This window comes from Nicotiana tabacum, chromosome 13 (assembly GCF_000715075.1).
Source record: "Nicotiana tabacum cultivar K326 chromosome 13, ASM71507v2, whole genome shotgun sequence".
Lineage (NCBI taxonomy): Eukaryota > Viridiplantae > Streptophyta > Magnoliopsida > Solanales > Solanaceae > Nicotiana > Nicotiana tabacum.
This window is the reverse complement of record NC_134092.1, coordinates 124,154,734-124,226,822: the sequence shown is the minus strand read 5'-3', so window position 1 is coordinate 124,226,822 and position 72,089 is coordinate 124,154,734. Positions and strand designations below refer to the sequence as shown.

Genomic DNA, 72,089 nt, shown 5'->3' with positions numbered 1-72,089 from the left:
TCAAAATTCTATTCTGGTGTCATTTTTTCAAAATGTTGACCGAAGGTAAACTTAGCATTTTAAGGCCAACTTAAGGAACCAAGTGTTCCGATTTCAACCCGAACACTTTCAAATCCCGAACCAACCATCCCCGCAAGTCATAAATTTATAAAAGCACATATGAGGAGTTTTATTTAGGAGAACGGGATTCTAAAAGTCAAAATGATCGGTTGGGTCATTACAACGCCTGTGGTGGGATTTTGGGTCGTGACACCAGTGAGCGGGCTTAATGATTTTTCATTAAAAGGACATTATGTTGTTCAGCCACCAAAAGGCATAAAATTAACTCAGAATATTTCTTAAAGCCCTTTTCACGGTATTGTTGCTGTAACACCATATTTAAAGCATGAAAAGTGGAAAGAGTCTTTTCCAACATGTCCTCATCATTCATAGGTTCCCCACATAATTTTAGTTGGGCAATTATTCTATATACAGCAGAATTATATTCACATATGATCTTATATTCTTGTAGCCGTAAGTGCATCCACTCACGACGAGCTCTTGGCAATACCGTGGCCTTTAGGTAGTCATATCCCTCTTTCAAACCAGTCCATAGTTGAAATGGATCTTTCAAGGTTAAATATTCACTTTTTAACCCTTCATCGAGATGATGGTGAAGGAAAATCATGAATTTCGCCTTATCCTGACTTGATGCTTCATTTCCTTCTTTAATAGTGTCACCAAGACCTTTAGCATCAAGTACCCATGGCAAATAGTTACTCCCAGAGATGTCAAGTGCCACAAATTCAAACTTTGATAAATTCGACATAATAAAAACTATCATAGAAAATAAGTGAATTAGAATGCTAAGAATTATTATCAATGCATATCATTTATTTATTTATTTATTTTTGGTAATCAATGCATACCATTTATAGTTATAGGTCAGTATACTAAATCATAAAATTAAGAGAACATGTGTTGTTACTTCATTATGTATCATAGTAAATTAATGCATAATCTTTAATTATATTATGTATACTAATTGCAATTGTATAATTACTAACCTCAATAATCTTAATTAATAAAGCATCATTTATGTCGATTACTTAGTTTATTAAAATATAAAATATTGTAAGGTAAACTAATACGATAAATATCCTCACCCATGTGCAAGTTTTACAAAATAAAATAAAATTTTTGAAATAGAAAATGAAGAAACATGTATTAATTCAATAGTATATATAGTCATGGTTACACGGAGAGAGAAAACATCATCTCTATTCTAATTGATATGCTAATTCTTTACATTAAATATTTAACAGATGATTCTATACTTTATCTTTACCAAAGACTAAACTAGGATCAGATAGAAATTAGTGGAACATACATTCAAAATTGAAACTGGCACAAAATCAAAGTTAATAGCCTTCTACCGTATAGCTTATATATATTAAAATGTTGCTAAAAATAAAAGTGTAAATACATACCGGATGAAAAAGACTCAACTTCAAAAGATGAGAATGAAATTAGAGCCCTGTGGAGCAGGCAAAGAAACAATGATTTGAGCAATTCGTACTGATAACGTATTAAAAAATGAGAAAAAAATAGAACAATATAGTAATAGAGACAAGATATATAGGAAAAGAATGTAAAAGTTATCTTATATATATATATATATATGTCAAATAATTTAATTAAGTAAAGACAATAATTTACACAAGTAATTCATGCTTTTGAGTCCTAAACTACCCGAACTTTAGTATTTAATAGTAGCTACGCACGGACTCTCGTCACCTCGTGCGTACATAGCCCCCACAATTAGCAATAATTATTTAATTTAATCACCTATGGGGTAATTTCCCCCTCACAAGATTAGACAAGAGACCTACCTCAATTTGCTCCAATTTAATCCACTAGAAGGCCCTTTCCTCGATTATCCAACTTTGATTGGCTCGAATCTAAACAAAAATAATTCGATACAATCATTAAAATTTATAGGAATCAATTCTATAAGAAAATACTATATTTTCAATAAAAATCCCGAAATTAATTAAACATTCGTCTATGGGGCCCATGTCTCGGAATCCAAAAAAAGTTACGAAATCCGACAACTCATTCAATTACGAGTCCAACCATACCAATTTCACTCAAATCCGACTCTGAATCAATACCAAAATCTCAAAAATTCATTTCTATGATGAGAACAGTGATATATATGTATTTATAGACCAAATGCAAGTTAGAATCACTTACCCCATTGTCTTTTCCTCGAAAATCTATCAAAAATTACCTCTGCTTATGTCACGACCCAATTTTCTCTATGTTGGGTATCGTGATGGCACATAGTCTTAGGGGCTAGGTAAGCCTAACAATAATTAAAACAACAACATTATTTAAATAGAATCTCTTAAAATTCCCAAAACCGGTAGTACAAGTCATAAGCTCTACAGAGTATTTTCTAGAAAACTTCTAAATACAACTATCCAGAAATAAGAATAAACAGTGCAAAACGAAAACTGGAAGGTGACTCTGAAGCCTGCGAAAGTTGCAGCAGGTTTACCTTGAGTCTCCACAGCAACAATCCACACAGCTACCTAACGAACAAGTACCTGGATCTGCACAAAAATGTGCAGAAGAGTAGCATGAACATCACAGCGGTGCTCAGTAAGTATCAAGACTAACCTCGGTGGAGTAGTAACGAGAAACAGTCAAGACACTCACTGGTCTAATAAACCGAACAGATATAAGTACATGAATAACATAAGTATGATGTCTACATAAAGACTATGCAATATGGCTCACAATACAATAATGGCATTAAAGCAAGAAACAACAAGTATCAGCAGAATATCATGGAAATGACACAGACAAAGTGAATGGAACACAACCTAAATCCGGAATCACGAATACAGCAAGGACAAGTAATAACTCAGTAATTACAACCGCTTTTACATCAGGTTTTAGTCAACAATTCCACGAGGTACCGAACCTCGGACAATTCACAACTCATGGGTCTCAATACCTGAACCCTAACACTTGGCATCATGTGCCTTCATAACACCTCATAACCACACTGACGACTCACGTGCCAATAAAGACATTCTCACATAGAAGACAAGTAAACAAGGGTGAGAATCTACGCTCAACAATATCAAGAACACCTCTTATCCGATAAGAGTGCTTAACTACGTGTATGATTGTGCAAGTATCCTAACATAGTCCATACCAGCAAATAAGCATAAGGAAGAAGAAGAACGGACAACACGTAGAATATTTTCTCACAGCTTTCACACGATAAAGCTCACACAGGTACGTATACCACCACACAAATATCAACAATAAGAATGCCCCCAGGCCATAAATCATCACAAATCAATCCCTGACACAGCACACCTTGTCTCGCCACATGTGCAATAGTAACATAATTGCCCGCCTTATCTCGCCACACGTGCATAACAATGTTCCCACCTTGTCTCGCCACATGCACACACACACACACACATATATATATATATATATATATATATATATATATATATATATATATATATATATATATATATATATATATATATCCCACCTTGTCACGCCGCATGTGCAAATATCAATAGTAATAATAGCACGGCAGAAACCTCGTGCAACCCCATAACAACAACCGCACGGCAGAAACCTCGTGCATCACAAAAATAACAACCGCACGGCAGAAACCTCGTGCATTACCACAACAAATACAACAACAGCAATGGCAATAATATAAAGTACGACAAGTAAATCAACTCAAGAACTTTTAAATCACAGAAAAAATATGGGACCAAATCACAAGGAACAACCACAGTAAACAATGATAGGCGTAAAGAGAACAACTCAACAAAGGGGAAACTAATGTGTATCAACGATCCCACAATATACATTTCAACAACAGGGAAACTAACACGAGTCAAATAATTCCAAATAAAACAAGTCGACTAAGACATATGATATCTAAAACTTCTTTTAAGGTTGAGAAATTACTAAGGATTTTCAATAATTAAATTAAGGATAAGCAGCGGAAAGATAATCATAACCTTAATTAAAACTGAACAAATTATAATATGATACAATAATAATTTCAAATAAAAATAAGCAGTTATGAAAAGATAGCATGACAATAGAGGAGGTAAAATCTTCATTTAAGTCAAATAAGAGTCAAATAGGCAATAAGAGTGAATCCTGAAAGCAATTAATTTTAATTAAAGTATGTAGAGGCGAAACTAGTAATAGGAACTTAATCATATCAAGAACAACTTCATACTCAGTGAATATAAGGACCTAAGAATCCTAAAAGGCCAACTTTCCACAATTAAGTCCGTGCACGCACTCGTCACCTCGTGCACACGGGCTACAATCAACATAGAAGACTCAAATCCTAAGGGGAAAATCCCTCCCCCCCCCCCCCAAGGTTAGGCAAGATACTCACCTCGAACCAAGCTCAAACAGTCCGTAAGAATGCCCTTTCCTCAATTATCCAACTCCGAATGGCCCAAATCTAGCCAAACATAATTGCATAACATGAATACAACAATAATAGACTTATCTAACCAATATTTAATAAAAATTCCGAAAATCGCCCTAAAAAGTCGACCCGGGCCCACTTCTCGGAATCGGGTTAAAATCACAAAACATGAACACCCATTCACTCACGAGTCCATCCATATAAGAATTACTCAAATCCGACTATAAATTCCTATTCAAAACTTGAAATCTTTATTGAAGAAGTTCTTCCAATTTTTCCCAATTTCAACCCCAAAAATCCGAAACTAAATGGAGAAAACAACTATAGATTAATGCAATACAAAAAAAAAAATGAGTTAGGAATCATTACCCCAAAGCTTCCTCTGAAAATCCCATGAAAAATTGCCAAATTCCGAGCTCTCAAGTCCAAAAACGAAGAATGAAACCAAACCCTCGAATTTCTCTTTTCTGCCCAGGCGTGACCGCGCCTGTGCATAATTAGCCGCATCGGCGCGACCGCAGGTGCGCATGTCCAACTGCACCTGCGCTTCCTCTCGCTTCTGTGCGCCAAAATCCGCTTCTGCGGAGCCGCTGATGCGCACAATTTCTCCCCACCTGCGGAGACTGTCAAGTCCAGCTCTTCTCGCACATGCGCCTCAATCTTCGCATATGCGGGCATCGCAGATGCGGAATTTTCCTCGCACCTGCGACCCCTGGCACTCCTCCATTTTTCCGCTTCTACGCTTGCCTCTCCGTACGTGCGCTCTCGCACCTACGGTCTCTTCACCGCAGGTGCGAAAATACCATAAGCCTGAAGACTTAGCAGTAACACAAATCAAACTTTTAATCCGTTAAGCACCCGAAACTAACCCGAGGCCCTCGGGACCTCAACCAAACATACCAACCAATCCTAAAACACCATACGAACTTAGTCGAGCCCTCAAATCACATAAACTAACGATGAAACTACGCATCACACCATGAATCGAACTTATAAATTTCAAATCTTTCAACTTCTAAAACCCGTGCCGAAACCTATCAAATTAACCCGGAATGACGTCAAATTTTGCAGGCAAGTCCCAAATAACATAACGGAGTTGTTCCAACTCTTGGAATCGTATTCCGACCCTGATATCAAAAAGTCCACTTCCGGTCGAAATCTCCAAAAATTCGACTTTCGCCATTTCAAGCCAAAATCAACTACAGACCTCGGATTTACAGTCCGGACACGCTCCTAAGTCCAAAATCACCCAATAGATCTAATGGAACTGATGGGACTCCATTCGGGAGTCGTCTTCACATAGTTCCGACTACGGTCAAAATCCTAAGATTTAAGCTTCCGTTTTAGGGACTAAGTGTCCCAAATCATTCTGAGACATCCGGTAACCGAATTCAACCATGCACGCAAGTCAATACACATAATATGAAGCTACTCAGGGCCTTATGCCACTAGACGGGACTTAAATTCTCAAAACGACCGGCTGGGTCGTTAAAGCTTAAGCTCAAATTTGTTAAAAACGGCGAATGGGACGAATGCCCTCTTTTATAATTCTGCCTAGGCAGCCCTCGATCATGGCCTCGATCCTCGGCCTCGATCGTGGCTTCGATCTTGGGTCTCGATCTTGGGCCTCGATCTTGGGCTCGATCTTGAGCCAGAATTTCCAGCATAAAGGAAAAATTGCAGCAGCTGTTTTAAGTCCAATTTTTTATCCGTTAACCATCCGAAACTCACCTGAGGACCTCGGGACCTCAACCAAATATACCAACAAGTCCTAAAACATCATACGAACTTATTTGAAATCTTAAATCACATAAAACGTCGCTAAAACCACAAATTATGCTCCAATTCAAGCTTAATGAAACTTAAAATTTCGAACTTCTACATTCGATGTCGAAACCTATTAAATCAACTCTGAATGACCTCAAATTTTGCACACAAGACATAAATGACATAACGGAGCTATGAAAACTTTCAAAACTGTATTCCGACTCCGGTATCAAAAAGTCAACTCTCCGGTTAAACTTCAAAACTTAAATTCTTATTTTTAGCCATTTCAAGTCTAATTTAACTACGGACTTTCAAATAAAATTCCGAACATGCTCCTAAGTCCAAAATCACCATACGGAGCTGTTGGAATCATCAAAATTATATTCCGGTGTCGTTTGCATATAATTCGATATCCGATCACTATTTGAACTTAAACTTTAAATTTTTCATCAAAATTCCATATCTCGGGCTAGGGACCTCGAAATTTGATTTCGGGCATACGCCCAAGTCCCAAATCAGGATACAAACCTATCGGAACTATCAAAATACTGATCCGAGTCCGTTGGCTCAAAATATTGACCAAAGTCAACTTAGTTGAGTTTTAAAGCTCTAATTCACATTTTAATCCATTTTTCACATAAAAACTTTCCAAAAAATTTTACGGGCTGTGCACGCAAGTCGAGGAATGATAAATAGTGTTTTTCGAGGTCTTAAAATACAGAATTAATTATTAAATTTAAAGATGACATATTGGGTCATCACATCCCATAAACTCAACGTTTAATGCTCATGTAAGTTATGATGATGAGCACCTTACAAATGCGGATTGGGCTAATGTTAAAATGCTTGTAGATTTTTTAGAAAAGTTTCATATTGCTACAAATGAATTTTCTGGACAATATTATCCTACTATTTCTCACTGTTTAGTTTATATTACAGAACTTGCAAATTTATTTGCTCAATTTTCAGAGGGTGGAAAAATTTATAAACTTGTTATTGATTCTATGAGACAAAAGTTTAAAAAATACTTTTTTCCCTATTACCCCTATTTATGGTGTTGCTGCTTTGTTAAATCCTTGTATGAAATTAAGAGGTCCTCAATTTTGGTATGAAACTATTTATAAAGTTTTAGCACTTGAAGATGAGGAGTTGTCTAAACTTACGGAAGCAATAGCCTCAATTAGAATAAATGCTCAAACTATTTATAATGCTTATCAAGTTGCATTAGATCATGCTAGACCAAACATTCCAACTCCTTCTTCTTTTGATTCTCAATCATCTAAAAAAACTGCGGGAGTAAGAGCACTTAGTGCTTGGACGGGGTTTAGGAGTTCTCAAGGTTCTAGTAGTAGGATTCCGCACCTGCGTAAAACCCTCGCAGGTGCGAGTTTTCCCTCGCTGCCAAGCTTCGCATCTGAGACCATTTTCTCGCACCTGCGCGTTCGCAGGTGCGCCCAAAGTTCTGCACCTGCGGTGGTAGACCTGCTCCTCAGCTTCGCACATGCGGCTGCCCATGCGCAGGTGCGATCATACCAGAAGCTGGAAGCTTCAGCTCTTCTTCAAAATTCCAAAATTGATCCGAGCCTCGTCCGGTTAATACTCGGGGCCCCCGGGGCCCCGCCCGAACATATTAACAGATTTGAAATCATAAAACGGACTCTCTCAAACTTTCGGAACGTGTAAAACAACATCAAATCTAAGAATCATACCCCAAATCAAATTGATTCAACTTAGAAATTTTAAATTCTTCAAACTTACTCCGAACGCGCCGAAATACACTTATACTACTCAGAATGACACTAAATTTTGCGTGCAAGTCTTAAATCACTATACGGAGCTATTCCCAAACTCGGAATTCCAAACGGACTTCAATTTCTCCAAAACCTACCCCAAATCAAATTTCAGGAACCTTAAGCCTTAATTAGTTAGTTCACAATTAAGCGCCAAAATGCCCCGGGTTATCCAAAACCCGAATTGAACATATGCCCAAGTCCGAAATAATCATACAAACATATTGGAACCGTCAAATCCTGATTCTGGGGTCGTTTTCTAAAAATGTTGACCGAAGTTAAACTTGGCCTTTTAAAGCCAAACTAAGGAACCAATTGTTCCGATTTCAACCCCATCACTTCCAAATTCTTAACCAACCATCCCCGCAAGTCATAAATTATTAAAAGCACATTCGGGAAGTTTTATGTAGGGGAACGGGGTTCTAAAAGTCAAAATTACCGGTTGGGTCATTACATTCTCCACCTCTTAAACAAACGTTCGTCCTCAAACGGGTTTAGAATTGTACCTGGAGTGCTGAATAAGTGTGGATATATGGTCTGTATGTTTTCCTCAGCCTCCCAAGTCGCTTCCTCGACTGGTTGGCCCCTCCACTGGACTTTTACTGCAAAAATTCACTTGGACCTCAACTGGCAAACTTGTTTATCAACAATGGAAACTGGCTCCTCTTCATAACCCAAGCTTTTATCTAGTTGAATTGTGCTGAAGTCTAACACATGTGATAGGTCGGCATAATACTTCTGGAGCATAGATACATGGAAAACCGGATGAACTCCCGATAGACTGGGAGGCAATGCAAGCTCATAAGCAACCTCCTCAACTCGTCTCAACACCTCAAATGGGCCTATAAACCTTGGGCTCAACTTGCTCTTCTTCCCGAATCTCATGATTCCCTTCATCGGCGAAACCTTCAAGAGAACTTTATCATCCATCATAAATGATAAATCACGCGCTTTCTGATCTACATAAATCTTTTGTCTGGACTGTGCTGTACCAAGTCGCTCCTGAATCAACTTTACCTTTTCCAAGGCATCCTTCACCAAATCAGTACCATCCAACTTAGCCTCACCGGGCTCAAACTATACGATGGGCGAACGACATCGCCGACCATATAAAACCTCAAATGGAGCCATCTCGATGCTGGATTGGTAACTGTTATTATAAGCAAACTCGGCCAAAGGCAAGAAACGATCCCACTGACCTCCAAAGTCAATCACACATGCCCTGAGCATATCCTCCAAAATCTGAATTGTCCGCTCTGACTGCCCGTCAGTCTGCGGATGAAAGGCTATGCTGAGCTCTACATGGGTCCCCAATTCACTAAGTATTGCTCTCCAGAAATATGAAGTAAACTAAGGGCCTCTATCTGATATGATAGAAATTGGCACACCGTGTAATCGAACTATCTCCTGAATATAAATCTGGGCCAACCTCTTTGAAGTATACGTAGTCACAACAGGAATAAAGTGTGCCGACTTGGTCAACCTGGCGACAATGACCCAAACTGCATCAAACTTCTGCAAGGTCCACGGCAACCCAACTACAAAGTCCATAGTGATGCGTTCCTATTTCCACTCTGGCATAGTAATATGTTGAAGAAGGCCACCTGGCCTCTGGTGCTCATATTTAACTTGCTGGCAATTTAAACAACAAGCTACATACTCAACTATGTCTTTTTTCATTCGTCGCCACCAATCAGGTCACGATACATCTTCGTAGAACCTGGATGAATAGAATACTGAGAACTGTGTGCCTCCTCTTGGATCATTTTCCTCAGTCCATCCACATTAGGAACACATAGACTGTCCTGAAGTCGCAGAACACCATTCGCTCCAATAATAACTTCCTTGGCACCACCCCATAGTACCGTTTCTCAAATAACCATTAAGTGTGGATCATTATACTGGCGAGCCTTGATCTGTTCAAATAGTGAAGACTCGGCTACAACACATGCAAGAACTCGACTGGGCTCTAAAATGTCCAATCTCACAAGTCGGTTAGCCAAGGATTGAATATCCAAAGCTAATGGCCTATCCTCTGCTGAAATGAAAGCTAAACTACACATACTCTCCGCCTTTCTACTCAAGGTGCCTGCAACCACGTTTGCTTTGCCCGGATGATACAAGATAGTAATATCATAATCGTTTAGTAACTCAAACCATATGCGCTGCCTCAAATTTAGATCCCTCTACTTGAACAAATGCTGCAAACTGCGATGATCAGTGTAAACCTCACAAAACACCCCATAAATATAATGCCTCCAAATCTTAAGAGCGTGAACAATCGCAGCTAACTCCAAATCATGTACCAGATAATTTTTCTCGTGAGGCTATAGCTGACGTGAAGCATATGCAATAACTCGCTCTTCCTGCATCAATACACAACCCAAGCCAATGCGTGAAGCATCACAATACATTGTATACATCCCCGAACCGGAAGGCAACACTAACACTGGTGTTGTAGTCAATGCTGTCTTGAGCTTCTGAAAGCTCGCCTCACAATCATCGGACCATCGAAACGGAGCACCCTTCTGGTTAATTTGGTCAAAGGTACTGCAATAGATGAAAATCCTTCCATGAACCGATGATAATAACCTGCTAAACCCAGAAAACTCATGATCTCAGTCGCCGAAGTGGGACGATACCAATTCTGAACCACCTCAATCTTTTTGGGATCACCCTTAATACCCTCGCCCGATACAATATACCCCAGAAATGCTACAGACTCTTGCCAGAACTCACATTTGGAGAACTTAGCATATAGATTCTGTTCCCACAATGACTGAAGCACCATTCTCATATGCTGCTCGTGCTCCTCCTTACTGCGCGAGTAGATCAAGATGTCATCAATGAAGCCAATGACAAACGAATCAAAATATGGCCTGAACACCTTGTTCATCAAATCCATAAATGTTGTCGGGGCGTTAGTTAAATCAAAAGACATCACCAGAACTCATAATGACCATATCTAGTCCTGAAAGCAGTCTTCGGAACATCCGAATCCCGAATCTTCAACTGATGATACCCCGACCTCAAGTTGATCTTAAAGAGCACCTTAGCACCCTGCAACTGGTCAAATAGATCACCAATACGCGGCAACGCGTACTTGTTCTTAATAGTGACTTTGTTTAATTGACGATAATCAATACACATTCGCATCGTTCCATCCTTCTTCTTCACAAATAACACTGGTGCACCCCAAGGCGATACACTCGGTCTGACGAACCCTTTGGCTAGCAACTCCTCAAGTTGTTCTTTCAATTCTTTCAATTCATTCGGAGCCATGCGATACAGTGGGATAGATATAAGTTGGGTATCTGGAGCCAAATCAATACATAAATCAATATCATGATCAGGTGGCATGCCTGGAAGATCTAAAGGAAATACATTAGAGAACTCTCGAACTACAAGCACTGAATTAATAGTCGGAGTTTCTACAGTAGTATCTCGAACATAGGCTAGATAAGCCAAACAACCCTTCTCAACCATGTGTTAAGCCTTCATAAAAGAAATAACCTGATTACATGCACTAATAGATGAACCCTTTCACCCTAGCCTAGGCAATGCTGGAATAGCCAAGGTAACAGTCTTGGCATGGCAATCTAGGATGGCATGATATGGAGATAACTAGCCCAAGATAATTTCAAAATTGGTCATCTCAAGCAATAGGAGATCTGCTCTTGTTTCATAACCACAGAATATAATAATACAGGACCGGTAGATCCGATTCACAACAACAGAATCGCCCACAGGAATGGACACATAAACGGGAGTACTCAAGGACTCACGGGAAACACCTAGGAAATGAGCAAATAGAGATGACACATAGCAATATGTAGATTCTGGATCAAATAATACGGAGTCATCTTTGCCGCAAACAGAAATAATACATATAATCACGGCATTTGATGCCTCTGCATCTGGTCTGGTCGAAAAAGCATAGAACCGAGCTGGAGCGCCAATTAGCTGGCCTCTCCCTGGCTGACCTCCACCTCTAGGACGGCCCCTACCCACCTGTCCTCCACCTCTTGGTGGTCGGACTACTGGTGGAGCAACTGGTGATGTAATCATAGGCCGTTGACCCTGCTGCATTGGTCTACCCCGAAGCCGGGGGAAGAATCTCTGTATGTGACTGAGATCCCCGCACTCGTAATAACTATTCGGTACAATGGGCTGCTGACTAAGAATCTGGCCCTGGTAACCTGAATACCCACTACAAGAACTCTGAATAGCTCGTGGACGATAAGAACTCTCTAGTATAGCACTGAAATAAGGTCGCATTGGAGCACCCCGAGGAGGTGGTGGTGCTGGATATGGAGGCCTGCTGGACTTCCCTCTCACGAAATGACCTGTACCCCCAGACAGATTCCTCTGAACTCTCCAGAATATCTAAATCGCTTATCTCTCATAACTTTCTCTCGGCTCCGCTGACGCACACCCTCAATCCTCTGGGCTATCTCCACGACTAGCTCATAAGAAGTACCCATCTCAATCTCTCAAGCCATGGTGGCCTGAATGCCAGTATGTAAACCCGTAACAAATATCTGCACTCTCTTTGCCTCAGTAGGGAGTATCATAAGTGCATGGCGAGATAACTCAGAGAACCTCGCCTCATAATCGATCACTGTCATCTGATCCTGCTGGAGCTGCTCAAACTGAAACCGTAACTCTTCCCTCTGGGATGGTGGAATATACCTGGCCAGGAAGATACGGGTGAACTTGTCCCAAATCATGGGAGGAGAATCTGCTGGTCTGCCAAGAAGATAAGACTTCCACCATCTACGGGCTTTGCCCTCTAGCTGAAAAGTAGCAAAGTTAACCCCATGAGACTCCAATATCCTCATGTTGTACGGTCTATCCTTGCACTGATCAATGAAATCCTAGGGATCCTCATGTTGCTCACCCCCAAAGACAGGAGGATGTAGTTTAGTCCATCTGTCCAATAGTTTTTGTGGATCATCGGCTGCAGCAGGCCTGGGCTCAGGTGTAGCTACTGCCACTGGCTGGACTCCACCCACGGGTAGTACATCCTGGGTCTGATATATAGCAGTTGCTTGCCCATGAGCTTGTGCGGTAGGGGTCTGTGATCCCCCGCCCGCCTGAGATGTGGCTGGGTATGCTGGAAATAAACCGGCCTGAGTCATAGTGTCCATGAACCGCAACATACGACCCATGACATCCTGAAATCCCGGTGTGGATGTGAAATCCACCGGAGCTAGTTCTGCCACAGGCACCTCACCTTGTTCCTCAAGAATGGGATTCTCTACTGGACCTACTGGCGGTATAACTGGAACAGTCCTGGGACGTCCTCTCCCCCTACCGCGAGCTGGAGCCCTCCCTCGGCCTCTGCCTTGACCTCTATCAACTGGGGGAGTAGCTCTTACCTGGTCTGGAACCTCATTAATATTTAGTACTACATCAATTGCACGATGGAAGATGAAGAAAGGTAATTTCCTAACACCCTATAGCCTCTCGAACATAAGTACAGACGTCTCCATACCGATCCGCAAGACTCTATTAGGTCTGCTCATAATTTGTGAGACCTACGTGAACCTAGTGCTCTGATGCCATATTGTCGCGACCTAATTTCACCTATAGGTCGTGATGGCGCCCAACACTACAGCTAGGCAAGCAAACTAGTAATTTAAACCCATGTTCAATTATTTAAAAATTAACCAAGTAATTAAACGCTTCTTAATTGCAGGAATTTAAAACAATATGAAACGATTCTAGTAAATTAAAATAATCGAGAAAATAATAAATTTCAAAAATTCTACTAGTGTGTGTGCCAAGACTTGGTGTCACAAGTGTATGAGCATCTAGTAGATTATACAAAAATTATAAAGATTGTCTGAAATGAAATAAACAGAATAACATTTCCAGAAGAGGCACTAGTTGCTGCAGAACGGCTCAAAACGCAGCTCACCACTAAGCCTCTGGATAACGCGGGTGCGCGCCGATAGGTCCAACGATAGCACCTGTCTCAGATCCTGCACAAAAAGTACAGCAAGTGTAGCATGAGTACGTAAACAATGTGTAACCAGTAAGTATCAAGCCTAATCTCGAAGAGGTAGAGACGAGATGGCCAATTTTAACACTCACTAAGGGTCAATAATAATAATTGAAATAAAACTAGAATACCTAAATCAACATGATTCATAAAGTTAACAATAATTTTATTTAACCAGAAAAAATAATTAAATTCCTTCAAATGCGACAATTTCTAATTTATTAATTAAATTCACAAGCTGCAATAAATAGCAAGGTATCGAGTAATTATTATTATTAGGCACGATTTCTGTCGAGGTCGTATGGCCCGATCCATAGTGTCGTGTACACTACCGAGGGACGTGCGACGCGATCCATAGATGCATCTATATTGCCGAGGCGTTCGGCCCGCTCCACGAGAAAGGAGGACATTTTCTTATGTACCTCCGGAAGGAGAGTATATTTATTATAAGATTAATTCGAGAAGATGAATAATTTCTTTTAACAATTAATTAATTTAAGCAGAAAAATTAAGTATATTAGATTTTCATCTTCTACTATATTTCCCTAACAATTCAAAATATATTACAAATAATTTAATTAAATAAAGAATATAATTTCTACATATAATTCATGATTTGAGTCCTAAACTACCCGGACTTTAGCATAAATAGTAGCTACGCACGGACTCTCGTCACCTCGTGCGTACGTAGCCCCCATAATTAGCAACAATTATTAATTTAATTACATATAGGGTAAATTCTCCCTCACAAGATTAGACAAGAGACTTACCTTGTCTCAAGGTCCGCTTTCCGATCAAAATATCGCGTAAAAACCTCAATTTGGTACCGAAATTATCCAAAAGTTATATAAAATAATTAATACATGTTCAATAATTCGAAATTCATCTATTAAATAAATTACCCTATCCAAAATGGTAAAATTTCTAAAATTCGTCTCGAGCCCACGTGCCCGGATTCCGAAAATTTTCGTATGAAAACATTACTCATAATCTCAAGAACTCAAATATATAATTTCTATCCAATTCCATAACCATTTTCGTGGTTAAAATCTTATTTTTATACAGATTTAGGTTTTTCATCTAAACCCTTGATTTTTAAGATTTACCAGTTATAATCAACTCATAATCTATGTATTTAACTCAAGGTGTGTAGAATTAACTTACCTCCAAGTTGTTAGTTGAAATTCCCTCTCAAAAAGCTCTGAAATCGCCCAAACATGGAAGAAAAACGGACAAAAAAATGGACTGAGCTTCGTCCGTTTTAAGGTTCTGTCCAAGCAGGTTTTTCGCGCCTGCGAAGGAGTACCGCACCTGCGGAAAGCCTCGCATGTGCGAGTTTTCAATCGCTGCCAAGCTTCGCATCTCCGCCCATTTTCTCGCACATGTGCGTTCGCAAGTGCACCTAAAGTTCCGCACCTGCGGTGGCAGACCTGCTCCTCAGCTTCGCACTTGCGGCTGCCCATGCGCAAGTGCGATCATACCAGAAGTTGTGGAAGCTTCAGCTCTCCTTCAAAATTCCAAAATTGATCTGAGCCTCGTCCGGTTAACACTGGGGCCCGGGGGGGCCGTCCGAACAAACCAACAGGTTTGAAATCATAAAACGGACTCGCTCGAACTCTCGGAACGTGTAAAACAACATCAAATCTAAGAATCATACCCCCAAAACCAAATTGATTCAACTTAGAAATTTTAAATTCTTCAAACTTACTCCGAACGCGCTGAAATTTACTTATACTACTCGTAATGACACCAAATTTTGTGTGCAAATCTTAAATCACTATACAGAGCTATTCCAAGACTCGAAATTCCAAACGGACTTCAATTTCTCCAAAACTTACCCCAAATCAAATTTCAAGAACCTTAAGCCTTAATTAGCTAGGTTCACTATTAAGCGCCAAAAATGCTCTTGGGTTATCCAAAATCCGATTCGAACATACACCCAAGTCCGAAATCATCATACGAACATATTGGAATCGTCAAATCCCGATTTCGGGGTCGTTTTTTAAAAATGTTGACTGAAGTCAAACTTGACTTTTTAAAGCCAAACTAAGGAACCAATTGTTCTGATTTCAACCTGATCACTTCCAAATTCTGAACCAACCATCCCCGCAAGTCATAAATTATTAAAAGCACATTCGAAAAGTTTTATTTAGGGGAACAGGGTTCTAAAAGTCAAAATGACCGGTTGGGTCATTACACGAAGCTTACTAAGAAATGCTAGTTGAACTTGCGGAAGAATCTACTTCGCCCGGAAGCGGTGATGACCAAGCTTCTTTTCCAGCACCACCAACGGAAATTCCTCTGGACTTTAATGGATTTATGAAGTTTGTAAGAGACACCATGTAACTTGTATGAACAAAAATTAGTATGTATTATGTAACTTGTATTTTGGCACATCTTGATTAGTTTTTTTTTCTTCTCAATGGTGGTATTAGCACCTTGTTGTGCTCATTCCATAGAGGGGGAGGAAGACTAAGAAAGATATTATCATGTTTTTTTAATGCTATAATAAAATTATAACGCATTGCTTTGAATATCTCTTTACAATATTTTTGTTTTTAAATTTGAATTAAAAAATTTAGGTCATAATTCTATAATAAAATTTAGGCAAAATGCCTTAACACCCCCCTAAACTTGACACGAATTATTAGTTACAACCTTAAACTATTCGTGGCCTTAATTACCACCCTCAACTTGGCCCTTTGAGAGTCATTACCCCCCTGGACGCTGATGTGGCAAAGAATGTGGGTGCACTTGCCTGCCACATGGAATTTTCTGTATATGTGGCATTTTTTTTTTAAATAAAATATATTTTTACCTTTTTAAGTATGTTACTTTTTTGGATAATTTTTTTCAAATATAATTTATAATAAAACTTGGATAGAACTACATTATTTAGGCTAATTATTTTTATTTGGCTAAAAATAATAAAGTCTCAGTTAATTATTTTTTGAATTTAACCTAAAAATAAAGATTTATATAATTGAAATAAATAGTCAAGGCATCTAAAAAGTTATAAAAAAAATACACATGACTTTTCGTTTCTTCTGACATCAGGCACTTCGAATTGGATTATGAAAACTCCGGTTCAATTTTTCGGTTATGAAATACCAAACCAAATAATCTCAGTTTGGTTTGTTTCTTAGAGATTTCAGATTAATTGGTTTAGTTATTTTGAAATTGTTTTTTAAACCTATGAACATCTTCTGACAAGAAATAATAGACCTCTAAATAAAGTATTTATGTCAAATTGCCTAATTACCTCATTCCCATTATATTCATCTGAAAATTTGATAATTGTAAGTACAAATGTAAATCCTTGATATGACAAAAGGATTACAAGAAGAAAAAATTTTAAAAAAAAGTATGAGATAACTATCATGAGTATATGTTATAAATAGTGAATTGAAATAAATAGTCAAGGCATCTAAAAAGTTATAAAAAAAATACACATGACTATTTATTTCAATTGTATAAATCTTTATTTTCAGATCAAATTCAAAAAAAGATTAACTAAGATTTTATTATTTTTAGCCAAATAAAAATATTTAGCCTAAATAATGTAGTTTTATCCAAGTTTTATAATAAATTGTATTCGAAAAAAATTATCCAAAAAAGTAACATACTTAAAAAGGTAAAAATATATTTTATTTAAAAAAAATACCATATATACAGAAAAATCCACGTGGCAGGCGAGTGCACCCACACTCTTTGCCACGCCAACGTCAAGGGGGTAATGGCTCTCAAAAGGCCAAGTTGAGGGGGTAATTAAGACCACGAATAGTTTAAGGTTGTAACTTATAATCCGTGTCAAGTTTAGGGGGGTATTAAGGTATTTTGCCTAAATTTTACAAGGAATTGCCTTAGATATTTTTATTAGCATCTTTTTTTCTCTAATTTCTATAAAATTTCAAAAAAAATAAAATGTTGGACCCACTTGGGCCCACTTAGCTAGCGGGCCGGGACCGTTTAGTCCGGGACCATTAGTTCGTGGGCCCGGTCTCGGACCAGTTCCTACAAAAAGATCACCATGACCGGGACTGTGAGGCCCATTTAAATTGGAACCGAGAGCGCTTGGACCGGTCCACTTAGCCCACTTAGGCCCGGGACCGGCCCACATGCCACCCTTAGATTGAGGGAACGTGAGTTTGCTTGTGTTTATCTTTTGTCGACAGAGAGGAACATGTGCCTCTTTCAAGGGAAGAGTAAACCCAAGAGGTACTACTTCTGGTCCATTTAAATTGATTTTTTAGTTTTTTTTCGTAATCTGTAATATTTGATATTTTCAAATATCAAGAAGTAATTAACTTTTTTTTCCAAAGTTATCTTTGGATTAAAGATTTTAGTAGTATTTGTTGTATTTTCAATAAATGAATTAAAATTAGTATGGTCAATTTCATTGTTAATAAATATTAAAAGGTGAATTCCTTTATATATATGTAAAAACAGCCAAAAATAACAATTAAAATGGATCGTAGGGAGTTATGTGTAGAGGCCATGAGAAGTAAGCTAGAAAAGAAGTTAGAGGCTCTTAATTTCTATCATTAGGCAGATTGTGTAGTCAAAGTTGTGTATTAGCCTGTTTGGCCAAGCTTTTAAAAGAAAAAAAGTATTTTTGAGTAGAAGCAGAAGCAGTTTTGGAGAAATAGAAAAAAAAATAGCTTCTTATGAGAACACTTTTAAGAATAATACACTTAGAAACACTTTTTAAAAGCTTGGTCAAACACAAATTGTTGCTTAGAAGTACTTTTCAAATTAATTGGCCAAACACAAATTGCAGTTTAGAAATATTTTTCAAATTAATTAGTCAAACACCAACTGTTTTTCACCAAAAGTAATTTTAAAAAAAACACTTTTGAAAAAAAATATTTTTCAAAATATACTGATTTTTTCAGTTTGGCCAAATAAGATATATACCTAGGAAGTTGAAATTGGGGGCTTTTCTAACCTCTGCTTAGGCATCTCAAGATTTTATTTAGAGGGATCGTGGCCCATAAATGGTACAATATAGAAACAGAGAAGGAGGATCTCTGTCAATAGTCCTTCATTTGAGAACATTATGTTTGCAGAAAATTTGGAAGGACTAATTATGATCTTCTTTTTGCTGTTTGGCATTCTGATACTATATGTATAAAATTTTGGAATATGAAAAGGAATAAGGAGTGGTTGTCTAGAGAAAGTTCCTTGGTTTGAAGTACTAGGATAAGAGTACATTCTTTTTAAATGTGATGTTATCGTTATCATTTTATTAATGAGCTGCAGCCTGCAAATCAGTTAAGTAAGTATTACTTTAGTTAAACAAAATAAATAATACATGAACATAAAAACCAAGAGCATACACACAATATTGAGATTTACTCATATGAAACTATCAAACATAAGTTTCAATATTTACCCCATGAAAATTGATGTGCAAGACCAAGAAGGAATCTTTCTCTTTCTCTGCCTTTTAGAGGATGTATTAGGAAAAATAATACTATATGTATTAGTTTTTGTATTATTAACCCTTTGTTTGATAGTATTTTTTTCAACATATCTGTAATTAATCTTATTCTCTCGAAATATGTACAATAGTGGATTTGTTAACCTCCAACAAAAATATTTGCAATCTTCAATAATGACAGCGAGTAGGCAGTCCATCTCTACTTTTAATTCTTTATATGCCCCCATTTCTGCACTTACCCTTATAATTGAAAAGTATTAAACTAAAGTTTAAAAATGAACTAGCTAAATCAACTCCACAACTTCTAAGCATGTGTAGAAAACCATTGCATTGACTTTTCGGTTGCATATTAAATTGCATTTGAGGAATCAAACTAAAATCCAACAACTAAACAAAATAAAGAATGTCAAAGGAAACGTTCTCGGCAAGCTTAAAGTTTGCAGAAAACCAGCTTTTATAAAAATGACCATTGCAATTCCAAATGTTTCAAACCAAGATACTTTCTCTAGACAAACACTCCTTATTCCTCTTCATATTCCAAATTTCTATACATAGTATCAGAATGCAAAAAAGCAAAAAGAATATCATAATTAGTCCTTCCAAATTTTCTGCAAATATAGTTTTCTCAAATGAAGAACTATTGACAGAAATCCTCCTACATCTGCCTGTAAAATCACTCGTCCAATGCAAATGCATATCGAAAAAATGGCATTCTTTAATCTCTAGTCCTCACTTCACACGCCTCAGAATTCCCCGTTTCAGCTCTGCTCGTGGCATTTTCTTGTACCATTCTTCATTTTTAACCAACCCTTTTCACAAATTTGTGTCTTTTAACTTAGAAAATCCAATTCCAGCACCATTCCTAAAGTTCCCTTTTCTACAACATGACTCTCCTAAAATCTTTATTATGCAGTCTTGCAATGGACTTTTGCTTTGCTCTACCAAACATAATCGATTCACATTTAATGAGGATTACTATATATTCAACCCGACTACTCAACAATTCATCACACTTCCTAGACCAGGAGGAGATGTTATAGGGATGAGTTTAGCCTTTGATCCGTGGAAATCGCCTCATTACAAAGTCATCTGTCTCCGAATATCTGAACTGGAACCTGAGAACCAGATTGAGATTTACTCATCTGAAACTAAGAAATGGAGAGTTTCTGGTCCATCTTTCCCTAAACGTTACGATATAAGTTTCAGACATGGACTAGTTTACTGGAATGGAGCCATTTATGTGTCATGTAACAAACGTTTCAATTTGGAACAAGAGAAGTTTGAAGAATTTCCTATGCCTAATTGCTTTGATGGACAAGAGTGGGATAAAGAGGATCATAGGATTGTCTATTTTGGAGAGTCTTATGGCCATTTGCACTTAATACAAGTGAGTCACCAGAAACTAACTTTGTACAATATTTACGAGATGAAAAATGATGGTACTGAGTGGTTCTTGAAATACGAAGTGAATGTTGAAGATGTTGTGTTAGCATATCCTAGGATAATTCGACGTTACCTTGAGCCAACAGATTTTCATTACTATGCCATGGCTGTGGTTAATGTTGTAAGAGGAGAGAAAGAGGAGGATACTTTCTTGGTTTTGCATATTCCTGAAATGGCCATTCTACGTTACAATTTGGCAGATAAGTTATTCCATATGCTCTGTGATTTTGATAGTGGCCAAGATAATGGTATTCTTGAGGAATTTGATGAAGAACTTGCTGTGTGTCTTCATTTTCATAGCTCAAGCACTTACCAATATATTGAATCTACCTATTATTGGTAAGTCCAATTATCCTTCCCCGAACCTCGTGCTTAGCAGGAGCTTAGTGCACCGAGCTGCCTTTTTATGTTATCATAACCAATCAATTATATGGTCAAAACAAAGAGAGGTAATTTGCAGTGGATTAATGTTCTTGTCCGGACTGAGATGTATTAAGTATATACCCTCACTTGTCGCACTAGTACTATACGTTCTTTACATGTTGTGTCTTTTGCTTTTGTTACTCTATTATATTGTTGTTACTATTGTTTGTTGCTTTATTTATTTTTTTGATGAAGTGTTCCATTAAAAAAGCATCAAGATTGTTAATCTATTATATTGTTGTTACTAATGTTTGTTGCTTTATTTATTTTTTTTGACGAAGTAAGGTGTTCCATTAAAAAAGCATCAAGAAGATGCATAGTTACAGGAGGCCTAGTTACAAAGGCAAAAACAAAAACAAGAAACTAGGCCCTATATAAAGTGTCAATCTAGGACGAGTACTAGATTTATTTTCACTACTCCTAGAGCTATGTAGGAAAAGTCACTCTAACCAGGTACGGACAAAATCTGCGTATACATTACCCTTTCAAAACCCCACTTATAGGAATACACTAGGTTTGTTATTATTGAAATGTATTATGTAACACAGAATATGAAACTGTCATTGAATAATATTTAACAAAAATGGAATTGAGTTTTTGATTAAATGAGCTAGTACTTCTAGAATCCATTTAAAATCTCAAATTTTCATTCGACATGAGATCATTCTTTCTTCCAAGTATTAGACAATTTTAACATTCGACCGCCGTTATAAAAAAGACATGATTTGGTATAAGATCCAACTTATATATTTTTTTGAAAGAAGAAAAGCTTACATTCCTTGTATTTGGATAATTTAAGGATACTAGTACTAATCAAAGGAAATTGAGAATACCCAAATAAACCAAATTTGGCATCCTACCATCAAAATTCTGTTAACACCATATAAGGGCTCACAATAAAGTCAAAGCGGACAAGAGAAACAGCAGTGCAATATCTAAAATTGATCAAAACTTTAGACTTCGACAGGACAAGAAATGATAAAGAAACAAGTTCTTAAAATTTTCCAGTACCTAATCACAATCTAAGGAAAAAACATCAAGCCTTCCATCTTCAAAGATCTTGCACGCTCAAACCTACAAATCAAAACGTATTCAAACCATTAGATTCATGTACTTCACTAAACTACGCAAACTCAGTAACAATAGAGCAGATAAACTTACCAAATGGAAGAAGGTAACTAAAATGTAAGCACTGAGATAAATAAGTATATACCTGGGGGAAGTGACTGCTTCAACTTGTCGGCCTTCTCAAAGTCGGACACACAGAGTGTGTAGAGGTACTTGGAGCAACGAACCTTGAACTTGACCATATCCTTGTTCTTCTTTATCTTGACGGATCGTGCATCCTTCCTCCTTGCTGTGAGAAGGAAATCCTTGATTTCGTGGATTTGCTTCGGCTGAAAAAAATTATTCAGTTAAAACATTCACTCTCTAATACAAGGATTAAAAAAATGCACAAAGTAGTCTTAAACAAGTTCCGATACAGATTCTCAACAAATTAACTGGTAATGAAATGTTTGCCTGTCTAACAAGTAGGAACTAATCTATAAGAACGGTTCAGTTAAACATTCTCTCTCACGCAACGATATAAAAAATGCACCAATTACTCCTAAGCAAGTTAGGATACACAATCTCAACAAATCAAATGGTAATGACATGTTTGTCTGCCTAATGAGTAAGAACTAATGTATCTCGGACAACAACAACAATTACAACGACTTAATCATAAACAAGTTGGGGTCAGCTATATGACCCCTCACTGATCCTGTTACTCTATAATGAAACTCATCTCGAGCCAATATTATATGCAAATACAAAGAAAAAGTTCTACAAGTTATCTATATCTTCTAAAAGTATAAATCTCTGTTAAAAGCACTCCTACCTACTTTCAAAGTGCTAACATGTCTAAAACATATTCTCAAATAATCTATCTAGGACAAGGCGAAAAGAAAACATGATTTCTCATTTATCTAATTATAGGCTGTAACAGAACAAGAAAAAGCACATATAACCATTGCATTATACTTCTAATATCCAAAAACCTTAACACAACAAAATCAATTAATTACTAACAGCTAAAATCTCCAACACAAGCCCTGATATAACCATTACATTATACTTATATATATCCAAAAACCTTAACACAAAATCACTTAACTACCATTAACCCACAAATAAACTACCAATCTAAATTAATTAAATATTTATATATAATAATTAACAATACCCAACTCCAAAGATCCATTTTCTACCCCATAAAAACCACCCCTTTCTACTAATATAATCAAGAATCCCTAGCAAATGTACACATAACAAGAAAAGTTAAAACAAAAAATAAGAGTAACTATTACCATGATTGGGTCTTCGGGTTAGGGTTTGTTGTTGCTGTGCTGCTGCCAAAGACGAGAGAAAGAAAGAAGCAGTAATGTATAAATGGGGTTACTAATAAAACCCTAAGTTGTTAATTTCCAATTTTATCCCTAGCCCGGAACCGATACCGGGACCGGGCCAGCCCACTAAGAGCCCGACAGGCCCGGCACATTAACCCACCAAATTTTCTCTTTTTAGGCCTACTAGCCGTTGGGCAACGGCCCAAAACGGTTATATTTTATTTTACCATTTACTTTTGAAATATTTCATTTTAGCTCCAAATTCCAACTATAAATACCTTTAACTCTATATTTTTCCTCACAACAATCTCTCATTCTCTCTAAATTCTCTTTTCTGTCTCATAAACTGTTGCTGTTAAGACTCAACAATATTCAGAGCTGTCGATTAATATTTCTCTCGTCTCACAACCAAACTTTTCAATTATTTTTCGGTGTTTGAAGTTAGCGTGAGCGAGCTTTAACAATTTATGGTTATATTTCTTTCTGTTTTGGTACATTCGTTCCAACTATTACTTTACTACTTTTGTATTTAACTCTCATATTTGTTTCTTTATCTTTGAATTTTTAGTTTTTGTTATTTTATTTGGGTTATGGCTTCAAATAAACGTATGTTTGGTAAGGAAAAGGGTAAGAATAAAGGTAAAACACCAGTTAGTAGTAGTAGTTCTGTTAATCAACAATCTTCTCATAATTCTGAAGATGATTCTTCACAATATAATAATGAAACATATTCACAATGGAAAATGCAATTTGAGGCTACCGGTAGAAAACAAATAATTAACCCATTTGAAAAATTATTTAATTACGGTAAGAAGAAAGAAATAACAAAATCGATAGCTAGTGACTGTTTACCTTTTAACTTTACTTTTTCTAAAGGTTTTATTACTTATATTAATGGAGTAGATAATAATTCTTGCTTTACTGGTATTCCTAGAGCTACCTGTAGAAACGATGTTCTGAAATTTTATAGAGAATATCAACAGTATTTACGCTCTTTATTTTCGAAACTTAATTGTAGAGTTTCTCTTACATTTGATATTAGTCGTGATGTTCACCACTTAGATTATTTAACAATAATATGTTATTGGATAAATTCTGATTGGGTAATGCAAAAACGTATTATAGCTTATCACTATATTGAAGATAAACACAATTATCCTTCTATTTGTGCAACTATTCGGGATATTTTAACGTACTATGGTCTTAATAATAAAATTATGTGTATTTCGTTTAATAATAACGCTTCAAACATTATCGATATTATTTCAACTTTAAAAATACAATGTGTACCTCTTTTAAATGATAATTTTCATGTTAGATGCGTATGTGATATTTTTAATTTAATTGTACGTGATAGCCTTAATTTTTTTGATTCTTATATTACCAAAATTAGAGGAGCGATTGCATTTATTTTTCGAAGTAATTCAACAACTAGAATTAGGGAATTTAGGAGAAAGTGTATAGAAAATAACCTTAGACCAAGAACAATACCTGTAGAAATTGTCACGATGTGAGATTCTTTATATATCATGTTAAATATTGCATATAAATATAGAGAGCCTATATCTGCTACATATAATAAATATATTGAAAATTCTGCTAATTTTTTAATTGATTTAGATTGGGAGGTTGTTAAAGATATTGTTAGATTATTATCAAAACTTTATCAAGCTACTCTAAAATTTTGTGGCAGTTGTTGTCCTAGTGTTGATAATATTTTACTTTATATAGCTGATATTGCTTATTTACTCTTTAAATTTAAGGATAATGAAACTTATAGAGACGTTATTATTGCGATGAAGGAAAAAATTAAAACATATATATTTCCTATTCTACCTATTTTTCAAATTGGTGGTGTATTAAATCCCTGTATAAAATTACATTATGCGGAAGAATTAACAAGAGTATTATATGAACATTTAGAAATTGCTGAGGGAGAAAAACCAGATTTGGAAACTGCTAAATCTAGTATATTTTCAAACGTTTCTGCATTATATGATTATTATCATAAATTAATATATAGTGCTAAACCAAATATTTCTACCTCTAATTCTACCAACTCTTCTGAAAAAATGGGTGGTACAGCAAGCTTTAGTAGTAGTACTCTTTGGGATGAAATTGCCGCTGTACAACGTCAATCTCGAATCGATTTTAATGAGCTTAATTTTTATTTGAAGCTGGGCACGGAAGATCGATATTCTAACATTGACATTTTGCGATGGTGGAAGGATAACTCAAAAGAATTTCCCGTTCTTTCCAAAATGGCTCGGGATGTGCTAAGTGTTCCAGTTTCAACTATAGCATCAGAAGGCGCTTTTAGTCAAGAAAGCATGCAAATCAAAGACAACAACCATTCATTGATTGGGCCGATATTGGAAATGCTAGTATGTTTTAAAGATTGGGTTAGATCAGATAGAAAAAATCAAGGGGCAGAAGAAAAGCAATCAGAGGACAAAGAACTTGAAGATGTCATGACAATGCCGTCTGATGACGAAAGTGATAATCAAGATAATCAGATAATCAATCACCAGATGACTAATTTTATTAGAATCTTTTGATCGTATCTATTGTACTTAGAAGTTTTTTTCTTTTCTTTTCTTTTTTTTAAAAAAAAAAAAGATACTTCATGAAAGTAAAATTAAGTCCATTGTCAAGACTAGAATCCAAAATATCTCGTTAAGAGTGAATAGATCTCAATTATCTTATCGCACTCCAACGTGGTTTGTGTACTGAAACTAATAGTATGTTTGGCCAATCTTCTCTAATCCTAGAGCACTTTTTTTCCAAAGTTGGAAGTGTTTGGTCAAGCTTTTGAAAGAAAAAGAAGCAGAAGCAATTTTGAAGAAGCATAAAAAATTAGCTTCTTTCCAAAAACACTTCTGAAAAAAATATATTTAATAGCAGTTTTTAAAAGCTTGGCCAAATACTAATTGATGCTCAGAAGTGTTTTTCAAATTAATTAGCCAAACACAAACTACTTCTAGCCAAAAATACTTCTGAGAAAAATACTTTTGAAAAACAACACTTGTCAAAATAAACTGATTTTGTAGCTTGGACAAATAGGCTATAAGTCACACACACACACACACATATATATATATATTTGGGAGGACGGAAACTTGAATTCCCAACTCTTACAATTTGCAAGTAACCAAGGTATTATGAGCATAAAGTCAGATATCCACTGAAGTAAACCTCTTAGTTTAAATAAGAAATCTGAAAACCACTAGGTGGTGAGTTGATGTACAAAACTGCATTTTAAAATGAGCAAGAAGTTGATCAAACTACCTTTCTAGCAAAAGAGTACAAGTGACTACGACTTAAAAAATACAAATGTGTCGGCTAGTATTAGAAGCATTTTCGATGAACAACAGAAGGTCCACTCTCGTCGTAATCTGCCTTAGTTATGTGCTGGTTTTGAGGGAAGACAACTTTGGCAAGTATAGCACCACCGATCCATGCTGAATATGAAGTCAAGTTCTCTGGCATATATTCTGGAGCCTGTAAGAATATCAGAAAATAAAGGAAACTTTAGTAACTACAAGCAAAAGTGACGAGCAAGAGATGCGATATGAATGGAGGATATCCTGCCATTACATATCAAACAAAACAAACAACTAATCCTTCCAATGATCTGCTCCCCGGTTTTTAACTATCGTGAGTAAGGTGGTAGGTCTTCGTTCATGAACGAGCACTTATTAATTAGAGAAGCAAAGTGGTAGCTCCTGATTCAGAAACCTGGAGTTTCCGCACCTGGAGTTTCCGCAATGACTTGGGCTGACAATCTTATGTTTGCCATAATGGGCTGCTTTTATGATGGAAACATAAAAGCGGTAATGGTTTATGGACATGGAGAACGAACAAGCATATACAGCTTGAAGCATTTGATCACTGCCAAGAAGTGAAAAGAATGTTAAGTTGTCTATCAAAGATTAACAATAAGATACCTTTACTAGCGAAGGACGAACTGCTGATGAGCAAAGTGTAGCTTCTCTTTGGAACCGGTCCTCAAACCCTACAATCACAAGAACACAAAGGTTAGCAGCTATAACAGTTTCCTGCAATATAAGGAAAAACAGTAGAGCTTCAATCAGTGAAAGCTTCTTTACTCCTAATGGATTCAAGGAATGAGCAACTATCACGTGGTCCAAGCATAATACAAGTTTAAATGAGATGTATTACACTACTACTTCATCTAAGGAACAACACAGTCTAGACTGTACAAATGGCCAGTGCAAACTTCAAAAGGAAGGAGGCAGTTCAGGCATATCCAATCCATCTGTGCCAATCGACTGACTGAGGGTCTTTGAGTCCATTCCCTTCTTCACCTTACACTCATCACACAATCAAAAAGATAAGAGAAATGTCTAATCACACCATTGAGATTTGAGACACCATTATATGAACTTTTTAACTTCATTTGCAATATATGTTAGCCTATGTAGTGAGGGGGAGGAGGAACAAATTCTCTTCAATGTCATACTCGTAACTCCATACCGATCTACCTGCCTACCTCATGTTACCATTATTGTTGTTGTTATTATTGTTCTTGTTGTTATTGATAAAAACATAACTACAAAAGAAATCTATGCTGTTTATTATTTTGTCAATACCAACTCTTTTTAATTTTTTAACTACTATGGTGTCTAGACAACCTGGTGCACTCCTCGACTGATCCAACAAGCAGTCTTTCACAGACCAAAAGCACGAGTGTTGATGCAAACATACCCACCAATGCTGAAGCAGATAGATTCACACTGAGTGTTGGAGCCGGGATCTGAATCGGAGAAATGGCCCTCTGATCAATAGCATACTCATCAGCATTTGAATATATTTTGTTTGTCATCACTGTGCTGGCATCCATCGAGAATATTACAGGAGTAGACATAACTTCCAACTTGGGAGAAAGGGAAGGGAGATGTTGAGATTGCCTTTATGTTTCACTCTGTGTTTGTCAAACAGTTGCTGTAGCCTTCAAGCATATGAAGCACTAGCCAATTCTATGATGGAAAAGATCGAGGACATTCTCCTAAGAAGAAGATATTTTGTGGAAAACAATTATTGCTTCTGACTGCTACTTATGGTCCAATAGATATGTTATAGAAAAATTCTCTGACAAAATTGACATAGCTAGCTGCTTAGGCAATTGGTGGAAAATTACTTAATCTCAAATATATACAGTAAATAAATATTGCAGGCTTGCCAAAAATTTATTCCAATAACGGAACATAAAAAAGGAATATTACTCTTCACGGTCGCATTAATTCTAACGAGAAAAGGACTGACTGTCATACAACCAGCATTTCAAACATCCAATAAAATTGAACTACTTGAGATAAAACCAACAAACATGCGAAGCCGGTATCAATGAAGAATGCCTTTATAACAAAAACCAACAAAACGAGGAAAAACTAAAAAAAATTAGCAACAAAACAGAAATGCCGAAATACAGAGAAATATGAACATTTGTCAGTCACATTCATGTAAACACAGAGATGAAGACTGACCGGTTATAGTAGCAGTGCCCCCACAAAGCACTGTGTTCTCTAGCAGCTGGCGGTGATTTTCAGATGACACAGACGAAATACTATGAACAAGCTGCTCGACTATTCCATGAGTATCGTTATCCAATATAGATGGTTGAAACAATGCCTCTCCAACTGTGTATCTTTCTTTTCCAATTGTGATTACCTAAAATACAAAAAATGAAATGAGATCCATTCGAACATCAACAGTTCTACAAGCAAGATAAGGATGACAGAACAAGAATAAACGAAGGCTGGCGGGAGAAAACTTTATCAAAACCAGTAAACTGTAATACACCATGATCCAAAAATACAACTCCCTTACTCCTATTAATTTCTAGCTAATGTTTAGTGGAGTGCAAAATCTCACACACGCCCTTTAGTTCCTTTTCCTAAGATATTTGCTTAGTTCTCCAGTATTCACGGATCATCATTCACATTGAAGGTAAGACCCCATTTCTGAATGTCCTTTAGAGAAATTGAATAAAGGATTTCTTTCAGCAGTTTGAGAACAAACGGTTCTATTTACCTCAAGAAACCACAAGAAGTCGTAGAAATTAGAGATGTTTAATACAATGAATTGTAAAACAATCAACTTTGTACTATGGTGACTTATAAGCTGAAAAGTAGGGCTTGGAAACCTGTCCATCTGGCAGAGTATGTTTCTCTTCCAAGCATGATTGTTGAAGCTTCTCATACGCAATATCATCATCAGCACAGCATGCATAGCGCTCTTTCAATTTTTCAACATCAGAAATATTGAGTTTCACTGTTGGATTTGATTTACTAAGCTCATCCGCTAGTAGCTTTGTCAAATCCAAACCCCCGATTTCCAACCTTCTTGATGCTATGTGCTGAACAGCACCCTCGATGACAGGTGCAATATCTAAAAGGTCATAAACAAGACAGCAGGAAGAACTGTGAGAAATCAACACTGAAGGGAGAAAAAACAAAAAAAAGCAAAGCCAAATTGCCAAAAATAAAATACAAACAGTTCAACTTCTAGAAGTAAAGAAGCGCATATAAAGAAGTTGAATATTTGTTATAGGCAGAATAAGGAAAATTCATATTTCTGATAGCAAACAGAGCAAAATCAATTCTCATAGTTCCTTTATCTGAGGCAAGAAAAGAAAACATCTTTATTCTGCTCATTCCACTAAATAGAGGCTACGAGTTTCTTTTCTTTCTATCCATTTATTTGGATGAGGTAACATAAATCTTATAAAACGTAAGCACCAAACGGGTGCCAAGCCTGTATGAACTGGTGGTAGCGATGAGTGATAAAATTATTCCTCCTACTGCTCATATTTTCTCAAAAAACAAAATTGAGTTACTATGAGCTCTCATATTCCGATACTCTAAAACTCAAATGATGGAGTCTCTAAATGTACGGAAGAACAATGCAGCATTTATATGCAAAAGAGTGACATTACAACATTTCAAGCTAATATCCTCCTCATCGAAGCCCAAATCCAAATTTTCAAAATGCAAGAAGATGAATAAAGTATTCAAGGTCACTGAGAATTAACGTGCTCTAGAGAGGTGTGCTGTTCACCAGGTGTCAAGTGTTGCACACACTCTTCTCTTGAATATATATCTAGAATATATTTTTGGGGCGGTAGTGGTGAACTTGGCCAAAGAAGGTGAAACAGTGGAAACACGAAGTGAACATGTGCAGCAGAACAGGGACAAAGGAGGTATCGCCTATTTTGTCCGGAAGACGAACTTGTTAGATGCAATTCCCTTTGTACATCCATTGCTCTCTTTCTTTACACTCTTCTTGCGGTTATGCTTCTCATTAATGGAGATTGCAACTACCCTTGTGCTCCCTAATACCACTAAGCACGGGTTCTTTGTGAAATTACCTCAATCGAGGAAAGGCAGTACCTTGAAACCTTTCATGACCTATGCTTTTCTTTTTCTGGAGCTCATATTTAAGGTTAGTGACTTAGTGTATTCACTTTTTTTTGTGGATGCATGTGTTCTATTGTATATGGTGCTGTCCCTAAGTGATGTGGCTGAAGCAAGGTTTAAGGGGCTATAGGCCTATTAGTACAATTTTCTTCATAAAGCAGAATAAACTGTAATTGCTTCAGCTCAAAAAGGCTCAACTCTAAATAGACAAAGAAAATGCAGAATATTGACGGGCATATTAACCGTAGCTACCGCAGGCTGGATTATTACCCTGCCTTTTGCTTGAAACTAATAAAACCAACTGTATTACAGTACTAAGTTTTTCCAACCAATAGTGCAATCATAACCGCATTCTCAAGCCTTTTATGTCTCTTTTCACTTATACATTTCAACTTGAAGGAAATAGCAACAAACGTAAGCAGACAATATTGCTACATAATGACTATGTAAATAGGCCCGGCCCAATCAGATAATGGGAAACTAAACAAGAGCAAAAGCAAAGAATTTTTAAATAAACGGATATTGAAGGATGAAAAGTTTAAGGTAATGTAGATTACCAATTTTCCCATGACCAACATCAACGGTGCAGCCAGATATGCGTCCAACAGCATAAAGCGACAATACTGCCTGCTCAGAGGCATAAAACCCCGAGATGTTAAACGTTTCAAACATCAATTGCACCAATTGTTCCCGAACAGCCTGTTAACACAAAGCCAGAGATACATATTAATTACACTCTCGTACAAGTTACTATGCACAGTAAAGACATCAATGTGATGTCGCAGTTGAAAACAATAAGCCAAATCTAGCATTCAGCTCTAATAACTTACTGGATTCTCCATATTCCAAGAATTTTCTTCAACATTACAAACCAAACAAATTATTAACCCCTCTTTAAAGCTTCATGACTAGATATACTGAATTACAGAAAACCATGTCACCTAGAACATCTTCTCTTAGATACTATTCCCTTTCTGTTTTGAAAAAAATCAGGGGTCCGGACCAACTTCCGTGCACCTTGAATAGCCCGTCCCGTCCACAAGCACATGTTGTGAAGGTAATCATGCCCACCAAGACTGACATAATGGGCTTACACCAAACGTTGTAATTAGGAGTTTAGCATTTCAAGCTACCCAGAATGCAATTCTTTAAATCATTTTCTAATCATGCCTTTCTAGCAGAGTTGTATACTCAAAGTTCACTAATTTCTATAAAAAATTTGGTAATGCCCCCCCCCCTCCAAAAAAACAAAAAAAAAAAAGAAATTACAGAAACTCTGAGAAAGTCAATTAAAAAATAAATCTCACCTTGGGAGTGCAAAGTGGGTCAGTGAACAAAATTTGGCCTTCATTTCCGATTTCCCAACCAAGACCAGTATAAAGAACATGGTGCAACAGGTCTTCCATAGCATCCCAATCTTTAATAAAACCTCTCTCAATGGGATCCACAGTGATATCATCCTCCTCCTCAACCAAGGAACCTTCATCATCTTCAGGAATGCGTTTCATTTGGGTCGGTATTACCTAAATCATACATTCCCAAAGTAGTTCAAAAAAAACAAGCAATAATTACAGTATTACTACTATTTATAATTATGGTGTTCATGCAGCTTGCACCAAGAAAATCGGGATAAAATAAGCAATAACTACAGTATTACTATCTCAATACCAAAGAATTCACACAAATTGGGATTAAATAGGAAGTAAATAGCAAAAAGTTCCATTTTTGAAGTTCTTTTTTTATGGGGGTTTCTTGTACTTTGGCAGGGTTAGTACCATATACTACCAAAGGAAGAAAAAAAAAAAGCAATAACTAAAATTATACCATCTTAAAACCCAAAATTCATCCAAATTGGAAGTAAAATAGCAAGTAAATAGCAGAAAGTTCCGATCTTGAAGCTCTATTCTTATGGGGTTTTCTTAAAGTTTAGTACCATATATTACCAAAGCAAGGAAAGAGTAACAAATAGTATACTGTATTACCATCGTAAATCCCAAAAGCACACAAAATGGGGCAAAATAGCAAGTAAATAGCAGAAAGTTCCAAAACTTGAAGCTCTTTTCTTCTGTTTTCATTTTTAAATACTTTTGAAGAATTAGTACCATATATTACCAAAAAAAGAAAAAGAAAGCAATACCTACATTATACTATCCTAAAACCCAAAAAATTCATACAAATTGAGTAAATAGCAGAAAATTCCAATCTTGAAGCTCTATCCTTATGGGTTTTTCTCATAGTTTAGTACCATAGATTCCAGAGTAGTAATAGAGTAATACCATTGTAAAACTCAAAATTTTCACACAAATTGGGGTAAAATAGCAAGAAAACAGTATAAAGTTCCAAACTTAAGCTATATTTTTGTGGGGTTTTTTTTTTTTAAGTATGGAAAAGAGGAGAGTACCATAGAAGGAGATTGATCGGGAACAGCAAAACCAGCTTTGAGTAATTTAGAACCAGCGTCCACTACTACTGCCTCCATTCTTCAAAATTATTCCCACCTCTCAGTAGTCAACACTCAAAACTGGTGGAAAGAGGTATTTGGTGAAGTGTGTGTGAGAGAGAGAGAGGGAGAGAGAGCAGAGAATCTTGGCGGAAATTGAAAATGGTGGCTATTCCCACCTCTTTTCTTTTCTTACCCTTTTCATCTTCTTTACTCCTTAAACTTGTTCTTTCTCTTTTCTTTCTTCTTTTTGTTCTTTAAATTTAAATAGGAGACTTTGGCAAGTTAAAAAAAAACAAGTATAGTTGATGTCATGTGATATTTTACGAGTTCACGTAGAAATAATATCTTGTAAAAATATACAATAAACCGTCATGGTACATGGGTTAGGTTAAAAAAATCTTCTAAAGTTTTAATTTTGAGGCACTTTTGATCTTCTTGGCAAGAATATGTTTTAAAAATATTGTTTTTTATTAAAAGGGGAAAAAGACTTTCACGAAATATGAATATTTGGAATAAAAAATATTTTCGAGGAACAAGGATGCTATATTAATCTTGCATAAGTTATGATTGGTATTAATCATGTAGAGTTGAACATCGAAAATCAAATAATGCATTAGTTTTGCAGATTAAAAAAATAATTAGTCATGCATATTTTTATGTTATACATGGAAAAAGTGGACATTTAATTACGGAAATATTATATAAAACCAAAACATATATGTTGTACTATTTGTTATCTTCTCATTACGCAGCCAACCAAAAGCACCTATAATTAGTTTTTTACACCACACAGCAGCCCGACAAGGTCCACAATGTTATAAAATAAAAACTATAGAGTAAAGATAAGTATAGAGAGAAATTAATATATTATTCAAATTTTTAACTTATGTACATGATAAACTTAAAACTCCTCTATTTATAGAAGAAAGGAAGCTGTTGTGTAAGCTGCTGCGTAAGCTGCTACTACAAGTTGTTGTATAAGCTGCTACTGCAAGCTGCTGTGTAAGCTGCTACTGTACCATATATAGATAATCTTCTATCGGGGGTTATGTTTATCCATAATGGAGTACCAAAATGATAAGCTTCTTCAGGAGGCTTATTTCCAATAGAGTACTAAATAGATAAACATATTTACGGCGGAGTCTCATATGGATAAACTTCTTCAGGAAGCTTATTTACAACAGAGTAAATGATCATCCATAATATAATATATTTATAACACTCCCCCTTGGATGTTCATTAAAAGATAATATGCCACATTAAAACCTTACTAGAAAAAACTCCGTGGGAAAAATTCCTAGTGAAGAAAAAAGAGTACACATATTTAGTAATACGCATTGCTAGTTGCCCCACTAAAAACCTTATAAGGAAAATTCTGTGGGAAAAAACTTAGTAAGGAAAAAATTATATCGCGTATTTTACTCTCCCTAATTGTGGGAAATTTGTTTCATCAAACCGACAATCTGCAAATCGAGCAGTAAATAAATTTTCCGTCAATGGTTCAAGATAGCGAATAATAGAGCATGATTCAAACCCGACATATATTCCTAACCTTCTCTGTGGGCCCATCTTAATGCGTTGTGGTGGTGCTACTGGCACATAGCCACATATACAGCACATCCAAAAATTCGTAGATGGGCAATATCTGGTTCATGACCAAAAACTAATTGTGACGGAGAATATTTATTATAATATGTCGGTCTGAGACGGATAAGTGATGTTGCATGCAAGATAGCGTGGCCCCAAACAGTAGTGGGCATTTTTGTTTTTATAAGTAGTGATCTTGTTATCAATTACAAGCGTTTAATAAATGACTCTGCAAGGCCATTTTGAGTATGAACATAAGTTACAGGATGTTCAACTTTTATCCCAATTAATAGATAGTAATCATCAAAAGCTTGAGATGAGAATTCTCCAGCATTATCAAGGCGAATAGCCTTTATAAGATAATCTGGGAATTGTGTCCTTAATCGAATTGTTTGGGATAATAGCTTTGCAAACGCCAGGTTGCGAAATGATAGTAGGCACACATGAGACCATCTTGAAGATACATCTATTAGTACCATAAAATATCTAAACAATCCACTTGGTGGGTGAATAAGTCCACATATATCCCCATGTATACGTTCTAAAAAGGCAGGGGATTCAATGCCAACCTTCATTGGTGATGGTCTAGTGATTATTTTGCCTTGATAACAAACATCACAAAAAAATTCATTATTTGTAAGAATCTTCAGGTTCTTTAATGGATACCCACTCGAATTTTTAGTAATTCGTCTCGTCATTATTGATCCATGATGGCCCAAACGGCCATTCCAAAACACAAAAATATTTGAATCAGTAAACTTCTGATTTACGATAGAGTGTGCTTCAACTGTACTAATCTTTGAATAGTATAAGCCAGAAGATAAAGTTGGTAACTTTTCTACAATGCACTTCTGGCCAGAAGCATTCTTTGTAATACAAAGATATTCCATATCCATTTCATCAGTCGTCTCAACATGATACCCATTTCGGCGGATATCTATAAAACTCAACAAGTTTCTTCGGGACTTGGAGGAGAATAATGCATTTTCTATTATAAGTTTTGTTCCCTTAGATATAAATATAATGGCTCTTCCAGAGCATTCAATCAAACTTATATTACCAAAAATTGTTGAAACATTTGCTTTTTCCTTATGCAAATAAGAAAAGTATTTCTGATCCTTGAATATGGCATGAGTTGTTTCACTATCAATTACACAAATATCTTCATGATTGGTCTTTGATCCAAACATAATTTGAGGATTATCCATATTCTTCAAAATAAAATAAATAAAATATGTTATAGTAAACATCATTATCAAAGTATAATTTTTATTTATGTACAACAATTACATAACCATACTATCTATGACAAACAACCAAAATTAAAATATTTACATTTCTACATATTCACCACCGATCATATGACTTGTTTCTCCTTCTGGGAGTGCAAAGTAATCAGCTACATCCAAATGCATGAAGTCTAGATTATCTTCAGAAATAAAATTTGCTTCAACATTTTTCTCTGCCTTCTTCAGGGAGGCTTGATAAAGCTCAATCAGGTGCTTTGACATACGACAGGTACGTGACCAGTGTCCTTTTCCTGCACATCTATAGCATGCATTTTCTGACTTTGCTGCTTGTACCGCTTCATGCTTTTGTTCCTTTCTTTTCTACTGCTGGTGATGAGGAGGGTTCTTTGGTGCATTATTATTACCATGATTAGAGTTTCTTCCCCGATCACGGCCATGATCACGACTGGGGCCACGTCCTCTTCCACGCTTAGCTTGGTGGAAGTTCGTCTCATTCACTTCAGGGAATGGACAAGAACCAGTAGGTCGGCTTTCATGATTTTTCATTAATAGCCCATTATGTTGCTCGTCTACAAGAAGATGTGAGATAAGTTCAGAATATTTTTTGAATCTCATCTCTCGATATTGCTGATGCATGAGCATATTCGAGGCATGAAAAGTGGTGAAAGTTTTCTCCAACATATCATGATCAGTAATATTATCACCACATAATTTCAATTGGGAAATAATTATGAACATAGCAGAATTATACTCACTGATATATTTAAAATCTTATAGCCTTAAATGAGTCCAATCATAATGTGTCTGTGGAAGAACGACCATCTTCAGGTGGTCATATCTATCTTTTAAATTATTTCACAGTATGACTAGATCTTTAACAGTAAGATATTCCATTTTCAGGCCCTCATCAAGGTGATGTCGTAGGAATATCATTGCTTTGGCACGGTCTTGGTTTGATGCTTGATTTTTGTCCTTGATGGTGTATGCCACACCCATCGCATCAAGATGAATTTCAGCATCAAGCACCCAAGAAATGTAGCTTTTGCCAGATATATCCAAGGCTACAAATTCAATTTTAGAAAGAATTGACATTATTTAGAAAAAAAAAAGTCCGTACCTTTGATACTTTCAAAGTATTTGCTCGAGATGGCATAGTCTCGTGTTGATAACGTGTTATAAAATAAAAACTATAAAGTAAAGACAAGTATAGAGAGAAACTGATATATTATTCAAACTTCAAACTTATGTACATAATAAACTGAAAATTCTTCTATTTATAGAATAAAGGAAGCTGATGCGTAAGCTACTACTGCAAGTTGCTGTGTAAGCTGCTTGTAAGTTGCTGTGTAAGCTGCTACTGCAAGCTGCTTGTAAGTTGCTACTGTACCAGATATAGATAATCTTCTATCAGGGGTTATGTTTATCTATAACGGAGTACCAAAATGATAAGTTTCTCCAAGAGGCTTATTTCCAATAGAGTACTAAATAGATAAACATATTTACGGCGGAGTCTCATATGGATAAATTTCTTCATGAAGCTTATTTACAACGGAGTAAATAAACATCTATAATATAATATATTTATAACACACAACAAAAAATACTCCTAGTTTTTATTTTTTACAAATTTTAGCCGGTATGCTAATTAATGCAATAATTATTTTATAATCAGTGTACATATATTATATAATAATGTTACACTTATTATATAATAATTATATATTGAATATCTATGACGGACAACTAAAAACTGTTACGACTAGGGAGATTTTTTTATTTTTTTTTGTTGTCAATTGGCTAAAAATCTTAAGATCCCTTTTATCTTTTATCTCGATAGAATTTTCGTGATAGAGATGGCCTAAGATGCATATGGAATTTGAAATTTTGTTATGGGCTTTCAGTTACTTCACTTGTGAGATTACACTAGGTTTATTTTTGTTGTTTGTTGTTATTATGAGCCCACAATTGAAAATTTCAAGAGGCCCAATAGAAAAATAACCGGGGGATTTGCAGTCGTACCCTATTGTATACGGTCAAAATCGTACTTGCCCGATTTTGTATGGTTAATCGAGATCGGGGTGGCAGACCGAGGTTCAATTCCAAGTTATATTGGATCGTTACATGAATAAATATTGCCTAGCTCGTGATTGAGGGATCGATTGAGATCGAGACCAGCTAAGGTCGAGACCGAGAAGGATAGGGATCAAGTGAGATCAAAGGAAGTCTGCTAGGTCGAATAAAAGAAAGCTGATAAATCTGTGACCGGGCGAGAATTGTGGCGGAGATCTTGGCATATATCAAGTCAAGACCGGTTGATTAGCCAATCAGAAGATTTCCTTCTGTATTTAGAATTGCACCATATGTAGAACTCATCTACTATATAAAAGGGATTCCAATCATTTTGTAAGGGGACACACACAACTAAGCAATATATTACGTTTTATCTCTTAAGCTCTCTTATTCAGTTGTTCAGTTCTTCCTTTTCAATAATATACTCAGTTGGTTCGAGGGCGACCTAGCTCGAGGGCCAAAGTTGCGCGTTACATTGGTTTGCTTTATTTTACAGTTAATTTCTTACTTCAATTCTTATATTTCTCAGTTTGTGCCAAGTGAAATCACATATCCTTAAAACCACTTACAAATTTAATTGTTATCCAATTTTAAGGGTAAAAAGTTTGGCTCCCACCGTGGGACTAAGGATAATAGTGATTGACTGGTGCTAATTTTCATAACACACATTGTTTAACACTTGTTCTTGTAAGCGTTTTTATTCCAAGATCAATATGTCGAACTCTCAAGCAGTACCCACACACATCGACAATGGTCTTGGTTTTCATGGCAAAAATGACAACGTAGCCGCCCTAGGAAATGAAGTGCCTCCAGTTGAACTCGAGGGAATACCACTTGCAGACCCCATCGATGTTAGTTCCCATGCTTCCCTGGATGCAAATTTGGGCATCGAGCCCGAAAATAGCATTCGCAGAGACGTTCGATCAGCTGGTCAGAATGCATAGGGCGACGAAGAAGGCGGAATCAGCCTTCGAATAATATTCGAAATGCTGCAGGCTCAACAAGTTGCAATAGCACTTTAAAAACAAAACCATGCACCGAGTAGGGGCAAACCCGAGCCATCATAGGAAGTTGTTCACAGGGCTGAACCAGTGCCGATGAGGTCAAATGTGAATGAGTCAGGGACCGACCCCGCTATCTTGAAAATGTTCGAGGAGCTGACAAAGCGAAATGAATTGGGGGAGAAGAAGATTGAAGCGAATGACAAAAAAAGTGGAAACATATAACTCCCGAGTTAATCAAATTCTGGGGGCACCACCGATTTTGAAGGGTTTGCATTCAAAGAAGTTCGTACAAAAGCCCTCCTCCCACCCGAGCGCAGCTCCTAAGCCCATTCCGAAGAAATTCCGCATGCCAGAAATTCCCAAGTATAATGGAACTACTGACCCCAACGAGCATGTCACTTCTTACATATGCGCAATAAAGGGGAATGATCTAGAGAACGATGAGATTGAGTCCGTACTGCTGAAGAAATTCGGAGAAACTTTATCAAAGAGGGCGATGATATGGTACCACAATTTTCCACCTAACTCCATTGATTTTTTTGCCATGCTCGCATATTCCTTCGTCAAAGCACACGTCGGAGCAATAAAGGTCGACACTAGAAAGTTGGACCTCTTCAAAGTAAAATAGAAAGACAACGAGATGCTCAGAGAGTTCGTATCTCGGTTCCAAATGGAGCGTACGAATCTGCCCCCAGTCGTCGACAATTGGGTCGTTCATGCTTTCACTCAAGGCCTAAATACATGAAGTTCGGTAGCCTCACAATAGTTAAAGCAGAACTTGATCGAATATCTAACTATAACCTGGGCTGATGTGCACAATCGGTACCAGTCAAATATTAGGGTCGAGGATGACCAGTTGGGAGCCCCTTCCGGGTCCATTTATCCAAACAGGACCATCGACAGAGTTAAAAGGGATATTGACCGGGAACCATGGTCAAACAGAGATCAATATCGGTCATATGGTGGAGATTGGAGAAACAACGGGCCTGGACGCAACCCCGTTCGAATTGATAGAAGAAATGATCGAGGACAAAGCTCTTGAGGGCTCATGAATAAGAGCAGTTTTGACAGAAATGTTGAACCCAAAGAAGCACCACGACTATCGGAATACAACTTCAACATTGATACATCAGTTATTGTATCGGCCATTGGGCGCATCAAAGACACCAGGTGGCCCCGACCTCTGCAGACTGATCCGGCCCAGAGAAATCCTAATCAAATGTTCAAATATCATGGCACCCACGGTTATAGAATAGAAGATTGCAGACGGCTGAGGGAAAAGGTAGCTCGTTTGTTTAACAAAGGGAATCTTCGAGAATTCTTAAGCGATCGGGCTAAAAACCACTTCAAGAACAGAGATTCAAACAGACAGAATGAGTAATAAGAGCCGCAACACGTGATCCACGTGATTGTTGGAGGGGTCAATACTCCTCAGGGGGCCGTATTCAAACGCACCAAGGTGTCGATCACGAGGAAAAAGCAGACTCGAGACTACGTACCGGAAGGGACCTTGTCTTTTAATGACGAAGATGCAGAGGGGATCTTACAACCTCGCAATGACGCACTGGTATTATCTGTCCTTATAAATAAAATTCAAGTTAAATGTGGTTTGATTGATCCAGGTAGCTCAGCCAACATTATTCGATCGAGGGTCGTAGAACAGCTCGGCCTACATGATCAAATTGTGCCCGCAGCCTGAGTACTTAACGGCTTCAGCATGGCAAGCGAAACCACCAAAAGTTAAATTACGTTGCCAGTGAGTGTGGCCGGGACCATCCAAGAAAAAAAGTTCCATGTGATCGAGGGTGACATGAGGTACAACGCTCTGCTAGGAAGGCCGTGGATCCATAACATAAGGGTAGTACCCTCGACCCTTCACCAAGTTTTGAAGTTCCCGACATCGGAGAGAGTTAAAAAAGTGTACGGGGAACAACCCACCGCCAAGGAAATATTTGCAGTCGATGAAGTGATACCAGTATCGGCGCTCTCATCAATGAAGGGATCAGACTCGAAGGGAAAGTAGAAGGCCAAATAGCAACCATAGACATCGGCCTCGACCAAATTACAAAAGCAAGGGATCGACGAGGATGACGACTAATGGATCCCTCGATCCTTCATAATTCCCGATGACTCCAACGCCACCAAATCGACGGTCGAAAAGCTGGACCAAGTCACACTGGCCAAGCATCAGCCCGAACGAAATGTATACCTAGGCACGGGGCTAACCCCAAAGCTCAGGAAAAAACTTATTCATTTCCTTAAAGCTAACATGGATTGATTTACTTGGTCCCACCCCGATATGACAGGGATCCCACCAGAAATTACCACTCACAAACTGAGCCTGGACCCCAAAATTTTGCCTGGTGAAGCAAAAAAGAAGGCCCCAGTCCGAGGTCAAACATGCCTTCATCAAGGACGAGGTAACCAAACTTGTCAAAATATGATCCATTCGGGAAGTAAAGTATCACGAATGGTTAGCAAACGTAGTGGTAGTCCCTAAGAAGGGAAACAAACTTAGAATGTGTGTAGATTATAAAGACCTGAATAAAGCATGCCCCAAAGATTCTTTTCGTTTGCCTAATATTGATCGTATGATCGATGCCACGGCCGGTCATGAGACTCTCAGTTTTCTCGAAGCCTACTCCGGGTATAACCAGATACATATGAACCCAGAGGATTAGGAAAAGACCTCGTTTATCACATGTACAGTAACTACCTTTATAGTGTAATGCCATTCGGTCTAAAAAATGCTGGTGGAACATATCAACGCCTAGTAAACCGAATGTTCGAAGAACAAATAGGAAAATCAATGGAAGTTTAAATTGATGACATGTTAGTTAAGTCCCTGTGAGCAGACCATTTAAAGCATTTGCAGGAGACTTTCGATATACTGAGGAAGTACAATATGAAGCTCAACCCTGAAAAGTGTGCATTCGGGATTGGCTCGGGCAAGTTTCTTGGTTTCATGGTGTCCAATCGGGGAATCGAGATCAACCGCGATAAAATCAAAGCTATCGAGGATATCACGGTAGTGGATAATGTAAAGGTCGTGCATAGGCTGATGGGGCGGATAGCCGCCCTAGGACGATTCATTTTAAGATCTTCAGATAGGAGCCAACGATTATTCTCGCTGCTTAAGAAGAAGAGCAATTTTGCATGGACTCCCAGCAGGCCTTGGAAGAACTAAAGTGGTATTTATCGAGCTCGCCGCTGCTTCATACCATGAAAGTGGACGAAAAGCTTTACATTTACTTGGCAGTCTCAGAGATAGCAGTAAGAGGAGTCCTGGTCCGAGAAGAACAAGGTACACAATTCCCTGTCTATTATGTTAGTCAGACCTTAGGTGAGGCCGAAACTAGCTATCCACACTTAGAAAAATTAGCGCTTGCTTTAATAAGCGCCTCAAGGAAACTAAAACCATATTTTCAATGTCATCCAGTATGTGTTGTAACAACTTATCCTCTTCGAAATATTTTGCACAAAACCGAGCTCGGGTCGATTGGCCAAATGGGTCGTAGAAATCAATGGGGTATGATATTGAGTATCGACTCTGAACCGCCATCAAGTCTCAAATCTTGGCAGAATTCGTGGTTGACTTTACGTTGGCCCTCATAACCGAGGTTGAAAAAGAACTACCGATAAAATCGGGTACATCTTTGGGAGTCTGGACCCTCTTTATGGACAGTGCTTCGAACGCGAAGGGGTCCAGATTAGGCATCGTACTAAAATCACCCACACGTAATGTAGTTAGACAGTCTATCAGAACTACAAAATTGACTAACAATGAGGCCGAGTATGAGGCCATGATTGTAGGTCTCGAACTAGCTAGAAGCTTGGGCAGAGGTCATAGAGGCTAATTGTGATTCCTTCATCGTGGTAAACCAAGTGAACGAGACTTTTGAAGTCCGAGAAGACCGAATATAGAGGTACTTGGATAAACTACAAGTGACTCTACATCGGTTTAGGGAATGGACCTTGCAACATGTACATCGAGAACAGAACAGCGAGACCGACGCTCTTGCAAACTTAGGTTCATCGGTCGAAGATGACGAACTCAAATCGGAGATTGTCATACAACTCATGAGATCGGTAATCGAAGAAGGTCACGCCGAGATAAACTTCACAAGTTTAACCTGGGATTGGAGAAGCAAGTATATAGAGTACTTAAAGAACGGGAAGCTTACATCAAATCCAAAGGAGTTGAGAGCTTTGCGCACAAAGGCAACACGGTTCACTCTTTTCGAAGACGAAATGCTGTTTAGAAAGACGTTTGATGGACCGTTGGCAATATGTTTGGGACCGGGAGATACCGACTACATTCTACGGGAAGTTCACGAGGGTACTTGTGGAAATCATTCCGGTGCCGAATTATTGATCCACAAAGTAATCAGAGCAGGGTACTATTAAACCGATATGGGGAAAGATGCAAGGGAGTTCATTAGAAAATGCGACAAATGCCAAAGGCATGCGCCCATGATTCATCAACCCGGGAACTACTCTACTCGGTCCTGTCCCCACTGCCCTTCATGAAATGGGTAATGGACATCGTTGGCCCTCTCCCGTCGGCCCCAAGTAAAGTTCAATTTATTTTGTTTATGACTGATTATTTCTCTAAATGGGTTGAAGCACAGGCTTTCGAGAAAGTTAGAGAAAAGGAAGTCATATACTTCATTTGGGACCACATCATATGTCCATTCGGGATGCCCTCCGAAATTGTATGTGATAATGGAAAACAATTCATCGGCAACAAAGTAACTAAATTTCTCGAGGATCACATGATCAAAAGGATCCTATCAACACCTTATCATCACAGCGGAAACGGACAAGCCTAATCGACCAACAAAACCATCATCCAAAATCTAAAGAAAAGATTGATCGACGACAAAGGAAAATGTAGAGAAATACTACCCGAGGTTCAACGGGCATACCACACAATATCAAAATCCAGCACCGGAGCAACACCGTTCTCGTTAGTTTATGGCACCGAAGCTCTGATCCCGGACGAGGTTAGAGAACCTAGCATTAGGTTTTGATGTGCAACAGAGGAATCAAATAACGAGACCATGAATATGAGCCTAGAATTTTTGATGAAAGACGTGAATCCGCTCTCATCCGATTGGCCGCTCAAAAACAACGGATCGAAAGGTAATACAATCAAAGAGCCAATCTTCGACATTTTAACATCGGGGACTTGGTGCTAAGAAAAGTTACCCTCAACACCCGAAATACGAATGAAATGAAACTGGGTCCGAATTGGGAAAGACCGTACTAGGTTCTCAAAATCATCCGAAAAGGATCCTACAAGCTCGACACGATGAATGGCGAATGACTGCTAAGCAATTGGAACGTATCGCACCTAAAACGATACTACTGCTAAGGTAAGCCCTCTTCCATTTTCATTTATATTTTAAACTAACCCTTGTAGGTGTTCGACCAAAAACAATGATGGATTCTTCAACACGAAGCCTTTAGGTCTGAAAGCACGCGTTGCACTCTATTTTCCTTAGACCGATTTTGTCCCAAATGGGTTTTTCGGCGAGGTTTTTAATGAGGCAACCATTGGTCGTGCTAACTTAGAACAATTTAACAGTATCCGAGGTTTCTTTACAATTAACCTCGAATACTGGGGGGGCATTGCCCTCGAATGTCAACTTTGATGCGAAGAAATTACTTCATGGCAGTTAATAAGCCCAAGGGGCAAATCCCGAATTAAAAAGGCTATGGCCGAATTAACACAGTTCAGAGACGTACGAATTACGTAACAAAATAGACCTTCAAATTCCCTCATAAACCCGTTAAAAGGGCTACCTCCGGCAAAATCATAAAAGGCTTCGATAATATCATGCCTCGAAAACTCTAATGAGTACAAAATTGTTCGAACTCCCGAACAATTCCTTATTTCATGCTAAGGCATTACAAGTTTTGCAAATACAAATGATAAAAAACCTTTTCAAGCCGAAAAGGGGAGAAAGCCATAAACGATCTTTTTATAAAGGCTCTATCGGCCTAATACAAAGCCTAAGGGCTGTTTTTGCTTCGAGTTCGAGAGACCATCCTCGTTCAAATAAGAAACCTAAGGGTTACCTTATTTCGATTCGAGCAAGCACTCACTCGATCGTAAAGACTAAGGGTTGTACTAGTTCGGTTTCAATCAAATTGTCTAAACATCGGGCCTTAGAATACAACTTCATAATTCTATAAGGCAGAAAGGAAGAAAGTTTATATATATATACACGTCAAAAATCATTTACAAAGGCAACATGGCTCGATCAAATTTCTCTACAAAAGACCAAAACGGTCTTAAAAGAAACACAAAAAATGCTAATCCTAAACGACTTAGTCTTCTCTGGGAGCAGCATCTTCGCTCTCGAGGCCTTCTCTGCTTTTAGATTCGCTCATACTCCCAGAATCATCATCATCAGGAAAGGCCAACTCTCTGTCTTCAACTTCGAGCTCCTTAGCATTCTCGATCTCGGCTATAAGATCGAAGTCACGAGCATGGATCTCCTTGAGAGTCTCCCTTCGAGACTGGCATTTAGCATGCTCGGCAACCCAGTTTGCTCGAGCCTGAGCAGCTTCGGCAACCTTCTTTGCTCGGACCGGTAGACGGACACCATTACATCAGCATTAGCCTTGGCCGTTTTGACCTCCGATTTGGCCGCTGCAAGTTATATGGCCAGCCTCTCTCGATCGAAAGTTGTTGAACCCAACCGAGACTGGAACTCCTCAATTTTCTTGGTTTGTATCAAGGCTTTTTCTTTCAAGCTTCGGAGTTAGGTCTCAGCCGAGGCCAGTTTAGTTCGGGCAGCCTCCTTTTCTGAGGCAAGCGGTCCATGTTCTTTTTCCACTCCTCGGCCTCCACTTTTACGGCGTTCACTTCAACACGAAGCTGCCTGATCATATCGAGCTTTTGCTGTACCCGTGGGACCGAACTGTTAGCCATTACGCCCGAGTCAGAATCATTAACTTCAAAGATTCTTTTTACCTGCTCGGATAAATCGGCTTGTTCTCTCCGAGATACTTCTAGCTCAGCCTGAAGTCCTTTTGCCTCTCTTTCTCTCTGCTCACTGAGAAGCTTGAAGGCATCTCTCTCTTTAGTAAGCCCTCAGATTTCGACTTCGTACCAGCTCAGCTCCCCTCGAGATCTGAGAAATACCTCGTGATGAAGCACATAGGCCTACAAAAATAGAAATAAGGAATTATACAAGGAAAGAAAAATACAAGTATGAAAATTAACAAAGAGAAAATGAACTTACTTGATTCAGGGCTTGTTGAGCTTCGTTGAAAAGATAAGAAACTCCCACCTCGCCCGAGCTCTTCTTTGGAGCCTCCAAGTCACTCAGACTAGTGACATCTTTTACCCCAACAAAATAAACACGGAAAGGATCTTCCTCTCTATGGGCTCCCTCCCTGTGACAAGTCTCCACGGCTTGAGCATCACAGTATCATCGACTGGGAAAAAAAAGGAAACGAGGGTGAATCTCCGATCTCTATTGCCCCAAGTGGGTCTTTTGGGGCGCCGCCTCCGTATTGGGGAGCCTCAAGCCCAGTTTCCACACCGGCATCCACCGCCTCTTCAACGGTCTCTTCGCCCCGAGATAAAACATCTTCGGTTCCTCTCGACTCGGGATCTTGGGCCGAAGTCTCCTCCGCGACCTCATCGAGCCTGGACGGAGCAGTATCGACTCCCACCGGTTCCGAAGATCTCCGAATCTCAGTGCTAGCTCGCGCACGGACCACCAACCCAGAATTATCTTCTTTCTCTTCTTCTTCTTCTTCTTCTTCTTCTTCTTCTTCTTCTTCTTCTTCTTCTTCTTCTTCTTCTTCTTCTTCTTCTTCTTCTCCATAGTTAACGGGATTGTGTTCCCCTTAGGTTTATGGGATGTTCTCTTCTTGAGTTTTTGACCCTTGTAGTTCGAGGCCCTTTTCCTCTTATTCTCCTTCGCCGGTTTCGAGGTAGGCGGCAAAGCTTCTTCATCATCGGACAAGGGTCTCATAGTCTCATCCTTTCCGAGACTTACAAAAGGAGAAATTAAATAAACTCATACTTGAGAAAAAATGCATGAACGATAGGCAAAATCGACAAGCCAAGAAGAAGGCTTACCATGATTACGAGCCTCCCACCGGCCTTTGACAAATTACGCCACGCGCGCTCGGCGTATGTTGATGTCGAAACTAGGTTCTTGAACCAGTTCTCGAGGTGGGGAACCGCACCCGACATCCAAGCAACGACTGCGTCGAGAAAAACACTGATAAGAAAAGATGAAGAAGTAAGAATAACAAAAACTAAAAACGGGATCATACTTACGTTTCATATTCCATTTCTCAGGAAATGACATACTCTCATCCGGGATTAGGTCCGAGGTCTTCACCCGAACAAACCGGCCCATCCAACCCTGATCTTTGTCTTTATCTATACTGGAGGTGAACGCCTTGGTGGCCCGGCGTTAAAGTTTTATCAGCTCACCTCGGTAGAGTCGAGGGCTATATAATTTTACGAGGTGGTCGAGGGTGATGGGAAGCCCATCGATTTTGCTCATAAAGAAACAAAGCAGTATCACGATCCTACAGAAAGAAGGGTGAATTTGGCCGAGGGTCACCTGATATTTCTTGCAAAAATCGTCGATGACCGGATGAGGGGACCCAGCGTAAAAAGGATAAGTGTAAACACTCAGGTACCCTTCCACGTGGGTAGTGATCGCTTTCTCCGGTGCCGGTATCATAACCTTTTTATTTTTCTAATTGAAATTCTTTTTCACTAGATCAAGAAGACTTTTGGGTATCGAGCATATGTATCTCGATATTAGCTCGTATCAACCAGGAACCGGTGAGGTTTTCTCGACCTTAAAGTCGGAATCTATGACACACACCCCGGGAATAAGTTCTTCAGGGCGTGGCTCCACCACTGGTTTCTCGCCGGTCGGCCGAGATGAGGAAGCAACCTCTTTCTGCGGAACAATTTTAGATATTTTTGCCATTTAGGTTTTGTGAATAAAGAAGAATGAAGACTGAAGTATTTGGTGTTTTAGGAAGAACAAGCAAAGAAACTCAAAGATTTGAAGATAGGAAACTTTGAAGAAGGCAAAAAACTATGGAGATTGGAATGAAAAATATTTGAAAGTAAATTTTGAAATAATGAAGAAGGGGGCTATGTATCGTTTTCACAACGACGGTTCAAAACTGTTAGTGGTCGACCGTCGACTGACGCATATTAAATACCTGGTAAACTGTACCGACAAGACGTTTCTGTCACTTCTACTATTTATGTCACGACGATTACATCATGATCAAATGCTCAAATCGTTACTTGTCATTACTCTCCAAAAAATGAGGGGACTATCAGTATACGGTCAAAATCGTGCTTGCCCGATTTTGTATGGTTAATCGAGATCGGGGTGGCAGACCGAGGTTCAATCCCGAGTTATATTGGATCGTTACATGAATAAATATTGCCTAGCTCGTGATTGAGGGATCGATCGAGATCGAGACCAACTAAGGTCTAGACCGAGAAGGATAGGGATCTAGTGAGATCGAAGGAAGCCTGCTAGGTCGAATAAAAGAAAGCTGATGAATCTGTGACCGGGCAAGGATTGTGGCAGAGATCTCGGCATATATCAAGTTAAGACCGGTTGATTAGCCAATCAGAAGATTTCCTTATGTATTTAGAATTGTACCATATGTAGAACTCCTCTATTGTATAAAGGAGATTCCAATCATTTTGTAAGGGGACACGCACAACTAAGCAACATATTACGTTTTCTCTCTTAAGCTCTCTTATTCAGTTGTTCAGTTCTTCCTTTTCAATAATATACTCAGTTGGTTCGAGGGTGACCTAGCTCGAGGGCCAAAGTTGCGCGTTACATTGGTTTGCTTCATTTTACAGTTAATTTCTAACTTCAATTCTTCTATTTCTCAGTTTGTGCCAAGTGAAATCACATATCCTTAAAACCACTTACAAATTTAATTGTTATCCGATTTCAATGATAAACACCTATATTTGTTCCACATTTTAATTTGTACCCTATTTTTTAAAATTATTAATTTGGTAGCCATCTCACAAAAAATTCGTAATAATATGACAATTACACCCCTGACAAAAGATATAAAACAATCTCCTCCTCTCCTCTCAGCAACTTTATAAAAAAAAATAGAAACTTGTCCATATTCATCTTCAGAATCACACTTGCATGAAGTTGTTTCACCTTGAAGCTAAAACTTCATGCTAATGCATGCTGAAGTTATTTATCCTCCAGTCTACAGTTTTACCATGAATTTTATTCAAAACTTCAGTCTAATATATGCTGAAATTATTTAGTTCATTTGCTAAAATTTCAGACTAAACATGCTGAAGTTATTTAGTTTATTTGCTAAAACTTCAGACTAAACATGCTTAAGCTATTTAGTTCATTTGATAAAACTTCAGACTAAACATGCTTAAGTTATTTAGTTCATTTGCTAAAATTTCAGACTAAACATGTTTAAGTTATTTATTTCATTTGCTAAAATTTCAGACTAAATATGCTTAAGTTATTTAGTTCATTTGCTAAAACTTCAGACTAAACATGTTTAAGTTTTTTAGTTCACTTGCTAAAACTTCAGATTAAACATGCTTAAGTTTTTGTCTTGTAGTATGTAATTTTCTAATGAGTTCTTGCTAATGCACGTTGAAGTTATTTAGTTCATTTGCTAAAACTTCAGACAAAACATGCTGAAGTTATTTAGTTCATTTGCTAAAATTTCAGACAAAACATGCTGAAGTTATTTAGTTCATTTGCTAAAACTTCAGACTAAACATGCTTAAGTTTTTGTCTTGCAGTATGTAATTTTCTAAAGAGTTTTTGCTAATGCATGCTGAAGTTATTTAGTTCATTTGCTAAAACTTCATACCAAAACATGCTGAAGTTTTGTAACGCAATCTACAGTTTTGTCCTGAGTTTTATCCGAAACTTCAGTCTAAACAAGCTGAAGTTTTTAGTTTATTTGCTAAAACTTCAGCCTAAACATGCTTAAGTTTTTGTCCTGCAGTTTGTCAATAGTCTTTTATTAAAGAAGGGCAAAATCATCTTTTTAAAATGCTTTTAACATAAAAAATGGGTACGGATGCAAACGGAAAAATAAAAGGGGTATAAGTTAAAAAGGGGCGACCAAATAGGGCGCCCCATGCAATTTTTACGACATATCTTAGGGATTTTATCTTTCTATACACTATTTGAAATCTTATTACCCTCTCTACTCAAGTTTCTATTTAATTACACGGTCATATACAATTTATCAATTATATACAAATAAGTTTTAAATGAGTATCCCTTTATATTAGGAATTGAATAAGGAATATCAATTATTTCCTTATCCCTTTATACTTGCCCTCTCTCTCTCTCTCTCTCTCTCTCTCTCTCTCTCTCTCTCTTCGTCTCTCTACTCTCCTCTGTTTTCTCCCAATTTTTCTTCATTTGATGTTCTCTATGTTTATTATGCTTTCTTGATGTATAGAGTTTTAATGAAATTTATCAATGGATTTCAATCGTTTTAACTTAGCAATTTTCTTTCATGTTGCACAACTGGTATTCAAATTGAAATTGTCAATCAATAAATTTTGAAGGTGTTTGACTCTCCACCATTGACAACCACTAAAAAGCTTTGAAGCTTTGAAATCGAATTTGGGTTTTCAAAAATTATTATTTGTTTGGAAAGAAGAAGAAGAAGAAGAAGAAGAAGAAGAAGAAGAAGAAGAAGGAGGAAGAAAAATCAAGAAGGGAGGAATATGAGGAGAGCAAATATAGGCCTGCTTTACCTTTCCCTCAAAAGCTATGTAGAGAAAAGCTGGACAAGCAGTTTGAGAGCATTTTAACTTAACAATTTTCTTTCATGTTTCACAATTGGTGTTCGAATTGAAATTGCTAATAAATAAATTTTGAAGGTATTTTGACTCTCCACAATTGACAACCATTAAAAAGCTTCAAAACTTTGAATTCGAATTGGGGTTTTCAAAAAATATTATCTGTTTGGATTGGATATTGTTGCAAACAATTGAAAATATTCTTTTCAGATTATATCTCAATTTTGAGGGGGTTTGGTAAAAAATTAGAGTTGATTTTGGTTGGAATTCAAAGTTGAAAAATAGTTGTATAATGTATGAATCATTGTATAAAATTTATATTTAAGTTATCAATACCATCTTTTTACATAATGTTGTTGATATGTATCAACACTGTATTAAGAGAATAAGTTTTGATTGAAATTTTAGAGAGGAAGAAGCACACACTACAAATAAAATATATACAAATCGGATACAAAATATATATAAAAGACATATTGTATAAAATTTGTATTTAAGTTGTATGATATTGTAGTAGTATTTAATTGGGTAGAAATAATATATGAAAGTTGTAGATAAGTTGTAAATAAGTTATATGATATATAATTAGTTGTATGAAATTTGTTTTTACTATGTATGTTATTGTAGATATTCAAATTTGCATTAAATTTGTACGAAATTTATTTTTAATTTGTATGTTAATGTACCATATATTGTTCTTAGAAATAGAGATTTTATGTGTTTAGTTTGAATATAAATATGCAATGAAGTTTAGATTCAGTAGAAGTTCTCTTTTAGATTATGCTGATGAATAATTGTTGATTCCTTGAGAAACATAATTACAACTCTGTCCTATGTATTATATAAGAATTTCTATTATATACAAACTAAAGGAAGAGCATTTGCTGATTGAGCAAGAACAATATTTGGATCATAGATTTCATAGTACTCGCTTTGTTTCTTTTTATATGGTATTATTTCCTTATTAATCAGTTTTAAAAAGAAAGTCTAACTTTCTATCTTTGAAAACAATTTAATTTTAAACTTCTCCGTTTATCTCCAATAACATGATTTTCTAGCCACAAAAATCTATGGCTTGTTTACGACCAATATATATTCTCGAGGTTCTAACATTTCCATCACCAAAAACGGCAACGCATAATTCAACTAGAAAATAAATTGGCAATATTGTATACCTTTATGGATTGCAAGTAAAGTGGGATCACTTCCTTACTTGATTCATAAGTCACATTTATAACTACGATTTATGTGTTTGGGTTCATTTCCTCGGCTCCACCTTCAACCTTCCAACTTCCATTCCAAAGGAAAATAAGCATAAACCTCAATTTTTCATATAAGCTTCATGTTCTTAATTTTTTTTTTTGGTAACCGTTCATTAAAAGTTGAAATATATAACTATGCTTAGTTCAACATAAATTGGGATAAACTATACAAATCATCACAAGACATGTTGCTTAGTTTAAACTAATCTTCTACCAATATTATGCAAATACGATTGAAAAAGTATCAAAACTTCTATATATTTTCTAAATGCATATATCTTTAACCACCTACAGTAATAATACTAACACCTAAAACACATATTATATATTCATTAGTTTGATATAAACACAGAGCGTGTCATAAGTTTTTTTTTTTCATATAGTAATCGACTTTCAAATCCCTTTGAGTTTATGTATTATCTCCGCGTCACTTCTAGTTCGTGCAGTTACATCAACCTGTCAATCTTAGAACCAATATACCAACAAATTAGAATTTTGCTATTTGGTACTAATCAAACTAACTAAATTGAATGTTATTCAAAATTATTTAATAAAAAGTTATAAGCTGAAAAAGCTCAATAATATTAGATGAGTTACTAAATTGACTGATATCCAATTAGTACAAGACTCTGAACCAAGTGGAGCTCAGAACATGAATTGATAGTACACAGATAACATGCACCACCAACCAGATACATATTTACACTAGAATTTATTAGCAAAATAAAAACATTTTCATATGTAAAATACCCTCAAAATTTTATGCTAGAGAAGTATCAGCTTCTCAAACACTTGATGAATGTTAGACTTATATACAGTAGTTAAAAAACATTTGTAAAATAAGTTGCCTCATTTCTCTATTCTAACATAGCTCTTAGTGAGAATAATTACAGGTTTTCCATTTACATTTCAAGAAAGGAAATTATAAAGACTTATTTAGGCAGGAGCAAAGTTGAAGTGCTGCTTATTTACAACCATTTATCAGCCTCCTAAAACAAGCAATGCCAAAAAGATTGCAGAATTTGTCAGCTGTACAAAAGAAGAATGTCTTCAATTCCTCAAAACTAGATTGCCTCGCGAAGAATTCGAAGATAAAGCTGCATGTTTCTCTGGAAAAAGATGACGCAAGGATCGTTAGAAGTTGCTTAAAGAACAGTGTTTAGCATGCACGAGACATTATACAACAACATACCAAGTAAAATCCTACGAGTGGGGTCTGGGGAGAATGTGTACGCAGATCTTACTCCTACCTTGTGAAGGTAGACATGCTTGTTTCCGAGACATTATAAGTATGTATATATCTAGATAATTTTACCAAAACAAGGGGGCTACTAACCTCCTGTTGCGATGAGCTTTTCAACGCGAGATACAATGTGTTTTCCATAAGTGTACTTCTTGAGAGCAGTAAGGTGTATTCTAATGCGAGAAAGAATTAGCTCGCGGCTCTGATCATCACATGTCTCTAGAACCTTCTGCACTACATAGTTTCCGAAAGGATCCTTCATCATAGCCTACATTTGGAAAATTAAAGTGATTATAGTTGAAAGAAGTAAGAACATCAGACTTTTAACATCTTTACTTTTCATTGTTGTTCCTTTTAAATGCAGAACAGAATGGTGCAAAAATCTCTGAAAATCAAGAATAGTGACAGACCTGTAGAGGCTCATTTTCTTGTGTCGAACCAAGCATCTCATTCACCAGGAGTTGACGCTCCTCTGGCGTTGCAAAGATCAAGCACTTCTCAACGACGTTAGAAGCATATTTGTGCTGACTCATCTTTACAATTTGTCCAGTAAGTTTGTCTATTATAACAGACCTCTCGTGTGGTTTACCGTGTTGCAGTACATGCTAATCAAGTAAGAGGAAGGCTAAATCAGGACCAGAACAGAAGTGTAATAAGTCATAGTAAAAAAAATCAAGAATTGCAGACTATATACTGCAATCGCAAAGCTAAAAAAATGATAGTTAGTAGTCTAGTGAACAGTAGTTCTTAAGCACTACTAACACTTAAGCGGAATATAGAAGTCTGAACATGAAATCCAAAACCGGAATCACTTATTTAGGGAAGGAGTCGGATGTCAAGTAATGATGAAATGTAAGGAGCAAATCTCTTAATTATGTCGATTACCTGAATGACATAGTTTCCATACTGATCCAACACTAGAGTACCAACAGCTTGCATTATCTCGTCCATAATAATCTTTTGTGTGTCTGAGTCGTTACAGTGCTCAAGAACTCTCTGACAATTAACAAATCCAAATTGATTAAAGGAACTTAAACACCAAATCAAAGAACTAAAAAGATAGCAGATCATTACCTGAATTACACGACAGCCATAAGGATGTGTAGACAATGACACAACTTGCCCAAAGAAGGAAGCTACAATAAGGTGAATTCTATCTTGAGGTACATGTTCTATGCACTTTTGAATAACATGATTACCGTTCTGATCACGAACACATTTCATTACATAGCCATCCAGTTCTATAACCATTTTAGTTTGCAGTTCCACATCAAAGACCTCCAAAGCCTGTGATCACATAATATGTTTCAATCCGAAATCCAGAAAAAAGGGACAAAAGGATGAACTACTAAGCAAGGATATAATACTCAATAAACTATTAATCCAACCACATAATACTCTTATCTCTTTTGCCGACTATAGATATGATAGAAACAAGTACAACAACAACAACAACAAACCTAGTGGAGTCCCACAAGTGGGGACAAGTGGGGTCTGGGGAGGGTAGTATGTGTGCAGACTGCATACCTTACCCCTACCCTGTGGAAGTAGAGAGGTTGTTTCCGATAGACCCTCGGCTCAAGAAGATGAAAAAAACAATAGAAACAAGTAATAACAACAACAAAGGCCAGAAAGATAATAATAGCAATCGAAGAGCCAGAAAAACAGATGGAAGAAAGTTATAGCAACAAGCAGTAACAACGGCTAAATACTAGGAAACTGAAGCGGAAGACAGTAAGAAAACATCATGTAATACTAGCAATTTAAGAACAAGACACTATCAGACTAGTCCTAAAAAACCTGATACGGAACAGAAAAACGCTCGACTATCTAGTAACCTTCTATCGTGATTCTCGACCTCCACACCTTCCTATAAGGGCGACAGAAACAAGTATAACCGATAAACACCCAACAGAAACCACCAGTGATCTCTATATAATGCTAAAAGTAATTTGCCTCAAAATTTTCAGATGCTATATGAGATACAGAGGAGCATTTTGCTACTAACAAAGTATTCATGTCATTCTGGAACTTGACCAAGCAATTATACAGAATAAAGTATAAGGATCAACCTTCTGAATAACTCTGCATCCATACATTTGAAGACTCAGAGGCAAAACATGACCAATAAGTTGCCTCGCTAATTCCTTTCTTTGACTCTCCGTTCCATGCTCAAGGAACTGCATATATGTATTAAAAATGACCATAAATACAAAGTTCATCTAGATCCGGATAATGTCCACTTAAAAAGGAAAAAATATAGTATTATGATAGTATAAATGACAATACATACCTTCTGAATGACATAATTTCCAAAGACATCGGTCATCAAACTGTGAGCATGAGGAAGAATTTCTGGGAATATCTTCATCTTTTCTTCAACAGTGGCAGTTTCCAGCTTCTTTTGAATAAATCGACTCCCATACTGATCCTTACTAGGTAATAAAACAACGCAAAATAAGAGGAAAAAAGAAAGATGATATCAATAAAGTATATACAAAATACAGCTTACGCACACCTGAATTCTACGACATGATTGAGAACATCCAAAAGATCCAACGACCTGGGCTTGTTCTTGAGATCGTCCAGTAAAGATGGAACAACCCTTCCTTCAGCAACATTGTCTGAATACCATGAATTCGCTAACTTATTTTCTTGACACAGTATAATAGCTGAGCCAAGAGCATGAGTCGAATGATACTGATCCCTTAAGCTGTAACAATTATGTAGAAAAGACAAGGGATATTGTTGCTTCTGTTGCGGGAGTGATGTGTCAGCATACATAGTTCCAAGAACTTTTAAGTCTGTATTGCCATGAGAAGCTCCAACAAAATTTCTTCCCTTTGAAGAATTATCTACAGAAGTTTTCTGTAGGTATTGTGTAGTCTCCTTGCTGTCGCTCCTCAAATGGCGTCCATTCGCGCTGACACCATTTAACTGAACACCTGACAGATTTTTGAACAATGTGAGCAATAAAAGTATTTGGATTCAAAATATAATGCACCAGATATCATGATTGAGCAGTAACGCTTACCAAGATTGCCATTCAATGCCACGTTCAGCTTCTGATTGTATTTGTATCCACCAGGTATATATCCCGTAGAATCAACAATTTGATAATTATTGACTTGGTGCTGGACATTAGATTTTTGACTCACAAACTCAGGACTCAACGTCCTTAGGAAATTCGCACGTCCATCTATGTAGAAGGTAGAATTATGGTCCCTTAAAACATCTTTATTTTTCACAAGATCAGCAGACTCGGAAGCTGTATCCAAATTTTCAGCTCCACAGTATTCCATAAACTGTTGGTGATCACCCTGCCTGTTACCATTTGATACTCTAATTTGAAACCAAGACTGCTGCGTATTATCATCATAGTGAAGTTGAGATAAAGAGGTAATGTCAATTCCATCACTGTGGCCAACTGAAAGCTGAGGACTAGGTGATTTTGTAAATGGATGAGGCTCAGGTGTTCCACTCCTTCTTTGTGATGAACCGATTGCAGATGTGAAAGAATTAGTGTGACATGGCTTAGGATGCTGAACTTTTTGCACTCCAGAAAAGCCGGGGGGAGCTTTTCCGGTATGCAATGCCTCTGTGGTTTCTGTGCTTGTAGAGTGTGAAAGATCAGCGGATGAGCGTGCAGGTTGGTCAAGTCCTTCCTGAAAAAATAAAATCTCATTTTGATATTGGAAAATTCAGAAGTATCATGTAAAGTAGAGGAGGAGAAGTGACTGTCTTTTCTGAAATTCATGCGTCTTGGTTTGGAAGATCAATAACTACGAGACAAAAGAAAATTCGTCCCGATTGATGCTTCCTTATAATAGGACTCCTATCTTCAGACATATTATCAGTAAATGGCTAGTCTATTTGATGGTATCTCCATAATAAAGAAACTGAAAGCCTTTTTTTAAATACTTTATTGCATTTTTCCCTGAAAATTATTAAATGCCATTTATCATAAATTGCAGTATAAAACTGATACTTGAGGACTACTTGCTCACTAGAAGAACTTTTTGTTTGATCACTAAGCTTTACCTATATTGTGTGGACTCTTCAAAATGCTGCCGCAACCGTGTTGAACCCTCTGAAAATACACTACTTTTGGAGGGTCTGACACGCACCTAGCGACATTTTCGAAAAGTCCGAGCAACATAGAATTGTACCATGTGCACCAAAAAAGAAAAAACAATGCTAATACTCCCTACATCTCAATTTATATGATGTTGTTTGATTGGGAACAAAGTTTAAGAAAGAAAGTAAGACTTTTTTAAAACTTAGTCTAAAACAAGCGATAGATATTTGTGTGGCATAAATCATCTCATTAAGGGTAAAACGAAAAGTTTAAAGTTAAACTGTTTCTAACTACAGAAAGATGTCGTTCACATAACTTGGGATTGAGGGAGAATGTCACAAGCACACATCAACATGGAAAAAAGGAGGTAAATTATTTATATCAATGAACTAAATACGAAACATATGGATAAAGAAAAGATGCTAAGGGAAGTAATATACAAGCACAAGACAAGAGACTATTACATGAACTATGTCCGCAAAACTCTTTTTCCTTACACCAATTCCAGAGCTTGGTTCTAACGTTCCTCGCGAAAGATTCCTCGCAGCAGCCTTCCTCAGATTTATCATTTCATTTTCTGCTCTTTGTATAGGAAAACCAGGCTGCATAGCGAACAAGGATGAATTGCCACCTTGTTCAATCCTCTGAGCGATTCTCCAATCCTCTCGAGATAACAATGGTGGGGGCAATCTTGGATTAAGATTGACATTTGAGTAATAATATGCTAAGTACGCTGGATGTGATCGAATTTGTTCTTCTGTCATAATTTCACTACTAGAGGAATCACCATTACTATTTTTGTTGTTGTTGTTGTTATTATTACTGGATTGCGCTAAATTGGAATTCTTAAACAAACTTCCAACAGCATTCAACGATCCTTCAACAGTAGGAGGAGCACTACCACTTCTTGATATATTCAAATCTCTCTCCCTTTCACCAACTAAATTGCGATTATGTTGTTGTTGCTGCTGCTTTAGAAGTATCGATTCGAGCTCACTCTCCAAACTGTTCTTGCCCTTTAAATTCCCATTTGAATTTGGTGCCATCATCTTATCACCATTACTTATATTCACATTGGACAGCACAATGTTATGATCTACACTCTGTGTTGTCATGTCAACTATATAAACCCCATTAAACACAAAAATAATCAGGTAAAACCACAACACAAATTAGAAAGAGTCAAAAATCAATACCAGTAAAGATATAACACATCAATCAGAATACAGCAAGAAGCAAGATATACTAACTACCAAACGAAAAGTAAACACCTTTACTGGATTACAGTGAAGGGAAGCCCAGTGCACTAAGCTCCAGCTATGCACGGGGTCAGGGAAGGGCCGGACTACAAGGGTCTAATGTACGCAGTCTTACATTTCTGCAAGAGGTTGAGTAATTTCTAAAAAAAATTTAAAAAAATCAATAACCACAAAAAAAAAAAAAAAAAAAAAAATCCTATTTCGCAACCCCAAAATGCCAAGAACAATTAACACACTATACAAACAGCGGTAACAAGGGAAACCGCACCTAAAATTTGATTGTTGTCACTACATTAGAAGCTTCCCTTTTGTTAAAGAATTCAACAATTTATATATGTATAAAAAATATTATTTTTACCCTATTTATGCTGTATTAGTTTTTGACAAAGGAGATTCAATTGAACACCCTTCATTGTACATAGCTCTGCCGTTGAGTACAAACATCAAATTCAAACATAAAATTGCACGAAATTCAATAACTTTTAACACATAACAAACGTGTAATTCAAGAAAATACAAGACAATTAAAAAGAGGGTATATATGAAAAGCAAAAATACGTACATTGATAGAAGAATCTTGGTGTTTCCATACGACAATCTAGGAAAAGGGGTTGTGTGAAAACATGGAAAAAGGGCTATATGTGCTAAGTATTATAGGAATAACCAAAAATCAAACAATTTAGCAATGATTAAGGTTGTTTAATTCTTGTATGACGTTAATTGCTTGTGCTCCTATTGTTGGGGATGGGTTGTGGTTTTACGTGCATGGGGCTTTGTTGGTTAATTAGTACTTTGAACAACGTGACAATAATTCATGTGGTTTCTTAAAGTGATAAAGATGTATAGGAACGTGTCATATCGAGAAGACTTAGGGACTTAGCTAGGAGAAAATATTGGAAATTTGGAACTAAAATTCTCCTAAAAAGTTGTGGAATCTTGTTTCGGAAAGTTCTTAAATTATATACTATGAGTTATGACAATGTAAAAAAAAAATTTGGTTATAATTAGCGTCGGAGTCAGGATTTAAAGTTTAAATTTGTCACTGAACTCATAACTCGTTTTAATTACTGGATTGCATTACATGATATACCCATTTGTAAAACTCACTTTCATGATATACCGAAGTTTTGAAATCCATCAAATAGAAATACATAGAGTATTGCTCCAGCTCGTCGCAATCCATCACCGCCGGCCAGATTTTCGTTAATTTCAAGGGCTGCAATTCAGGTTCTATTGTTCCTCTCTTGTCTTGATATTTTAATAGTTTGATATTTTAGCGTAATTGTATCTCTTTGCCTGCCTATTTTGTTCTTAAATCTTTAGTTAGTATTTTTCCTAGCATTGTCAAATTAATTGCATTAGTGATAGCTTTGCTTACTTGTTTATATTGTTATCTACCTGTTTACATCTTTATTTTGAATCTTTATTTCAAACATCCCCTAGTAGTTCTGTTCTAGTTTTGTACATTTTCTTTGTGGCCTTTAATTGTAGATTATAGCCCCCTTTAGCTCTTGTATTGTATTTCTTCACCTATTTTTCTATCCTTTAGTTATAGATTATAGTTCTTTATTTCCTTTGTTTTATTTCTTCACCTTTTTTTTCTATCCTTTAGTTGTAGATTATAGTTCTTTTAGTTCCTTTGTTTTATTTCTTCACCTTTTTTTTCTATCCTTTAGTTGTAGATTATAGTTCTTTTAGTTCCTTTGTTTTATTTCTTCACCTGTTTTTCTGACCTTTAGTTGTAGATTATAGTTCCCGTTAGTTCTTTTATTTTATTTCTTTACCTGTTTTGCGACCTTTAGTGGTATATTATATTTCGGTAACTCATTTTATTTTATCGCTTGTTTACAGGATAGTGCTTGCGTAGTGACTCCTAGATTATAGTGTCTTTGGTAAACGATGGTAGGGTAACGTCTTGTCCTCGGGGGTGTCAGCGCGGGGAGGGGATGCGGGGGGTAAGAGAGGTAAGAGGGCTAAGGGAGCTACTAGGCTGAGAGTGGGGTCTTGGAACATAGGAACTTTGACTGAAAAATCTGTAGAGTTAGCGAAGATTCTCGAGAAAAGGAAGATTAATATAGCTTGTGTACAAGAGACTAGATGGGTAGGAGTTAAGGCGCGGGATGTGATCAGTTTCATACTTCGGTATTCTAGGAGGGTGGGGGGCAGGAACGGGATAGGTATCTTGGTTGATAAGGACCTTCGTGAACTAGTGGTGGAGGTTAGGAGGGTGAATGACAGGCTGATGACTATTAAGCTAGTTGTTAGAGGTTTTACTTTGAACATAATCAGTGCGTACGCACCACAAGCAGGCTTGGATGAGGAAGTCAAAAGGCATTTCTGGGAGGATTTGGATGAGATGGTGTGTGGTATCCCGCATACCGAGAAACTTTTCATAGGAGGAGATTTCAACGGCCACACTGGAGCGACGTCTTGGGGGGGGGAGGTATGATAATGTACATGGTGGCTTTGGTTTTAGAGATAAAAACGGAGGAGGAACGTCTCTGCTGGACTTTGCTAGAGCATTTGATTTGGTGATAGCAAACTCGAGTTTTTCGAAGAAGAGGGAGCACTTGGTCACCTTTCGGAGTTCGGTGGCCGAGACTCAGATTGATTATTTACTCTACAGGAAGTCCGATTGAGGTCTTTGCACAGATTGCAAGGTTATCTCAAGTGAGAACCTCTCGACCCTTCATATGCTCCTAGTCATGGACCTTGAGATCACGGGGAAGAGGAGGAAGAGGGAAATGTATAACCAATATAGGATCAAATGGGGTGTCGTGACGGAAGCTAAAGCGCAAGAGTTGGGGGTCAAGTTGGTGACTCTGGGGGCTTAGAGGAGTAGTGAGGACGCAAGCGCTATGTGGACCACGATCGCGCAGTGCATTAGGGAAGCCACGAGAGAGGTATTAGGGGTCTACTCTAGTGGTCACAAGGGAGATTAGAGGTAGAATTGAGAGATACAAGAAAAAGTGGAAACCAAGAAAGTAGAGTATCTAAAGCTAGTGGAAAGTGTAGACGATGAGGAGAAGAGGGTGAATAGGGAGCATTATAAGTTGGCTAAGAAAGAGGCAAAGCTAGCAGTTACGGCGGCCAAGACTGCAGCTTTTAGTCGTTTGTACGAGGAACTCGAGGGCCGAGGTGGGGATAAGAGGTTGTTCAGGTTAGCCAAGGCGCGAGAAAGGAAGGCGCGTGACTTGGACCAAGTGAATTGCATCAAGGACGAAGAAGGTAAAGTTTTGTTGGATGAAGGGCTTATCCGTCGGAGATGGCAGACCTACTTCCATAGACTCTTGAGTGAGGAGGGGGATAAGAGCATTGTACTAGGTGATTTGGAACTCTCCGGTAGTCGTTGTGACTTTGGGTATTGTAGGTGGATTAGAGTTGATGAAGTTGAGGAGGCTATGCGTAAGATGAGCAGGGGAAAAGCGACCAGGCCGGAAGAAATCCTGGTAAAGTTTTGGAAGAGTACGGTCAAGGCAGGCTTGGAGTGGCTCAGTAGGTTATTTAATGCCATTTTTAGAATGAAGAAGATGCTAGAAGAGTAGAGGTGGAGCAAAATGGTTCCCGTATACAAGAACAAGGGTGATATCCCAAATTGCAATAACTATCGGGGTATCAAGCTGATTAGCCATACTATGAAAGTATGGGAGAGAGTAGTAAAGCTAAGGGTGATGAGAAGTGTGTCTATTTTCGAGAACCAGTTTGGGTCTATGCCGGTAGTAGAGTAGGTAGTCTAGAGTGTTCATAAAATAGTATTGACACGCAGTTTCATTTTCTGTTGGTAGTAGGTTTTTATGCCTAACTATTATTTTCTTTCATTGTTGATTACCTTAGTGTCTTGTTATTTTTATTATGCTTTTATATGGTTTTTTGGTACTGTCCCTTTTTGTCTATATTTTCATTAATATGGTGTTTATGCTTTCCTGAGCCGATGGTCAATTGTAAACAACCTCTCTGTCCTCACAAGGTAAGGGTAAGGTCTGCGTACACACTACCCTCTCCAGACTCCATGATATGGGATAATAGTGGGTATGTTGTTGTTGTTAGGTTCTTCTTCCATATTTTGCAAGTGTTGTGGCAGCACTTTGTTGTTGATCTTTCGGTATATATTACTTGTATTATTTGTTTTTTGAATTTGTACTCCTTTAAATTTGTCGGTTCATAAATTTGGCTTCTCATAATACTATATGTATTGTTTTACTTTACTTCTCAACCAAAGAACAACTCTTATTTTAGAAACGGAAAAGGTCCAAATATGCCCATTATACTATACGAAATTGAGCACATTTGTCCTTCATTAATATTTTAGCTCAAATATGCTTTTACCGTCATATAGTTGATCCATATATGCCCTTAAAGTTACACAGTTGGCCCATATATGCCATTTTCGAAACGTAATCCACCCAAATTAATTAGCTCTTTCGTTAATTGTATTACAAACACTATTTCCTTTTTATTAGTAATTTTTTTTCTTTACCTTTCTCTTTTCTTTCTTCTTTTTTATTTTCTTTTTTTCTTTTTTTTTTCTCCCTTATCCGATTTCCTCCATTACTGATGTCTTCTCCATTTTCATCACCAATTTTACTTTACAAAACTCATAAATTCCAATTACTAAGAAAATTTTCCTATAAGAATATTTTTATAGATCATATGTTTTTCAATTTTTTAATTTTTACTGAACATATATTTAGTTCTAAAAATTTAACAAAGTAAGATTGAAATAATATTTATGTAACAAAAAATCCGAAAATCCAACAAAACCGAACAATCCAAACCGATATAATTGGTTTGGTTTGATTTTGATAAAAATCGAACCAACCCGTTCCATGTACACCCCTAATTTACATAGTTAATAAAAAAAAATAGAAAATGTCCATCTGAAAAAAGACTAACAATTCAAATTTTTAACACTACAACTTGAACTCTAGGCTTTTAATCTTTAAATTATCTTTCTGAAAACAATTTAAATATTTTGATCTTTTGAGTATTGTTAAAGGTTGAGATGTTTTTATTACTTTAAAGTTTAAACCATAATTTTTGTAATAATTTAATTTCATTTATTTAGAGGGCTAGTGAAATTGAAACTTGATTACCTTATGGGAGAATTTTCTTAGTAATTAGAATTCATGAGTTTTGTCAAGTAAAAATGGTGACGAAAATGAAAAAGACATCAGTAACGGAGGAAACGGATAAGGGAGAAAGAAAAAGGAAAAAAAAAAAGAAGAAGAAAGAAAAGAGAAATGTAAAGAAAATAGTGTTTGTAATACACTTTAATACAATTAACGAAAGAGCTAATTAGTTTGGGTGAATTCCGTTTCGAAAAGGGCATATATGGGCCAACTGTGTAACTCTAAGGGCATATATGGACCAACTATGTAACGGTAAGGGCATATTTGAGCTAAAGTATTAATGAAGGGCAAATGTGCTCAATTTCCTATAATACAAGGGCATATTTGGACATTTGCCCTTTAAAAACGAACATCATAAAACTTTGGTTTATTTTATTCTCTTTTTTTATTTTTAGCTTGAGTTTGAAAAATAAATTTCATGAATCATGATTACAAATTCTAGCTATCTATTATAAAATTTGGTTGACAGAATACAACTTTAAAGAGTAACGAGTTACCAAATCACACAAACCGAAAAGTGAAAACACCATTACATACCAAATTTACTTCGATATGATATTGGTCTTAACATTTTCAAAACTAAACCTATAATACCGAACCAAAATCTTTCAAAATCGTACCAAACATGAACACCCCCAATTCAATAATTGAACTTTAGTTCCGTCCGCCTGGACACAGCTTATGTACAATTACAAGAGCTTATGCATAAAAACACCAGTATATCTTACGCTAGGAAGTTTACACAATTAAGTTTTGGGCTTCTTTTGTGAAGTCCCCTCTCCTGGCTCGGACTTGCGCTTTATGCCCAAAAAGTGCTCAACCTGAAAGATGAAGCGATAAGAATGATAACCCGAAGAGAACTAGATGAGTGAACAGGCATAAATATAGGCTACTGAACTGATGGTTATGTGCAAGCACTAAAAACCATAACATCAGAAATAGGATCATTAAACCATCTCAAGTCAACCGGCATAGGAACAAGCATCCCTACTTTGCTCTACACTTTCAACTCTATTACGACAATCAAATAATGCACTGTAAGATAAAGGCAAAAAGGCGCTTTTTTCAATATGTCATGGGCAAATTACACCGTTTCAGTACTAGGCACATATACGAAAAAGGTTTACATGGATAAACATACCACTAATGCTAGTTGCATGTGTCTAAGCATTGATTAAGCATCATAAATCATAATAAAACAGAAAAGCAATATCCTCAATAGAACAAATGCGCAAGCGCATGCCACATAGCTAAGGACAGAGACTTTTGAGTCTAATTTTTTTGAGAAGAAGACTTAGTAGTCTACTTAGACCTGAAAGAAATTCATATCCTCGGTAACTTAGGGGTCGTTTGGTTGGGAAACAAGTTGTCCCAAGATTAATTATCCCGGGGTTGTTATCCCACCCTCTGATAGGGATAAAAAATTAACACTACAATCCCGGGATAACTAATCCCAGGATTAGTTATACCACGATTTTATCCTGTGGGATAAACTCATGTCAAATTTAATCCCGAGATTAATTATTCCTTATCCCTCGTACCAAACGAGCCAAGGAACAATATATACTGAGAACATTTTCCACAGCTAATTAAGGGTGTTTTAACCAAAAGTATAACTAAGTTCATCTGCCACTAACCAAATACTACAAAATAGGACATAACTAAGTTCATCTGCCACTAACCAGATACTACAAAATAGGACTGTTCATTAGGTAACAACAGTAAGACTTCTTACTTATCAAGAGGGGAGGAAAGCAGGTCCAGCAAAACTAAAGACGACACATTCAAGGACTATATAGCACACAAAACGGTTCAGGTGACATCTCTTCGGGAATGTTACATCCAAATCATGGAGTCTTAGATAACTAAAATTTGCTCCAGTGCTGTGAGTGTGAATCATACAACACAAATATCAACACCACATTAATTATGCTAAATCATGCTACAAGCTAGATAAAAAAGAAAAGCACAATGGTTTGCATCATGAACAAATAGCACATTAGAACACACTGAATCACAAGCACTGAGCATAGCATGAGAAGCAATCCACCGCAAATATATGTATTCAGCAAAAGATACTGACCTTCTTATCACCGAGCATGGGGGTCAAACCTCCAGGCAGGGCCTTCTCAACAGTAGCAAAACCACTTCTAGGATCACTAGTTTGCCTGGTATAACAGAATACTTTACAATTACAAAACCATACAGAATGTGTGGACACATAAAAAAAAACAAGTTTGTGACATGAAAAATATGAGAGAGTCAGTTATATGTACATATATTTCAATGACATGCATAATCTGAAGGGTTGCAATCATTCAAAGTTAAACGTGATCGAGTAATCTAAAATACACATGCACAAATCTGAACATCTGTGAGATAAAACAAACATCACTGTTAACAAAGACTAATCTTCTCAAGTCATTGAATATGTGTTCTGACTTGAGAGCAAAGACAAAGGAATGCACTGAAGAAGTAAATCTCAACGTTCAAGTTTAAAAATAAAAAAAAGGACAGCCCGGTACACAAAGCATCCCGCGTTCACGCAGGGTCCAGGAAAGGGTCGCACCCCAAGGGGTGTGATGTAGATAATCTATCCTAATGCAAGCATTAGTGGCTGCTTCCCCAGCTCGAACCCGTGATCTATAGGTCACACGGAGACAACTTAACCATTGCTCCAAGGTTCCCTTTCTCAAGTTCAAATCAAAATTGATGAAAATTTCGACCGGGGAAAAGTATAAAAATCCTTGCCTAGGTAACTGACAAGTCAACTGCATAGTTGGTAATCCACATGAAAAGACCTACTTTTTGAAAATAAAGCACTTTGAATCAAGAAACTAAAACATACCCTGGTTTAACATTTCCACTGAGAACAAGATATGGAGTTTTAAATTGAGCCTGAGCTTCTCTCATCCTCTCCACAGACAGTGATGGCGTATCTGAATTTTTCATCTGTTTTATCTTCAGCTCCTCCTGGTATTGCCGCATACGCTTTTCTTGCTTCATCTTTCCTGGCCCCTTCCCATGAAATTTATGTGAAAGCAACCGAAAAGCCTCCTTTGGAGTCAGCTGAAAAAGAGAAGCCACGTATTAGTTGAGTAAGAAATGAGGCTACATTAGCCAAAACTCACAGAACCAGATCAAATAGGTAATTCTCAGTCCCCCGCCTTTTTTTTGTTTTTCCAATTTGGCAAGTATCATTTCAGTCAGTTTATTATATTGAAATTAATAGAACTCTCTCTCTCTCTCCCACACACACACACTCAACCACTCATTTTCCAATCTAGTTGGGCTTTCAAAACAATTGACATATGGGTGCACAAGTTTCACACCAATAACGGACACAGTAGTCGTACAGCAACAAGCTTACCCAATAACCTTTATTTCAAACACTTTGAGATGTGACACATATCTACTGCCATCCTTATCTTCTACTGCTCAGAAATCTCCTCCATGTCATTATATGTCCACGGAGCAGTACTATAAGACCAGTGTTGGAGTTTTATGTATGCAAAGAGATGGTTACCTCGACTTTATGTTCACTTTTTAGAAAAAAAAAATACTGTGGGAATCACTTATCAAATGAATAAAAAAATAAATCTCGTAACCTTATCAGTAATAAGATTCACACTATTGAAAACTGTAGAACAAAGATTTCCCTCACGAGAAAGTACAGACATCTTTGGACAAGAAAGTGTGGGACAGGAGGAGGCAAGGAGCTTTTTCAATTACAAAAAGAAGGATGGCGAGTGACAGCCTGACAGGTGCCATAGAATGTGTTGAAAAAAGGTATAACTGAATAAACAGAATACTAGTCCGAGGGGTTAACAGCACAAAACAACTGGTGAATAGAAATTAGAGAATCCAAAAACTGATTAATCAAGTAAAAGTACTTACAATTCGCCCATACTCATCAGTCCTTTCAATGCGTATTTCTTTTTTCCCATCCTCACCACGGATGCCTACGAGCTTGCTTTTCTTCTTGTCCATGTTACGACCACCCCATTCAATATCTTCCTTGAGTGTACCTCGTTCTTGCAAAAGTTTGAGAGCCCCTGATAAACCCTTTCCAACTGGAACTTCATGTATCGTCGCATCTGGAGTTACTTCCATTTCCTCCTCCTTTACAGAGGGTTCCTCTTCCTCGGTTTCCTTCACCTCAGTCCAACCACCATCCTCAGTCTTCATTTCTTCATCAGAGGGTTTTGGGAGCACCTCTTCCTCCATGAAGACATCATCACTACCAGGTTTTTGTTCTTCTACAAAAATCAAAGCAGCATAACGTCAGAAACATCACCCTTGAAAGCCTTTGCCGAGTTCCAGTAATGACCAAAGTGTAAGTTGCAGCTAATTGATAAAACATAAAGCAAAAATGCAACATTAACACGTGAAAAAAGCTCACATGCTTAACAGGCATGTTGTATCATTCCAATTTTACCAGATGTTCCTGCAGCGACTAAAAACATGTGTTGTGTAGAAAATGGGAATCTCTCTTTCCTCGGAATCAATTCCAATCAGAAACGAGCATTTTTCTAAATGACTTTTTTTATGACGTCTTTTTGTTAAGAACTTATAACAAGGCTAATTCAGAATGCTCGTCATAAAAAAAACACCCATAGGCAGAGACATGTAAGAAAAAAAGAAATACCCATAAAAAACAACACTGCTTCTATTCACTAAATCGTCAATAAATTAGAGAGAAGATTAATATACTATAACCTCCGAATATTTGCTTTCTTTCTTAATCATACATAACAGAAATAGGGGTGAAAAGGAATAGTGATTCAATTGTAAAACGTTTGTTTCAATAAATCTGGAGACTCAATTCTAATACGTTTCAGGATTTTGTTTCAATATATCTGGAGACTCAATTGTTTGAAAGATATATCTGGAGACTCAATCGTAATATGTTTTCAGAAATTAGTTCGATAATACCCCATATATCACACTCCACACCTCACCAGGCGAAGAAAGAGGGCACGTTAGATTGAATTGAGTGGTTCCATTCCATACTCTGTTTTCTTCCCAGTTCACAAATTACTCATTACTAGTAACATTTAAACTGTGCCAGCACACAAACCTATTCCAAAACATGGTCTACCCACAGCACATGCAATTGAGTAAACCTTGCCACATCCCTTGAGAAAATAAAATGTCAATTAGCACAAGAAGTCAAACAAAACTAAAAGTTCTTACCTTCATCAAGCTGAAGACCCCAGACAAACTCTTCCATCTCTGTGAAGACAACCTTGTTCTCTTGTGACTCTCCAGATACAGAACTTGGATTATCCACGGTTGAATCATTTGCACGGGAAATGGCAAGTGAAGCAATTGACTCTGGAAAGGTTTTGGCAAGGCCCTCTTGCTTTTTCAAAGCAAGCTTTCTGGCTCTTTCTAAGGATTTTCTAAGCTCCTCCTCATCATCATCAAATACAGTATCATCTTCCTCTCTCTGGTTGTTATTAGTCTTCTCGGGTCGAAGTGCTTTAGATGCCTCTTCAGCCTTGGCATAAGCAGCCTGGTAAGACTTGCTCTTTGTCTCTGCCTCTGCTCTCTCCATTTCCTCCCTAAGGGCCTGCCTTGTCTTATCGTTGCGAGAACCAAGATCACCAACACCCAATCCAGAGGATTTGGCCTCCACTTCAAGGGCATCTAGGTCCATCTTCTCTTTCTTCCTCAGTGATTTCTTCTTCTTGGGCTTCTTAAATTGAAGCATCTCCTCTTGAGTGTAGTAGTCAGACAATAATTTCCCAGAAGAATTGAGATCTTCAGCCAGAGTTTTTGAGGAAGACCCCTGAATCCTTTTCCGGAGCTGGCAATCAAAAAAAGGTAACTTCATTTAACAAACATACTCCGACATACACTCCAAAAACCATTCATGATTAAATAGATAAAAATGAGTTACCTCCTCCAGTTTCTTCTCTGCATCAACACTGAATCCTCCAGTTGCATCAAGAGTAACACCCTAAAAGAAAAGCTAGGGTAAGAAAGAAAGATTGGATGTACAATTCCACTTCTCAAACTGAGGACAAAGTGCTTTAAAAAAAAAGTTTCAGATAAACAAGATTTTCTAAGAAGTAAAGAGAAAAGGAAACAAAGAGTTCAACCTCCTCTTCAGCCGGGTCATCATATTGTGGTAATATTTTCCTTTCAAAACCAGGGTCGTCATTGAACCTAAATCCAATAAGAAAGAGATGAATTAGTCATTCAAAACTTGTGTACAAAGCAAGTATATACAGCAATATTAAATCTTACTTGTCATCGTAGATCCCTGTTTTCTTCTTTGCAGCCTTGTAAGCGTCATCCCTCTTCTTCTGTTCTCCAATTTCCACATTTTCAAGCACATCAACCTCTGGGGTATACAATTCAAGTCACTACAAAATCCGAATCCACAGATACTGAAGACCGAAAGAAGAGACAAAAGAAGAAAGGGAAAACACGAGCAATATAACTTGATTGGTTACCTTGATTAATATCATCACCAGCAAGTATGCTCTGATCTTTGAGTGTCAAGACAACTGCCCCACCTTCAACTACTTTGTCAAGCCCATGCAGTACTTTCATCCCACCTAGCTCTTCTGTAGAGATAATACAGACAAACTTCAGAGCATTCTTCAACTATTTTCTCAGAGAGTATAATATAGCTAAATTTAACTTCCGTTCACAAACTGCACAAAAAGCACATCATATTTCATGAAAGGATAATCTTGGCTACTTTCATTTCCCCAATGATGACTTTAAAACTTTTATTTCACATGCTACACCAGTTTGATTAGAGTTGGATGACAATGGGGACCTCACCAACAATTTTCGTATCATAGGCAGGAGTAGAAGTGAAATCAAACAGACTACGAATGAAAAGCGCATAAAAGGGAAGCTTAGGACCCAAGAAGAAAGGTAAAAACCTGCACAAGACAAATGCACTAAACATATTACTCATTTCCTTAGAGTTCCGAAGACTAAGAAATATATAATGACCTCGATTGACTTCAGATGATCTCCTAACACAATTGATTAGAAAGATTAACCAACAGATATATTCAGAAAGAGGAGCCATACTTGCAGCTAGCCGAGCTTTCTCCTCGTCATCGCTTTCTTCGTCATTTATTTTGTCCTGCAAAAATCACACCATAATAAATCATGAAGACCTGAGGTCACATCAATCCAATTTCTACAGAGAAAGAATCACAGGCACATCAGCAGACCTGCTCTTCAAAAATCTTTGAAAGCTGCAACGCTCTCTCTTTCTCAGCAGTCCTTTTCTCCTCAATCTTACGGCTCTTGCTAACCCATGTCATCACCTCAGAAGCACCTTCTGATTTTTTCTTCAACCTCTCTTCCTTCATCCTACAGTCATAAACATTTCTTCAGATTATGGCTATCAAATAAACAAAATCACTCGTCAAACTACATCCAGATTTTACTGTGTGAATACACCCTTCTAGAATGCTGTGCAGCTGAAAGTAGCAACCAATTGTGCACATACAGATAACCTTATTAAATTACCAAAAAGGCACTGTAGACATCATAGAAGCCGCATATCATAGCTACAAACCACGTGCAAGCTTAGAATAGATGATAAAACAATATTCGGAACAAAATAAATATATATGGATAACCACAAACAGAATGGTGACAATCACAGATTAAATTACTTAACTGGCACCATCATCATCACCTCTCTCTAGTCTGTATCTTGTTAAACTTACATAGTTAATGTTAATAACATCAGCACCACCACATGGGTGGATA

At 37.2% G+C, this 72,089-nt stretch overlaps 5 protein-coding genes across 8 annotated transcripts in view; 1 reads left to right on the top strand and 4 right to left on the bottom strand.

The window, feature by feature from the left end:
* Positions 1-265: 265 nt before the first annotated feature.
* On the bottom strand, positions 266-808 carry LOC107767425 (uncharacterized). The gene has a single exon (XM_016586435.2). It carries the CDS (start codon positions 806-808, stop codon positions 266-268), a length of 543 nt encoding a protein of 180 aa, XP_016441921.2.
* Positions 809-20,272: 19,464 nt separating this feature from the next.
* Positions 20,273-21,267, top strand: LOC107767426 (F-box protein At5g07610-like). Its single transcript, XM_016586436.2, has one exon. It carries the CDS (start codon positions 20,389-20,391, stop codon positions 21,265-21,267), a length of 879 nt encoding a protein of 292 aa, XP_016441922.2. The 5' UTR covers positions 20,273-20,388.
* Positions 21,268-26,917: 5,650 nt separating this feature from the next.
* On the bottom strand, positions 26,918-33,849 carry LOC107767424 (actin-related protein 7). 2 transcript variants are annotated; one of them, XM_016586434.2, is made up of 7 exons: positions 33,578-33,849; positions 32,484-32,699; positions 31,734-31,875; positions 29,904-30,148; positions 29,245-29,428; positions 27,685-27,752; positions 26,918-27,238 (listed from the first exon to the last, which is right to left on the bottom strand). In XM_016586434.2, exons 1-7 carry the CDS (start codon positions 33,653-33,655, stop codon positions 27,086-27,088), a joined length of 1,086 nt encoding a protein of 361 aa, XP_016441920.1. In that variant the 5' UTR covers positions 33,656-33,849; the 3' UTR covers positions 26,918-27,085. The 2 variants fall into 2 exon arrangements, with proteins under 2 accessions (XP_016441920.1, XP_075084568.1); XM_075228467.1 differs by lacking the exons at positions 26,918-27,238; positions 27,685-27,752 and adding an exon at positions 28,613-28,766.
* Positions 33,850-53,366: 19,517 nt separating this feature from the next.
* Positions 53,367-59,927, bottom strand: LOC107768470 (pumilio homolog 4-like). Of its 2 annotated transcripts, none has more exons than XM_016587600.2 (11): positions 59,771-59,927; positions 58,414-59,069; positions 56,906-57,536; positions 56,390-56,816; positions 56,165-56,306; positions 55,944-56,051; positions 54,946-55,158; positions 54,757-54,867; positions 54,282-54,476; positions 53,965-54,139; positions 53,367-53,737 (listed from the first exon to the last, which is right to left on the bottom strand). In XM_016587600.2, the coding sequence occupies exons 1-11, from the start codon at positions 59,796-59,798 to the stop codon at positions 53,679-53,681; spliced, it is 2,745 nt and encodes a 914-aa protein (XP_016443086.1). In that variant the 5' UTR covers positions 59,799-59,927; the 3' UTR covers positions 53,367-53,678. The 2 variants fall into 2 exon arrangements, with proteins under 2 accessions (XP_016443086.1, XP_075084567.1); XM_075228466.1 differs by lacking the exon at positions 59,771-59,927 and adding an exon at positions 59,221-59,344.
* Positions 59,928-64,850: 4,923 nt separating this feature from the next.
* The window catches only part of LOC107768479 (SART-1 family protein DOT2), a 12,947-nt gene continuing 5,708 nt past the window's right edge, over positions 64,851-72,089 (bottom strand). For both annotated transcript variants that reach the window (XM_016587609.2, XM_016587616.2), the window contains 11 exons: positions 71,543-71,684; positions 71,397-71,451; positions 70,802-70,915; positions 70,593-70,689; positions 70,445-70,511; positions 70,243-70,302; positions 69,534-70,149; positions 68,235-68,596; positions 67,186-67,406; positions 66,421-66,505; positions 64,851-65,158 (listed from right to left, as the gene is read on the bottom strand). In XM_016587609.2, the coding sequence (XP_016443095.1) occupies positions 65,084-65,158; positions 66,421-66,505; positions 67,186-67,406; positions 68,235-68,596; positions 69,534-70,149; positions 70,243-70,302; positions 70,445-70,511; positions 70,593-70,689; positions 70,802-70,915; positions 71,397-71,451; positions 71,543-71,684 (1,894 nt within the window). In that variant the 3' untranslated portion in view covers positions 64,851-65,083. The remainder of the gene's footprint in view (positions 65,159-66,420; positions 66,506-67,185; positions 67,407-68,234; positions 68,597-69,533; positions 70,150-70,242; positions 70,303-70,444; positions 70,512-70,592; positions 70,690-70,801; positions 70,916-71,396; positions 71,452-71,542; positions 71,685-72,089) is intronic.

Coding starts and splice junctions, on each gene's coding strand:
- LOC107767425 (XM_016586435.2), bottom strand. CDS start 808: ATGTCGAATTTATCAAAGTTTGAATTTGTGGCACTTGACATCTCTGGG.
- LOC107767426 (XM_016586436.2), top strand. CDS start 20,389: ATGCAGTCTTGCAATGGACTTTTGCTTTGCTCTACCAAACATAATCGA.
- LOC107767424 (XM_016586434.2), bottom strand. CDS start 33,655: ATGGAGGCAGTAGTAGTGGACGCTGGTTCTAAATTACTCAAAGCTGGT. Junction 31,876..32,483: donor ACCCACTTTGCACTCCCAAG/GTGAGATTTATT, acceptor TTGTGTTAACAG/GCTGTTCGGGAACAATTGGT. Junction 27,753..29,244: donor GGGCACTGCTACTATAACCG/GTCAGTCTTCAT, acceptor TTGTGATTGTAG/GGTTTGAGGACCGGTTCCAA.
- LOC107768470 (XM_016587600.2), bottom strand. CDS start 59,798: ATGGAAACACCAAGATTCTTCTATCAAT. Junction 56,307..56,389: donor AATCATGTCGTAGAATTCAG/GTGTGCGTAAGC, acceptor TTTATTACCTAG/TAAGGATCAGTATGGGAGTC. Junction 56,052..56,164: donor GAAATTATGTCATTCAGAAG/GTATGTATTGTC, acceptor ACATATATGCAG/TTCCTTGAGCATGGAACGGA.